This window comes from Primulina tabacum, chromosome 5 (assembly GCF_025594145.1).
Source record: "Primulina tabacum isolate GXHZ01 chromosome 5, ASM2559414v2, whole genome shotgun sequence".
Classification (NCBI taxonomy): domain Eukaryota; kingdom Viridiplantae; phylum Streptophyta; class Magnoliopsida; order Lamiales; family Gesneriaceae; genus Primulina; species Primulina tabacum.
In genome coordinates this window covers 38,058,199-38,130,287 of record NC_134554.1, presented here as the reverse complement: position 1 = coordinate 38,130,287, position 72,089 = coordinate 38,058,199, and the positions used below count along the sequence as shown (strand labels likewise).

General features: G+C 38.2%; 3 protein-coding genes across 3 annotated transcripts; all 3 read right to left on the bottom strand.

The window, feature by feature from the left end:
* Positions 1 to 3,092: 3,092 nt before the first annotated feature.
* On the bottom strand, positions 3,093 to 9,352 carry LOC142547587 (leucine-rich repeat receptor protein kinase MSP1-like). Its single transcript, XM_075655948.1, has 2 exons — positions 9,094 to 9,352; positions 3,093 to 7,101 (listed from the first exon to the last, which is right to left on the bottom strand). Exon 2 carries the CDS (start codon positions 7,060 to 7,062, stop codon positions 3,271 to 3,273), a length of 3,792 nt encoding a protein of 1,263 aa, XP_075512063.1. The 5' UTR covers positions 7,063 to 7,101; positions 9,094 to 9,352; the 3' UTR covers positions 3,093 to 3,270.
* Positions 9,353 to 11,652: 2,300 nt separating this feature from the next.
* LOC142547586 (MACPF domain-containing protein At4g24290-like) lies at positions 11,653 to 16,651 on the bottom strand. Its single transcript, XM_075655947.1, has 7 exons — positions 16,236 to 16,651; positions 15,197 to 15,435; positions 14,044 to 14,242; positions 13,842 to 13,919; positions 13,563 to 13,746; positions 13,202 to 13,368; positions 11,653 to 12,511 (listed from the first exon to the last, which is right to left on the bottom strand). Exons 1-7 carry the CDS (start codon positions 16,509 to 16,511, stop codon positions 11,801 to 11,803), a joined length of 1,854 nt encoding a protein of 617 aa, XP_075512062.1. The 5' UTR covers positions 16,512 to 16,651; the 3' UTR covers positions 11,653 to 11,800.
* Positions 16,652 to 38,594: 21,943 nt separating this feature from the next.
* On the bottom strand, positions 38,595 to 39,020 carry LOC142544423 (uncharacterized). The gene has a single exon (XM_075651472.1). It carries the CDS (start codon positions 39,018 to 39,020, stop codon positions 38,595 to 38,597), a length of 426 nt encoding a protein of 141 aa, XP_075507587.1.
* Between the last annotated feature and the right edge of the window lie 33,069 nt (positions 39,021 to 72,089).

Sequence of the window (72,089 nt, the reverse complement as noted above, 5' to 3'; positions counted from 1 at the left end):
TTTTTCCATAAGGTGTTTGGTGCAAATGAATTTGATTTCTCCTTGTCCTTGTTCCCGCTGGGTGTAATTCTCCACCAGTATGGAAATCGGGTTGAGATTCTCTAATATTTATATTTTGAGATCCCACACTTTCCCTTGGTGGTTTTTGAGAAGATGACCAGGTTATAGAAGGTGGTTCACCTCCCGTTGTGTTCATCTTTAGTAGATCTACAATTTTGAGATTTGCAAAAGATTATGCAAGTTCTTGTAGATCCTCGAGACCAATCCTTTCTAAAGTTGTCATCAGATTAATTTCTTTTCTGAGACATATTTAATTAGATTGATCATTTTTTCTTCTTCAATCAAATGTTTTAACACTACTTTGGCCTTCCCTTGTTAATGTAACAAGGGTTCAGTACCAAATAATGGTGGTAACCTTTCTTCTGAAGTTCTTTTACTAGAACTTGGTTGTTGTTCTATGATTTGAATTCTTGTTCGAATATCCTTTAATATTCCAAGAATTTCTTCCTGATTTTCAAGAATTTTTTCCATATTTTGTGGTACGTAATACATCATATTGCCATAATTTTGTACCGTCTTATGAATTTCTCTAAGATCTCCAGAGAGTTTAGAGGAATCCGGTAATATTTCTAAGAACCAGTTATTTTGAATCATAAGTTTACCTTAGGACTTTGATAAGTTCCTCTTTGATATCTTACCTTGGTTAGATCTTCCGGTTTCAAATATTCCAGAGTTCTGAAATAAATCCTGTAAATAGTTAATCTCGAACCTATGTTCGGATTCATGTTAATCGAGAAAATTCTCCTCCTCAAACATTTAATTTCTTGATAATAATAATTTTGTATGTTTGAAATAATTTTACCTCCGCTCTGATACAATTTTTAAGGCCCTGAAAATCAATCATTAGAAATTACACTTATAAGGGGTATTTTTGTCATTCTCAACTTTTTAGGGAGTTTAGGCAAAAGTTTTTAGGTATATAAATTTGAGTTGGGGTTTAGGAATTTATCTACAATTTACCCTAAAAAGAAACATGACAGTGCTTAGAATATCTAAAAATTAAAATTAAAATTGAGAAAAAAAAAACAATATAGCATACTGAGATTGCTATTAGACAAAATAGAAGACTAAAATCACAAACATAAATTTCTTATTAATATCCCTGCATTATTAATATCCCTGCCTGAGAGATTACTGAAAATCCTTGGAATTAATACATCAATTCACTATATTAATTTTAAACATATTTTATAAATTATTATTATTATGAATAATTTCATAAGTTTTGTAACAAATATTTGAATTATAACATATCAAATAAATAATCACAATAAATAATTGAAAAATCACTACAATATTGAATTTATTTCTTTATTTGTAGACTTTTTGGCTATGTCGTTAACAATTTATCCAATTTGAGACTCGAGAAATATTGTTTGCGTGAAAAGGAGTACCCGGAAATTATTACTGTATTTCAATTATATGTATTACGTGTGAGTTATGAATATATGAGTAGGTCTCTTGTGAGACGGTCATACGAATCTTTATCTGTGAAACGGGTCAACCCTACCGATATTCACAATAAAAAGTAATACTCTTAGCATAAAAAATAATATTTTTTCATGCATGACTCAAATAAGATACATGTCTCACAAAATACGACCCGTGAGACTGTCTCACTATATATATATATATATAATCACTTTACAAATGTATGACGATTGATTTTACTAGATCAACTAAAGTTATTATTATTATCTAAACTTCGTACACATCAAATATTATATTTTTATATTTTACGTTAAATTTTAAAAAAATAAAATTCGAGCAAAAATGGAATGAAATTTTTATCAATACAATACTCACAATATATCTACCTTCAAATTCAAGTTATTTGAAAATTACACTAGTCGAACTTGAGATTAAAAATAAATAATCATATGAGCTGCTGACATTACTACGAGGGAGTCCTCTCGGACCCAAGCATCTAGGGGACGAAAAAAAGACGTAAGTTAGTTTTCTTATGAATGATAACAAGACTACGGTTTTTTAGGCCTTTGGATATGTTTGTTCACATCAAATAGATGAATGACACCTCATTTATAAACACAAAGACCGATACGATGGATCAAAACTATACGTACCCCACCTGTAACACTTTCTTCCTTCACTCAACATAGAGAAGATCAATGGATTCGTTTGACAATAAGTTTGAGGTTTCAAAACATGGTGTCCCTTTCCTCTATTAACGACCTCTTAATGATCTCTTTGGAAAGTTCATTACGTATTTATGTAGTCAAGAAATCATATCAACCAAAAAAAGATTATTCAGATAACCAGCGAATCTAGGTAGTCAGCTGACACTTCAACAATATCTAAAAAACAAATTATTTGGGTCGTCACCTATCTCACGTACAAATATTAGAAAAGAGTCACGGAAAACTCTCAAGTTATAAAACAAGTGTTTGAAATGTAAATGATAGCTTACCTTGAGAATGAAAAAGATATGCCAGACTTTTTTTTTAGATTTATGAGCTTGACATTTAGGAAAACTCGATAAATCTAAAAAAAAAGTCTATGACATATCTTTTTCATTCTCAAGGTAAGCTATCATTTACATTTCAAACACTTGTTTTATAACTTGAGAATTTTCCGTGACTCTTTTCTAATATTTGTACGTGAGATAGGTGACGAACATATAATAGGTCTCTTCAAGCAATAATCATGTGTTTTTTAGTGGGCTTAAACAATTAAAATATGTCATAACTCACAAGGTTTATTATAATAATTTTTTTATGAAAAAGGAAAGAAAATGTGAATTTAATCTAAAGCTCATTTTCATGATTTGGATGATTGGATTAAAATTACCATTTCAAAATTCATATAATCATGTCTCGTTGCTCAAGGGCCTAATGCTTAAAATTCGAATTATGTCAAAAAATTATCAGGTACGACTATGTCGAGTTTAAAATAAGTAGCATAACCATCGACATCGACTCGATATCTGGCAAAGTTTCAGTGATTACTAGCAATATTTTCTCTCACAAGACGAGCACACAATAAAGTTTAAAATGTGGAGCTTGATGAATATATGAACAGATGGAGGCATGGAGTCCATATAGATTGAAAGAAATATTGTCCAGTTTACTTGGATTCATAGGTAAACTAATGCAAGATTGCTTTTATCGTCCTACCAAACATTTAAGAAGATTCTCATACTCCCCGCAGAAAAGAGATAGAAACACCAAGTTTTGATCAATATCAGCAACATCAATCCTCCATCTTGGCCTTTTTTAGCAGCTTAACAACCTCCATCATTGTAGGCCGCATCCACGGCTCGTCGCATGTGCATGACCTTGCAATGTCAAGAACACGCAACATCTGATCCTTCAACGATGCAAAACGAGACAAAAAAGGATCGAGTATTTCACATTCCCTGCCATTTTTAATCATCCATCTCACCCATCCTACAAGATTGCCTCCCTCAACATCGGCTTGTCCAATAGGTGCTCGTCCCGTTACGAGCTCGAGCATCACCACTCCAAAGCTGTAAACGTCTCCCTTGGTCGTGGCCACCATTTTCTGGCCGTATTCTGGGGGTATGTAACCGAATGTACCCGCTAGAATGGTTGAAACATGGCTCTCGCAAGCACTTATTATACGAGCCAAGCCAAAATCCGAGACACGAGGTTCAAAGTTTTTGTCTAGCAATATGTTACTGGACTTTACATCTCTGTGAATGATGTGGGGAACGAACCCGTGGTGCAGAAAAGCAAGCCCCTTAGCAGACCCCAAGGCAATCTTGATCCGAGTAGCCCAGTTGAGCCCTTCAAATGCAGCTGCCTGATTCCTCAGCCAAAAGTCCAGGCTCCCATTTTCCATATACTCATATATCAAGAATCTCTCATCTGCAAACACACAATAACCAAGCAATGATAGTAAGTTATCGTGTTTTACCTTTCCAATAGTCTCCATTTCGGCCAAGAATTCGCGTTCCCCATGTAAATGGCCTCCATTAAGCCTTTTGACAGCTATAGTTCGTCCATCGGGAAGCCTTGCTTTGTATACCGTCCCGAACCCACCATCGCCAATGATATAACTCTTGCTAAAATTTTCAGTTGCTGATAAAATATCAGCAGCTTTTAGCCGCAACAGAGAATACTCGAAGGTGGCAACATTAATACTCAAGGGCTCCTTTATTTTCTTTTCTAAAAGCCCCTCATTAGAAGCTGACTCAGGCTTACCATTGGAGCCGCCAACAACTGTGCTGTCCTTTTTCAGCATTTTCCATCTGAGAAGACCACAGAGTAGGATCAAGAAGATTATCGCTCCAATAGCAACAGCTAACAATGAAGAACGACGCCCAATCGAAGTGGACGAATAAATTTTCCTAGAAGGTAGCATAGGTAGGCCAAGAAAACATGACTTTGCCTCAGCACAAGAGGCTGGATAGCCCGTAGAGAAACTGTTGCTGGAGAAATTTGCAAAAGCGAGGCCTTCTATGTCACAAATTTTACAGGGAAAATCATATTGAAACTTGTTTTCTGATATGTCAAGATACGTCAATGCAACAAGTGTTGCAAGAGAAACAGGCAATTTTCCTGTGAATGTGTTGTTGTGAAGGTCCAATACAGACAGAGATGTTAGATTTGAGATTGAATCATCAAGGAAACCAGAGAATTTGTTGTTGCTGGCATTTAAGACCAGGAGAGAACTGATACTTCCAAGGTTGAACGAAATTGAGCCGGACAAATAATTTGAACTGACATCCAAATAGGACAAAGTTTTAATACGGAATAGTGAAGCTGGCAATGGACCTGTTAAGACATTATTTGAGAGATCAAGCTTGGCTAGATTTGGCATTGTCAACCCTATATTATCAGGAATCGACCCTCGAATGTTGTTATGAGAAAGTACGACACCTTGAAGATTTTTCATTGAGAAAAACTGAGAATCGAGGAAACCTGATAAATTATTGGATGATAAGTCAAGTAAAGTTAAATTAACAAGTGAAGCCAACCCATCAGGGATACTCCCATTGAGCTTGTTTCCCTGAAAAAGTAGTTCTGTGATAACGACGCAGTTCCTGATTGATTCGGGAATCGGCCCCTCAAGGTCATTGCGAGACAGATCAAGCATGCCATAATGTTGAACGAACTCTGAGTCTGGTAAAGACACTCTCTGGAAACCGGAGCAAATCTCCTCGGGTATGAACCCAGAGAAATGATTGTCTGAGAGGACTAAGTTGTCTAACAACTTCAGTTCAGATATGGATTTTGGAATTTCACCTGTCAGCCCATTTGCACCGAGATCCAAAGATACGAGGTTTGAACACTTAAATACTTCCGATGGTACACTTCCAGTTAACTTATTACCATGTAAAGATAAATTAGTCAGGTTTTTAAGCTTTCCAATGCTAGAAGGGATGTTGCCTTCAAACAAATTACTATCAAGTTGCAGTCTTTCAAGCGTCAGGACGTTAGAAACTGCACTTGATATTGTCCCTTCAAGTAAATTATCGCTTAATGAGATCTCCATAAGTGTTTTGGACTCCCAGAGTTGATCTGGAATTCTACCGTGCAATTTGTTTTTTGAGAGTTCCAAAATTATCAGTCCAAGTTTCCCAAAATAGGCTGGTATTTCACCCGAGATTTCATTGTCAGACAATATCAAATCTGTGAGGCTATAACAGGCACTGAAAGCATCACCTATACTACCAGAGAATTTGTTTCTGGATAGTGAAAGAGTTGCCAGCGACCGAGCACTGCATATATCTGAAGATATTTTACCAAATAGCTTGTTGGCACTTACATCTAAAAGGGTCAGTGAAGGAAGACTAAGTAGTGGTAAATTCCCAGTAAAAAGGTTCTGTGAGAGCACAATAGACTCGGCTTTTCTCCACTCGGAAATCCACTCGGGCACTGGACCTGACAAATGGTTTGAGTCAAGGAGAAGTGAACTGATGGACTCTAGTCCTACAAGATCAGCGGGTAAGTGACCAGAAAATGAATTAAAAGACAGATTTATTATCTTTAAATTCTTGCAGTTTCCCAAACCAGAAGGTATGGTTCCATGCAACCCCGAGTTTGGAGCAATGAGATATACTAGATTGATCAGCCTCCCAATACTTGCAGGCAATTCTCCATCAAAAGTATTCTGGGCTAGATTCAAGTAACTCAAGCGACTCAGAATTGAAATTTCTTCAGGAACATTTCCTTTGAACCTGCAATTCTGAAGATCAAGTACTTCAAGATTTGTCAGATTGCCAATCGAAGATGGTATGGTCCCAGTAAGAAAATTCCATGCAAAATCAAGAATTCGAAGCATCTGTAGTTTCCCAATTTCTGCAAACAAACTACCCGAAAATTTGTTCTGTCGAGCACTGAAGTACAAAAGCCTTGTAAGATTAGCTAAACTCAATGGAAGACTCCCAGAGAAAACGTTGTTGCTGATATCAAGAGACTCCATTTGCTGAAGGTTACCAAGTTCTTTTGGGAGATTTCCCGAAAAAGAATTTGAATGCAGAGATAGTTCCTTAAGCTCAGTGAGTAGACCAATTGTAGATGGTAAAGTTCCCGAAAAACAATTGTCATCAAGAACAAGTTGCTTCAGATATTTCAGTTTAGCGATGCTTGGAGGCAGTACTCCAGTTAATCTATTGTCACTCAGATCAAGAACCTCTAAATTCTCCAAGTCCCAAAATTCTTGATAAATTTCACCAGTGAAAGCACAGCCGCTGAGGTTAAGATATTTGAGAGATCGAAACTCACCAATTTTCCTAGGCAATGGAAGGTTATGAGGTGATTTATTTTTACATGGCAATTCTATATGGCTTACTAAACCATCACACTTTATTCCGGCCCATTTGCACGGAAAAGTCTCCGGATCAAACCAACTCGGGAGAATCTCTTGTTTATCAACGAGGGAGTTTCTTAGATCATTCAATAAGTCAGTATCATTGAGTAAAATGGCACTTGAAGACAGTTCCGAAATGCAGCAGACGAGCAAAATGAGGAGAAGAACGCAAGAAGATTTCCAACAAGCATTTGTAGTTAGGAGCATGTTTAGGATAGCAGATGCACTTCAGATATCAAGGTAAGCCTGCGTTTATGAAATAAATTAGATGAAAATTTTCTAAAATGCCCTGTTGTTGTCATGTAAATTACTTTAGAGGATTCTAAATAAGAACTACTTTGTATAATCTAATGGAAGAGTTGTAAACCAACTGTACAAGTAATCAATAATCATAAACTGAATGGTCAAGGAGCTGTATTTCAAGCAAATGCCATAAATTGCAACTTCATCACTTGAGAACACATAAGCGGAAAATATATGACATAGGATGAACCAAGAATTTTGAATAGGAAGCAGCATATGATATAGAATAGTATATATGTACAACACCCCCCCCCCCCCCCCCCCCCCCCCCCAATAAAATCCCAATAAAATCTTATTTTCTGAAAATAAAAATTCTGTTTTTAGAAAAATTAAATGTGTAACTTAAAACTTTAACATACTTTTTGTTACAATCATTCATGAGATGAGACTGATTCAACTGAATCAGTTTCATTACTTGGACTATAGAAGCGCTAGTGCATCAAATCGGGCTTTGAATGGGATGAGCCTTCCAGCCCAAGTTTATTTCATAGTTGGGTCTATTTTTTTGTTAGGCCAGGCAGGCCGGAGTCAGGCAGCCCAACCTAATTAAAAGTGAGGGAGATAAAAGAAAAACGAAAATTTATTGCAAAGATCTCATCCTGATCTTGATACGAGTCATCGGCCTTGGAGACGAAAAATTATGACTATTAAAAACATCATAAGGAAATTACCTTGGGCTGACTTCAATATTCTTAACCTCAAAAAAGCCACCAGCCCCACCAGAAGCTAACTTATTGACTGCACAAAAATCATTTCCTAAATCCAAAATTGGTTTTTTTATACATCGCACAAACACGGGAGCAATGATTGAACTATGATAATAATCCAAAGTACTCTAAATTTCATTCACATGGAACATGCTAGAAAAGTGTCAGCCTATGGTCTTTAACACAAAATTGTTAGTGCTAAATATTTATGAACACAAAAAAATCCAATAATGATCAAATGCAGAATCCAAGAAATTTAATGAAATTTAAAATTAGGCACTTAATATTAGGCAAAGTGTTCCCCCTTGAGAGATTTCATGGAAATTTCAAAAGGGAACACCTGAAGGAATTCTGGGTGTCAGCTTTGTATTGATTGTGAGTGGTGTGGCAAGTAATAACTGGGAAAAAATGTCAGCTTTATTCCCAGGCGTTGGACTCGAGAAAGATTCACAGTGGGGATACCCAAAAAAACACCATCTAAACCTCATTTCGATTTCAACAATCAATAGATGATAGAACAGGAATTGATCCAGTTTCTTGATAATTTGGATTCCCATAGATTTGAAATAAAAGTTGATTCTTTCTTTAAATTTTAACTGTTAGTGAAGAAGAAAATAACCGCGGTTCAAATATTTGATAACGCTATTTTATTTCTGTTTAAAAATTAGATTTAAAAACAAGGCTCAAATCTAATATACCAAAATCAAGTCAAATAATATAAATTAACTAACGTGTGTGTATTCAAGATCTTAAAACTTCAAACAAATTATGAGCTGAACTATTTAGTAACTCAATTTCAGTAGTGGTTACTGACCAAAACCAAGAACCAATTTTGATTCCGAGGACGATGGTCGACTCTAATTTAAAATCGATATACAGTCATAGAATATATATATGATTTTTTTTTTACCTATACACACATATATGCATACAAACAGCATCCATTTCCCATCAATTAGCCCACAATCCTTACACGGTTACACCTCTTTCTGCATGAACGTAGGCTAAAGCTGCAGCCTATAGTAACCACCCAGATAATTAAACTAGTTTCTTCTGTCAAATTTCTCTAAAAAATGATTATGAACTGGAAAGGGCCTCAACGTTTTCCAAGAAGGAAGAGTTCAGACACTTATTCAACAATCAAATGCCAACCATCTTCTACAAATAAATAAATAAAAAAAAGCCGTAAAAGAGCAAACTAAGAAACCACTAAAAAACCTCACATTACCAGTTTAGAAAGAGCTAGAAATTTCCCAATACCAACTTCACCAATCTTCTTGTCGAAAACCCAAACCCAAGAAAAAAAATCCCAGAAGCGAGGATGCTTAAGCAGAAAAGATTGAGCACGCAAATCAACAGACACACCTAGTGATAGAGTTTGTGGCTCCTAAATTTGTTTTGCAACCGTTTCGTACTAGAAAATCATTTTGCGAGACTGGGAAATGGGGATTTGATTCTGTTGTACAGAGAGTCCGTATGCAGAGCGATGAGCGTCGTTTTGTGTGAGTGAAAGGCGTGCCTCCCATGAGAATGTACTTGAAATTAATTAATCTCTCTGCTTTTTGTAATCAAGAGGAGTTGGTGACATGCATAAAAAGCAGACGGTTACAACTAAATACTGATTTTTGGAAGGACACAAAAAACTTTAGTTCTATGTTTTTCTAAAAAAAAAATGAGTGAGTTTTATGTGAGACTGTCTCATGTGATAAGAGACCTACTCAAAAAATTATTAATTATAACCCAACGTCGGATAAAACACTATTCAACATGCTATAGTCTGCAGTGACGATGGCTCCATACTGGTTATTACCGGTTTGAAACAACTTTGACTTCGAAAATTCGACGGATTTATGGAATTAGTAGTTATTATTTCTGAAATTTAAACAAAGAAAAAAGGTAAAGAGAGTTACCTATTAAAACAAAATCTTAGTTGGTATTAAAAATATTTGATCTAAGTAGGAAAAGAGATTGATTAAATCAAAATAATTTTGTTTAAAGTTCGATCATTTTTCAAAGGGTTATATGAATGTACTATCACGGTGGTCCGAAGTTATAATTTATAATTCATTACTTTCTTTTAATATGTGAGTTTGATATAAGATAAGGCAAATCTCGGTTTTCGTTTTCCTTGTGATGGACCTGGAAGAGGGGGCAAATGCTATTTATCAATGAGGTTTTACATACTGAACGTAGCGTTATTTAAAAATATATTAAATGATCCACATTTATCCTTACATGTGGGATCTGTATTTATAATTTAGAGTAGGTCTCTTGTGAGACGGTCTCACATATCTGTATCTGTGAGACGGGTCAACCTTACCTATATTCACAATAAAAGTAATATTTTTAGCTTAAAAAGTAATACTTTTTCATGGATGATCCAAATAAGAGATCCGTCTCACAAAATATGACTCGTGTGACCGTTTCACACAAGTTTTTATCTATAATTTATAGTCGGTGACATGTATGAAATGACTAAGATGGGGAATGAAATTGAAATTAGGGCATAAAAAATATAACATAAGAGATTTCAAATCTTTTATTTTAATTTTGAACCAAATGACTCTATTGATTGATGGTGAAGGGAGGTCGGCTCAACCAAAGAAGGCCTGACCCAATAAGCTCAACCGAGTGATCGGCCCAGACCAATTAATTTAAGGGACTTAGCCCAGACGACGGGCCTTCCATTGCTGAGTCCGCAACTAGCCCAACCTTTGAACTTATTCACGTATAAATTATATGTTAAAATTTGAAAATAACTTAAATAATAATTGATGCTTTTTAATTTTACTTTCAAATTATTTACCTATTGATTAAGAATAAAAACATATCATACTAATTTATATCTATTACTTTTAATGTTGCGATGAAAACTGATCTTAGGAATAATTCCTTTAGTCATTTATTTTATTGACAAAATGGCTAATTTAGTTTTGATATTTGTGGACAGATTCAATTGATAACACAAAGAGTAGATCTGTTGTGAGACGGTCTCACGAATCTTTATTTGTGAGACGGTCTCACGAATCTTTATTTGTGAGACGGATCAACTCTACCGATATTCAAAATAAAAAATAATATTCTTAGCATAAAAAGTAATATTTTTTCATGGATGCCCCAAATAAGATATTCATATCATAAAATACGACCCGTGAGACATCTCACACGGGTTTTTGCCAAACATAAAAGGTACAAAAGTCATTGTCTTTATTTGATTTGATGGTGAAACCTAACAAAAATATAATATAATGGTGGAGTTTGTCATAATGGTTATATCAAAAGGTTCATGTTATGTTGCTAAATACCCAAAATATAATACATCATAATTAATTGTATAAAAAAATTTATCGACTGATTTTGCAATACACCCTTGGGTCGCATTTCAATCGAATAATTTGGATTTGAGAAAATAGTTTGGAGAAAAGATTCAAATGACTATATTTTTTGGGAATTTAAAATCCATTGTACTAATTACCAAACAAGTAAAAAAACGAATTTCGAATAACATAGATTTGAAATTTTTAGCTCCAAATCCATAAATCCAAATTGCGCTTGAATTGATATTTTTAAATGAAATGATGTGATTTAGAAGAAGAGCTGGAGTTATGGATTTCAAATGATATATGTCTTCAACGTTTGAAATCACTAAATATACCATAACTTGGTATAAATGGATATGAAATCTACGTTTGTTTTGTTTATTCAAGCAAATGGATAAACTTAAAATCAACATCCTACAAATACAGATCCGTAGATCAAACACAACCTCACAGTCAAAATGCCAACGTTAAAATCGCACTAGAATCGTTTCTTCTTGAGGGAATCATTTAAGGCGGCATAAGGTGCATAAGATGTACAAACATGGGTTCAAAGAATGATATAAACAATAGACTAAAAACAAATTATAACCCTCTTCCCATTTGACAAAAAGGAAACTACACTTGTGAGTAATCTAACAGAGCAAACTTCACATGCAAACCTATTTTTCCACCTTCAACAACCAACTTAGCGGCAGTTACTAACCAATGCCCCGGGACATCATATGGGCCTCGTGAAACTTCGGTGGTATCGACATATTTAAGCAGCTTCGTGAATCGAATAGGCACAGGTGGACCATCAGGGAAGACACCTGAATTAAGGGCTGCTGCAGGCTGCTTCGGAGCATCGGCCACGGCCCTTTGGGTGAATGTGAAAGTCGTGCTCAGTTTCGTGAAAAAATTGGACTTTCGAGATGCTTCGGGCGTCGATGCCCACTCTGTTTTGCGGATCGTGCAGTTCGGTAAGTGGGTGTAAAGTAGACGGAGGTGGAGGACCTTACGGGGCCATTTTCCCTTTATTATGAGCTGTGCTCCAGTCACAATGAAAACGCCACTGGATTCTCCTTGAACCCAGGTGGGATCGTGTTTAACAATGGAGGAGCATATATTTGAGAATTTCTTCCATCGGACTGGTTCTAAGAACTGGTCGGAGAATTCATAGTCATCAGAGCCTCGCCACTGGGGCTTCTGTGCGGTCGAAGTAGATGAGGCAAATGTCATTATATCTGGAAGATTTGAAAGATGCTCTACATGAACAGCTAGACGATTGCTTTTCTTTCCTTCCAAGTATAGGCGGAGGCCAAGCACGGGTTTTTGATCACTTACAACCTACAGTTGAGCTCAAATGATGAGATTTTTTTTATCAACAGGTGCAATCACTAATAGAGGATATAGAAATTCAGTACAGGAAGGCGACTCAGTTATTCTTAGAAAACCCGTAATTTCACAAAAAATTACACATGAAATCGCAAACTCTCGTTCATTGGGGATTGCTCCTACCCTACTCGCCAATTCCCATCCTCGGGATTGCCTCTGATTACCAATTTATTAAAATAACCATCTAAATAACAAAGCCAGGTAAAAAAACTTAAATACACAAAAGTAACATCTTACGTCTTTCGATAGCTGTTACAGTGATTTCTATTAATGAAACATGAATTTGAAGATCAAGAGCCATGATTCTCATATAAAAAAAAGAACATAACTTGAAGTGAATTCAGTTCATGACATCAGATAGCATACCGATAATTTAAATAAATTCCAAATGTTTGTCCTACCTATTCAAAATTCACATCATACAATCTGAGTAATCTCTAGGGGATCATTTCATGCGTGCACACAGGACTTAGGTAAGCCAGCATGCTGGGGTGTAGTATCAAGATAAGAATGATGCAACCATCTATAATGAAGCGGAATGCTTTATTTGGATAAAAGAATCATGATTAGAACTCCAAAAATTAATCAAGAGCAGTGAGACTTTGCATGATTTCGCTTCCAATGTAAAAATTTAGTTCACACCTGGGAGGAGCTGACAAAAATCTTTGGACCTAAGAAACAGAACTGCAATGAAGGGATAGATGTTTTCCTTCTTTGATGCCTCAGGGGCAACTCACAGAACAGAGGCGCCCACTGTCTCGGAACTTGAAACTCCAAAAAATATTGCAAATCTTCTATAGCTGGCTTGTCTATAAAGAGAAAATTAAAGTTAATTTTCCATTAATAATTAATACCGGAGGAAAAACCCATGCATAAGTTTAGACAAAAAAGGCATAACAACGAAAGAAAAAAATTTATTGGTCGTATCAGAGAATCAGAAGAGCATACACCACAAGTAAAGAAAGAAATTTATTAGTCACATCAGAGAATCAGAAGAGCATACACCGTAAGTACAGGTTAATGGCGTGACTAAGATAGCCACTCCCAGGAATTCCATTAAGTAGAGAGGTAATGGGGACAAATTTGAAAAGAATAGCTTCCGGATTAGCTGCCATTGTCTGGAGCCACCGGGAATGACTTTGAGCAAACATGTCACCACCTCTTTTTGACCATATAATTGTGAGTCCCTGATTCAAATAATATTACAAATCAACTATCATAATGGCAACAGTAATTATAATAATTACTATTATTGATATATGTAAATATAAGGGTAACTTACATCCTTGCTTGATGTTTCTGTAACGCTGGTAAATTGCATGGTATGTGGCTGTAGCATACGAGTAAATACCTCGGGAACCTACATAATGAAACCATTTCAAGAACTCAACAATCATAGTATCGTCTAACGAGAATCAAGTAATCGACAAATGAATACGAACAGGCACATGCACAAGAGTACACACACACAAACATGTACCAACCTTCTTTGGGTTATCCTTTGCCTTCCTCTCTAGAATAGGACTATTAGCATCAGAGAACAGACAATCTCCAAGTTCCTCCAAATATCCTTTGAGTTCGGCTGAAGGAACTGGAGAAGATGACCTCTGCTTAACACAAAGTAAATCCTGGCCCCCGACTGCCAATCCCACAACTATATGTGTTCCGTAGGTCTCAATAAATCTGGCTAATAAATATCAATCAGTACCATGACAAGATAGAAGATGACAAATAGATGGTAATAGTTCTCGAGGACTCTTGGCAAGGTCGGAAACACATGCCTAACTGAATCTAGAGCATGAATGCAAGGGGAAGCTCCGGGGGAAGGTTGTAAAGAAGAAAGAACTATAGCTTGCAAAAAAAATTATGCACTGGAGACTCATTTTCACATGCCACGGTGTATTTGAAAAATACAACACTACTTGCACAAGTCAGATTTTCCAACAATAGAAGCAAGAACACAGTGGCTTTAAGAAAAGAAGGGCACATTCATGGTATCCCGTTCACAACAGGTTAAGAGGGTAAAATCACTGCAAAAACTATTCATGGGGCTAATAAGATGCAACACCGACAAAAACTATTTATACGGCTAATAAGATGCAACACCAACGCACACCAAGAATCCAAGTTTCAATCACCAAATAACTGTGTCATTTAAAAACTTCTACAACAGAAAAGGCCATTAATCCTGCAGCAACTACCATCCTCCACAATTTTTCTAGGGGAAGTCATTAACTTGGCAAAAGCACTAGTTTTGTGTCATATCAAAGACTATTTGGCCACACTATCAAAGACTATTTGGCCACACAAACTCTTTCAGTGTTACAAGTAAAAATCTTACTCAGTTCTGACTTAAATGTTTATGCATGCAAGTATGACTATGAGATTTGGAATCAGAAATCAAAAACAAATTTGGATGAATTTTAGAAGTCCAAATTAAGGCTTATCTGCCAATAAAATTCATCAGAAACCATAGGCATAAGCTTTACAGTCAACTCAAAGTTCTGATATACTAAAATAATACCAAGACTATTATCATGGTTTTTGTACTTTAATTACTATAATGTTCATACTGGCTATCGACCCTAAAACTTCTCATGATTTCAAAAAGAGAGAAGGGTGTTAACTTGAATTTACCTGGATAATGCAGCTGGATTCCAACGAGATGGAACAGACTTCTTCACATGGTCGTGCAGAACTAACTGTGATGCATTAAGGTGCAAACAGAAAAGTGAAATGAAGTAACCATCAAATGCAAGATGTTTAGCGTCCTCAGCATCATTCAACCAGGCTCCGGTTAAATCAAAAATAGCATTAAGATACCCGGACGGCACTTTTCCCTGGACCGACGACTTCTGATTAAGTAGCTCCGACATCTTCAATAAAAACAATTTTTCTTAGCTAAAAGGACTTCAAAATCTATATAAACAGACAAACTGAAATAATATGACAGAAACAACCCTTTCAATAGCAAAATCCATATAACCAGACAAACTGATCAAATCAATGAATTCAGGCTCATGCAGAAAACAATTCATGATTCCATTCCTTCTTTTTTAATCTGATGCCAACATATATTAGCTTAAATCAGTGACTGTGGAATCTATTCATATCGAGATTACATATCCGTTCACGTGTTAATTTTGTTTGACATAGGATAGATCAGAAAGATGTCTTATCCTTCATTTTTACATTTTAAATTTTATTGAGGAATTTTAATCTTTCGTTTAAAAAATAATTCATCTTCAACAACTATAACTAATATGATAACACGACTGTTGCTTGGCTGGCTCACTCACACACCCAAAAGTTCACTCTATTCTTCATGACATCAAAGTCATATGATCTCTGTCGATTAAAGAAAACAAATCCTTTCCTGGACCCCGAACTACACACACAGGCTGATTACAAGTTCACAGCAAGCCAATCCCAAGAGACTACCCTTCTACATAAAAGAGTTGTTCAAGCTTATTTGCCAACACCCAACAATGTCGGATCAAAACACATATCCAACACAAGTTCTTTATTAACAGATTAATCGATTGATGCTTTCAAACACCGATATAAACTAACACCAAAACAATCTAAAAAAGGTCAATTTTTTTTTTTAAAAAAAATAAGTACAAGCGATCCCACGAGCTCATATAAGAACAAAAAATTCAGAAAAACAAATAACCTGATTGAACTGGAGAACATCAGACTTGAACCTTATGTGATCCCCTTTATCGACACGGATGCACTCCGGCACGCCCGGAATCGTGACTCCTCCGCCGAGCCCCGGCACGACAACGTCACGCCTCGTCTCTTCATCCAAAACCAACAATCTACCACCCTCGGGACACCTCTTCACGAACTTGAGCCTGAAGTCACTTGCAAGGTCGAACCCCTGGCCCAGAGCCTCCGTCGCCCGCACCTCTATGGCCCTACTCTCGTACTCCTCGGATTCAAACATGGCGGAGCAACGGCGTCGTCTTGGCTTGAAGGTGAACAGTAGTGCGTGTGTGTGAGAGAGAGAAAGAGAAGGGTGGTTGTTTGATGGTAAATGCTAAAGACTTCAGTTTGAAACTTTCACCGTCTTTCGGCTGTTGATTTTGACATCATATTTTGATTTGCCTTGAATAGCATCTTTGAATTACAATGTCAATACAATTTTTTTGATCACATCTATTTATATATATAATAATAAAAAATAATATTTGTTTAATGCATATAAAAATAATATTTGTTTAATGCACGGTTTCAACCGTTGACCAATCCACGAAATCGTCTCACACAAATTTTTGTAATAAATAAATTGTTTTTATTCTATTTGATTGTTAAACTAATAATTTAAAATCAAAATACTTTTTGAAAACTTATTTTTAACAATTGTAATCAGTTTTAATCGGGTATTTGATGCAATTATTGAAATTATTTGTGATGAATCGACATCGTGGTTAGTTTTAACTTGTAATTGATTATTTGATGTGATTATTAGAAATATTTGCGATAAATCGAGATATTTGATTGTTATGTATTGATTGATGAACTAGATTAAAAAAACAAACGTGCATATTGAGAGAATCACCTTATCACGATTCGATTCAAACAACTCTACAAAGACAACTAAACACTCCCCATATATTATCCAATAATTTGCTGTCATAATCTTTTAATTACTAGAGTAGTACATTATTCGAATAATTGCATGATAAATGCCAAAAAGTAAAGCAAATGGGAAGTAATTTCATAATATAATATCATATGTTATAATAATAAATATATATATATATATATATATATATATATATATAATATAAAAGAGATGAATTCAGAAATTTAAGAGAGTGGTCCACTTTGGTGGGTGTAGAAAATATGTTGACCGATGAAAGTTGTAGAGTTGGCGATGGTCACACTTACATTGTCCTATTCTAATCTAACCAACTAACTTTGTCCTCGTCAGTCATGTATAAGGTTAGTTTCTTGTGAGACGGTATCACGAATTTTTATCAATGAGGCGGATCAATTCTACCGATATTTACAATAAAAAGTAATACTCTTAGCATAAAAAGTAATATTTTTTCATGGATGACTCATATAAGAGATTCGTCTCACAAAATACGATCCGTGAGACCGTCTCACACAAGTTTTTGTTTTATATATAACACACACATATATATAATGTGTATTTATCTATTTTCGATATGGTCAAATTTGTATCTGGAGTGTTATTGATGTGATACTGCATATGTAGAGTATGGATGTCATTTCGATACCATGTCAACGTTAGACGGAAAAAAAGATCGAAATTGAATCAAATTGATGTTAGTGGTGGGTTGATTTATGGTGGTTGGTGAATTGTTGGTTTGGCGTAGACTATCAATTGTAGTCTCATTTAGGTACTTGCAACCCCACATGAATTTTTAGTGTTATTAACTATTTTTAAATTTTTTGAGTTATTTAATATGATTTAACAAATTATTGAGTTATCAATATAATTTACTAAAATAGGTTCTTACGGTTGAAAATAAAGAGTTGTGTTGAAAATAAAGAATTGAAAATTATTAAATGTTGAAAATAAGAGTTAGTGTGTGATGATGTATGTAATAATATATTTATTTTTGGATTATTTTCAAAAAAATTATAAAAATAGGTCCCTCAATTTGTGAAGTAAATAACACAATTGAATGGAGAAAATTTTATAAAAGTACGTAGTTTAAATTTTTTTTTGAGTTTGAGATTTTTTATTTTTTATCGTAAAATTTTACTTTTAACACTTATAATAATGTTTATTAGATGAAATTTTTTTGTATCTACTAAAGTATTAAGATAATTACTATTACATTATTATATAAAAAAACATTCGACAAATTGTCTGATTTTTATGTACGTGTTACGTGCTGGTACAATCTTTAACAAGTTCAACAACAATATTTGTTATTATTATCATTTCATTAATTGACAAGTGAATTAATTCATTTTAGATTTTAGAATATTTTATACCTTTTAAATCAAATTTTTTTTTTAAAAAAAAGTATTAGCGGAGAAGAAAAAGTGAACACGCCAAAATCAATGTCGCAATAAATATCACTTGCAAAATGTCAAAACCATGGGCGCAATATATGGGTTGATTTCATCGTGTAGGGCACTACTCCATCATAGAATCAAAGGACCAAATTTAGTCATACATACATGGGATCCACTAATTTTTTTCAAAATCACACAGGTGTGTGAATTTTGTCCATTCAAATCATATGGGCCAGTGTCCTCATATGTATCATCGAAACTACCAACCTACCAATATATGTAACGTGTATAAAAGGTGAACATTCACAGTGATAATTTTATTGGACACGTCACTTGTTATAATATGTATATTTGACTTAATTCCCATCAAAAGTATCCATCATAGGATTGCAAACTTAATATTTCACAATAAAAAAATTTAAGGAAACTTTCTAGAATGTTGATACCATATTATTCTAATATATATTTGGGCTGAATATTTATTTTTACTGATATGGGCTTAATAATATATTTCTTTTTTAATATAACACTTGACAATATAGGTTGAATATTTATTTCTATGGGCCTACTTAAGTTTGGCGTGAATTGATGAAGTCAACAAAAAAAATTTAAAAAGAAAAACAAAAATTTTCAACACTAAAGTAGTATGTGGTACAGCGGATAGGAATTTGTTATGATCAAACATTAATTATATCAGAAGTTATATTTGTTAGTTAAGGAAGTTATATTTGTTAGTTAATAAGTAGCATTAATTTTTTATACTCGTAACAACGTAAAATCGACCTACTAGGATGCTGATGGATCGAGCTGTTAGGCTCATGAGTATAGTTATGTCTCATATTCATTATAGACCAGTTTTAGTCTATCTGTACCATCGGGTCTGCCATCAGTAGAGACATTATTATCCATTAACATCCGGCGTTACATTTTTACGACTTATCTAGTCAACTAGATGCGCTACCTCAGTAGCTTGACATACAAGAACATCCAATGAGCTAGATACTACTTTCACTTATGCACCGTTAACTCAACAAAACTCATAATACAAATATAAGTTATATAAAATTATGTGTTTTGTCAGAAATTTAAAAAATAAGACAAGTCTCGCGCATGTTGATTCCATTTTATATGAGGAATTTTGACAACTTTGTGAAGTTTTGAAATGATTGAATTCTTATTTTGAACGTCTAGAAGCAAATCATAAATTTGACAGCGAGTCGTCTTCTTGGCATGCTGAAACGGACGTTACCACTTACCACAGTCGTTGACATCCCGCACCTTTTGCACTAGACGTTGCTTTGCTTGCTGCCATGATCAGGACTGCTCGTGCCCCCCGGAGGCTAACACCGTTGCTCATGTTTTGGCTCGTCGAGGTTTTAGCTAACATGATTTTATTTTATTCATTTGTGATTGAAAACATGTGTACATGTTGATTTGTAATGGAATCATCTGTTCCTGAAAAGGGGAAATTTTTTTTATGGAAACGGATTCCCATATCTATATTATATGTTGGAAATTTCAAGTACATTTAAAGTTTGAATAAAAATTAAGTCCATGAATGTGGGTGTGTCTTTTGGCTCTCCACATTCTTGAGTTAGTTGTGGCTCATTATTGTGGAAGTGTCTTTTGACTTTCCACATTCTTGAGTTAGTTAAAGAGTTTTGGTTCTTCATATTCTTGAGTTAATGGGAAGATTAATTGAGTTAATTAATCTTGCATGACTCTTGGTATGCATTTTGGGGCTTATAAATAGTGTGTTCATTTCTTCATTTCAAGCATATGAAAATCTTTTCTCTTTCAAGTATTCTCTTGCATTTCATATTGTTATCTTTTCATTTGGCCTCCGTTAAATCTCGGTGATAAAGTAAATGTACGTTTTCAGTTCGCCGTAGTAGTATCTCATGCTAAGTCACTGCTGGTTGTTCCATTGTATCCTGGGAAACAGACGTCCACTGAAATCTCGAAGCATATACCGGAGGGGGAGAATCTGTTTTGAGGAAACTGTACACGCTACAGGCCTCGGTTTGGTTTTGATTTCCTTTGCACGATATTCTTACTGTAAACATCACACTTATTTCGGTTATTGCTTTACCTTTACGAGTTCGTTTCTACGCTACTATTATTAGCATTGTTTCTAACAAACTTAAAACAAAATACTCATTACGTGGTTTGTTTCAGATATGGCTATTGAAACCAGCGTGCAAAGGGAAACTGGTTATGTTGTCCCTACTTTGGCTCAAGTTGTCCCTCATGTTACCCTACGTGCTACTGCGGTTGGTGTCCCAGCTAGTCACGGTGAAAAGCCTGAAAAGTTCACTGGTGTGGAATTCAAAAGGTGGCAGCAGAAGATGCTGTTCTACTTGACGATGCTGAACCTGGCCAGATTCCTGTCTGAGGATGCTCCTAAACTCGAGGAGGGTGACGGAGATGTTGAATCTGTTAGTGCTGTGGAGACATGGAATCATTCTGATTTCTTATGCCGAAACTATGTGCTAAACAGATTGACCGATTCGCTCTACAACGTGTTTTGCGAAAAGAAAACGGCTAAAGAGTTATGAGAATTCCTTGACAGAAAGTACAAACCAAGGATGCCGGACCAAGAAGTTTCTTGTTGGCCGCTTTCTGGATTTTAAAATGGTGGATTCAAAGCCGATTATCAGCCAAGTTCAAGAGCTCCAATTGATTCTTCACGAGATTCACGGTGAGGGGATGACTCTGAGCGAATCATTCCAAGTGGCTGCTATTGTTGAAAAGCTACCACCAGATTGGAAGGATTTCAAAAATTATTTGAAGCACAAGCGCAAGGAGATGAATGTTGAAGAGCTCATTGTTCGACTTCGCATCGAGGAAGACAACAAGAGTTCGGAAAGACGATTGTTTTCTCCTGTTGCCGCTAAGGCAAATGTAGTCGAGTATGGTCAAAGCTCGAAAAAGAAAAATTTCTTCTCCTCCAACAAAAGGTCGAACATGAGACCCAAGGGAGGCATTTCGAAGAAAAAGTTCTCCAAAAAATGCTACGACTGTGATGGTATGGGTCACAAGGCATCTGAGTGTAAGAAGCCAAAGAGAAACCGAGAGGTGAATGTGGTCGAGAACATATCTCAAGAGTTTTCGAACATGAATCTCTGTGCTGTAATATCAGAAGTTAATCTGGTGGATTCGAACCCAAGGGAGTGGTGGATTGACACTGGTGCCACTTGCCATGTTTGCTCGGACAAGGAGATGTTTGCTATTCTTGAGGAATCTGAAAATGGTGAAAAACTATTCATGGGAAATTCCGCTACTTCTGAAATCAAGGGTCAAGGGAAAATTGTTCTAAAGATGACATCTGTAAAAAAACTGACTCTGAACAATGTGCTGTATGTACGGGACATCCGCAAGAACTTGGTGTCCGGGTCGCTTCTTAACAAACATGGTTTCCGCATTGTCTTTGAGTCAGATAAGTTTGTTTTTTTGAAAAGTGGAATGTTTGTTCGCAAAGGTTATGTTTGTCATGGGTTATTCAAACTCAATGTAATGTCTATTAAGCCCGTGATGAATAAAGTTAATACTTTTGCTTACTAGCTGAGTCTTTTTGTTTGTGGCATGGTAGACTTGGACACGTTAATTATGATACAATTCGTAGACTAATTAACATGAAAAGCATTCCTGCATTCCAAATTGATAAACAACACAAATGTGAGACTTGTGTTGAGGCAAAACTAACGAGATCATCTTTTCAAACAATTGAAAAAAATAGTGAACCACTTGATCTAATTCACAGTGATATATGTGATTTAAAATATGTACAAACTCGTGGTGGAAATAAATACTTCATTACTTTTGTTGACGATAACACAAAATATTGTTATGTGTATCTTCTTAAAAGTAAGGATGAAGCTATTGTCAAATTTGTCCAATATAAGAGTGAAGTTGAAAACCAACTTTGTAAGAAAATTAAGGTGCTAAGAAGTGATCGTGGAGGTGAATATAAATCACCATTTGCTGAGTTTTGTGCTCAACACGGTATCAAACATGAAAGAACTGTACCTTATTCTCCTCAGCAAAATGGCATTGCAGAGAGAAAGAATCGTACCTTGAAAGAAATGATGAATGCGTTGTTATTAAGTTCTGATTTACCACTGAACATGTGGGGGGAAGCTGTTCTAATAGCAAATTACCTTTTAAATAAGGTGCCCCGAAAGAAGCAAGATAAAAGTCCATATGAGTTATGGAAAGGTAGAAGTCCTTCCTACCAATACTTGCGAGTGTGGGGGTGTCTTGCCAAGGTAGCAGTACCCACTCCAAAGAAAGTAAAAATATGACCAAAAATTGTTGATTGCATTTTCATTGGATATGCTCAAAACAGTAGCGCATATTATTTTCTTGTACATGAATATCAAATACCTGATATTCACAAGAATACGATAATGGAATCAAGAAATGCTTCGTTTTTTGGACACATGTTTCCATACAAATCTAAGGAAGAGTCAGGTTCATCCAAAAGATTATATGAGGCAATTGATAAAGAACAAGAGCTTGATCAAGATATTGAACCTAGACGTAGCAAGAGAGCGAGGACTGAGAAATCATTTGGTCCGGATTTCATCACTTTCATGATGGAAAGTGAACCTCAAAGCTTCAAGGAAGCAATGCGTTTATCTGAGGGACCTCTATGGAAAGAGGCTATCAATTCCGAAATGGAATCCATTTTACAAAACCATACGTGGGAATTAATAAATCTTCCTCCGGGAAGCAAACCACTAGGCTGTAAATGGGTTTTCAAAAGAAAAACGAAATCAGATGGAACCATAGATAAGTATAAAGCCAGATTGGTAATCAAAGGTTACCATCAACGTGAAGGGCTTGATTACTTTGACACATATTCTTATGTATCGAGAATAACTTCCATTCGTGTGATACTCGCGATTGCCGCTTTGCGAAATCTTGAAGTACACCTAATAGACGTAAAGACAGCTTTTCTAAATGGAGATTTAGAAGAGGAAATTTACATCGAACAACCTGAGGCATTTTCTGCGACTGGCCAAGAAAATAAGGCTTGTAAACTGGTGAAGTCTCTGTATGGCTTAAACAAGCACCAAAGCAATGGCATGAGAAATTTGATAGTGTCAAGATGGAAAGTGGATTTAATTTCAGTGAATGTGACAAATGTGTATCATAAAAAACACTGAAAATGGATATGTCATTTTATGTCTTTACGTAGATGTCATACTTATCGTTGGTAGTAATGATAAGATGATCAAATCTACCAAGAAGTTATTGAACTCAAGATTTGACATGAAAGATTTGGGCTTAGCCGATGTACTCATTGAAATAAAAATTCATAGAACATCAGAAGAGTTAGTTCTAAGTCAGTCACATTATGTCGGCAAAATACTTGAGAAATTCAATAAGGATGACTCTGCATTGGCTAGAACCCCGATAGATACCAGTCACCATCAATCAAAGAATCGAGGTGAGAGTATGTCTCAATTAGAATACTCTCGAGTCATTGGAAGTCTGATGTACTTAATGAATTGTACAAGACCAGACATAGCCTATGTAGTGAGCAAATTGAGTAGATTCACGAGTAATCCAGGTGTTGAACACTGAAAAGCAATTATCAGATTGCTAAGATACTTAAGGTACGCTCGTGATAATGGGCTGTACTATACCAGATATCATGCTGTTATTGAAAGATACAGTGATGCAAATTGGATATCTGATATGAAAGACTCAAAATCTACAAGCGGATTTGTATTCACTTTAGGAGGTGCAGCAATTTCGTGGAAATCTTCTAAACAAACTTTAATAGCCAGATCCATGATGGAATCTGAGTTTATAGCTCTTGACAAGTGTGCTGAAGAAGCTAAATGGCTGCGTCACTTCTTAGAAGATGTTCCAGGATGAGAAAAACCAGTGCCGGCTATATGCATACATTGTGATAGCCAATCTACGATTGAAAGGACACAAAATAAAATGTATAATGGTAAGTTTAGACATATACGTTGTAGACACAATACCATTAGACAACTACTCTCAACTGGAGTTATCTCTGTTGACTATGTAAAGTCAAAGGATAATATAGCGGATCCGCTAACCAAAGGATTAAACAGAGAGTTGGTTGCGAAAATGTCAAGGTGAATGGGGCTCAAGCCTATAGAATAAATTGGTGTGAAGGAAAACACAACCTACACTGACTGGAGATCCCAAGAACTAGGTTCAATGGGACAACCTAATGGCACTGATTTGGTGGATCACTGTGGGGGTTATACCTAGCTCATTCCTATTATGAAACAGTGAATGTAGAAGATAACCTTACGGCTTTTAATGATTTTGATGAGAAGCAATATAAGATCACCTATGTAAGAGAGAAGTGGGGCCGCTTCGAAGGAATTGTAGGGCTCAATTCTAGACCCTCTCACAGAACCAGGCGTGTGTTCATGGCCAAAACGAACACAATCATGAGAACTGAATAGTATCAAGGAGAGTCTTGTGTGAAGTATATCTTAATTTACATAAACGGCAGAACAGTTCAAGGACATCATGTCTACTGGTCAGCTAGTAAAGCAAATATATTTCATAAGGGAAGGTTCAAAGGGTAACACCTACATATCCTATGCATGATTCAACTGTAGAACTTTGTCACCAAAATTTGTATCAATTTTCATTCATGTGGGCGATTGTTGAAAATATCAAGTAAATTTAAAGTTTGAATAAAAATTATGTCTCATGAACGTGAGAGTGTCTTTTGGCTCTCCACATTCTTGAGTTAGTTGTGGCTCATTATTCTGGAAGTGTCTTTTGACTTTCCACATTTTTGAGTTAGTTGAAAAGTTTTGGCTCTTTATATTCTTGAGTTAATGGGAAGATTAATTGAGTATATTAATCTTGCATGACTCTTGGTATGCATTTTGAGACTTATAAATAGTGTGTTCATTTCCTCATTTCAAGCATATGAAAATCTTCTCTTTAAAGTATTCTCTTGCATTTCATATTGTTATCTTTTCATTTGGCCTCCGTTAAATCTCGGTGATAAAGTAAAGTTACGTTTTCAGTTCGCCGTAGTAGTGTCTCGTGCTAAGTCACTGCTGGTTGTTCCGTTGTATCGTGGGAAACAGATGTCCGCCGAAATCTCGAAGCACATACCGGAGGGGGAGAATCTGTTTTGAGGAAACTGTACACGCTACAGGCCTCGGTTTGGTTTTGATTTCCTTTGCACGATATTCTTACTGTAAACATCACACTTGTTTCGGTTACTTCTTTATCTTTACGAGTTCGTTTCTACGCTACTGTTATTAGCATTGTTTCTAATATTATAGTTATCTATATTATATTATTAAGTGTGAGACCCTTAAAGTAATTACTTTAGATGACATTAAAATATTTTATTCCATAATTATCTTTCTTACAATACTAAAAATCTCTTCATGTCATTCCATATTTTACTTAGAAAAAAATCTAAACAAAAATTTCATTTTAAATCAAACAACTCTTCTAAATTGAAAATAATATCGTCTTAATTGTTTAGTATTATTTGATCAAATTAAAAATAATAATAACATATCCAATGCGTGCGCGTCTTTTACTAGTCTATACTATAGTTAAGAAAACAAACTTGGCAGTGAAACATTTCAAATTTCTACTAAAAATGTATTTTTTTTGAATAACCACGATCTTGTTAACTTCATATATTATTTAGAAGGGAAAAATTCGCAATTATTTTTGAACTTTTTTTAAAAAATATTCAATTATTTTTATTATATTTGAAAAGTTTTCTAATATATATGCTTCTTGGATTAATCTATAGTCTATCATTGTAATATATGAAAAGAAATTTAAAAGTTTTCTTATCTATATGCTTCTAATATATATTTTGAAAAGAGAAACAAACTTTTCTTCATGATAATATTAGGCTCGAGATGGCAGATAATGTTGGGACATCGTATTCTCGCACCCAAGACGCAGCGGAAGTTTACAATATTTTGTTCTTGGCGTCGTGTGTTTAAAACATTCATAGGGTGTTCTAAGAATTCTAACTTTGCGTTCTCAATGCTTGGACTCCAAACTATTTCGATTTTTAGGCGGAGATAGTCTTTTTTGTAAATCCCTACGAACGGCTTTCTTCTTTGATAATCTAATCAGGTCCACGATCGAAAACTTTTTTTCCTCGTTTGGTTTGCACTAGAAAATCCAAACGATTTATGCGTTGCCTCCGAATTTTCGAAATCCGGAGACGAGTCGGCGCGGAGGTGGAAGAAAAATATGATTGTCGAAAATTACCCAACTCTATTGTATAATATGGCCGAGAGTTTTCCATAGTGGGGAATCTCAATTAATTCATAATCAATCATTATTTAAGCTAATCAAATCATTAACCAAAATTAATGGCATGGTTTTGATTTGCTTTTTTTTTTCAACATGGTCGTGGGTTTGCATCAAGGAAAGGTAAGGAATTTTGTTTTATGGAAAAAAATCTCCAATGAATTATGCCCACTTACGATGTATTTATAGAGTGAGACTCCTAATCTAATTAGAAGTCCATCTCCCACAAGAACTCTATATTTTCATTATAATTAAATTCTCATATTATTAATATATAATGTATTTATCAATCTTTAATAATACATTATATAATAATATCATATACATGTATATATTTTATATCACAATATAAAATATATACATGTATATGTATATTAAATTAAATAAATATTATTTAATTTATAAATTAAATCCTTGGTTAATTTAATTCTAGACTCCTCTATAATATTTATGAGAATTTATACATGTTAGTAGTCACCACTACTAGCACCACCTATTTAATTAGTAAATTTCAAATTCACTAAATAAATGATTTCGAACTCATTATAACCCTGATCGACGATCCGAGAGCGCTGATGTATCAAGGATACAACTCTTGTTCATATAATGAAAATCGAAAATTTCGAAGATCAAAATTTTCACTTACCATATTGGGCAGCTGTCAGTTTTAGTGAACTCCTTCACATAACAGACAGTTCCACTGTGGGGACCCGGACGCTAATCATGTTCTTACTCATCATTGGGACTAATTAATCAATTAGTATAAACAGGGTCTAAATTTTTTTTTTTTAAATACAAAGCGGAAACGTAATGTAATTCAATTCAAATTACATATGAAACATAAATATACAAATCCTGTATTATCTACAAGAATTCAACTAGGTTCAACTATATCTCAGTGTTGAATCCTAAGTTGCTTCGAAGCCCGGACCTCCACGCTATCTAATCCAGCCTTTTTCTCTTCTTGACCCTGATCATATCCCACCTGTTGCCATGCACACATACAGACAAGACAACAGCCGGATAACTCCGGTGAGAATTACATTCTCAGTATAAATCATGTATACATGCAATCATCAAAACAATATAAAAGCATATAACAGATATGTCTAACATGTATTCAAATCAGAATATAAATCCATATCAAGAATAAATCCTATTCTAAACATGTACCATCATCAGGAACATAAATCAATATGTACCATATTCAGGCACATAATCAACATGAATCAATATAACTGTCAATTAGACTCATGACGTCACATTTAAGACTAGACTCAATCCTAGTATAGGGATCCCGGTTTCCAGATATGGTATTCCTATATCGACCAACAGTAATAGAAAAGACTCCAGTTCTATCCACGTCGATATAACCAAACATCCAGTGTCCTGACCTAACCGTCATGGACTGTGGCTCTATCGCCACTATCCTATCTTGTGACATCGTGCAATGTGCCCGTGGCGATCCCGCCACTATCAGGCACATCTGTCCCAAGATTTCTACACCATCTAGTGACATCGTGCAATGTGCCCGTGGCGATCCCACCACTATCAGGCACTTCTGTCACAAGATTACTCGTCTAATACCTGCTATCTATAATTCAAGAGAACAAGTATATCAATCAAATCAATGCAAATATCAATGCAATAAAGTAAAGTATGTGATTTAGGGAAACTCAAGTACATCCTACTTGAGTCGATGTCCCAATAACGCATTGACTTATACCTTTATCTTCTCGGTCTGACGAAGATGAAGTCCTGAATTCAACTCTGTCCATTCTCAATCTGGTAATAACAATACCACCGAACAGACATAATATCAATATGTAACTCAATTCAGAACCTGTTCTGATCAATACTCAAATCAACATACTATCTGATCAATGTCAATCGACATATAGTACAACAATACAATCTCAGTCAATCGTAAATCTGGTCAATATCAATCTACTGAGGTTTCGACGACATAACAATACAGTCTCGATAACCCCGTAAATCCCAACATCTCAGAAATAATACCAGAACTCATAATCAATACCGGTATAACTCATAATTTCAATGATAATACAAATCTGATATCGAATCTCAGTCAAATCGACTCCAAAATTCATAACAATTACATAACCAGTCCGTTTCTTAATCTGACTTCGATTCTATGATGTCTAACATGTCAAGAACATCATATATGAATCGTATTCAATTCTGACAATGACATAATTTCAAAGCATGTCAAAACGTAGCAAAACTTACGTCAAGTTGTAGCCTACGTCGATAGGATTGCAGTACTGAAGTCAGATTACAATTCGGACGGACGGATTTCTCACAAAAGGCGTAAGGATTTTCAACACATATACAAGAACCTTTCCTCGATTCTTCTCTTCGTTTTCCGCTGGGAAAGTAAAGTGTATATGTATATATATATCAAGTTGCTCGGTTAATGATACGTGTCTATTTTTCATGAATTTCGGTCGGCGCTCGGGTAGTCGCAAGTTACCGCTCGGGCGCGGAGCCTTCTGCCCGATACATATCTTTGTTAAACACTGGCGCTCGGGCGGTTAAAGATTGCCGCTCGGGCGCCAGACTTTCTGCCCAAACTCCAATCTTGCGATGCATTGGCGCTCGGGCGGTCACAAACTACCGCTCGGGCGCCGCATCCTCTGCCCAAAACATGCTCCTGTTGAACATTGGCGCTCGGACGGTTATTTTCTACCGCTCGGGCGCCAATAGTTCTGTCTAAAAATTGCACCCTTCATATGTTTTGGCCAATCTGGTCTCGTAATAGCCCGTCTATAATTATATCAATTCATAATCAATAATCTCATATTAACAGAATCAAAATCTCGGGCATTACATCCACTCTCCTTCCTTATTTAGAAATCATGCTAACTTCCATTTCTTCCATCCTATGGAATAAGCTCATGAACTCCTTTATAAGCTTCCTGTTTGATCTCCATCAAGCTATAATCGCTAAATTCCAACTCCTTGAAATTTGACTGTCTCAACGGGAACACAGAATCCGATACTTGTGTGACCCTCAATGGTTCAGGGATAGCTAGCCGTGGGTTCACATCTCCATGTGATTCAGAATAACATTTATTCTTATTCGGGTTTACCCTAGTTAACCCCATTCTTTTCATCAACTACTTGATCAAGAATGTCAGAACTCATTTCTGATTGCACCCATCGGATCATGGTAAGAGCGTCTAGTAGCATCGCCCCATGATCCCCTAGGTATCATTGATAGTACCTGCAAGAACCAGTCGATTATGATTAACGTACAGTACGGTCCCTTCATCTCATACATCCCGATAGAATCTGCAACCATTGGTTCATCGAGGGTTGCATATTAATTCGATAACTATGTGATACATATAATAGTGGCAACGTATGTACCATTGGAGAACTCCTTCTCCAACGTACATCTCATACTCTGGCCAGAGATTCCACGCACTATTATTTCATCAGATCACATAAGATATCCACACCCGTAGGTGAGCGATGAATCCCCTACTACAATGCACTGGCTCCTACATGTGTCGCAACTGTACCCAATCTCGCCATCTGATGACCCTCTTGGGATCGGTAAATTTGTCAAAGCACAGCCCTAGCATATAGAGCCTCAGTGTTGTCCCAGGTCGTAAGGACTAATGGTGTACAATCACAACCACGGACTTATCCTCTCGATAAATGATAACCATTTGGAAAGTCCGAGGGAGGGTAGTTCGGTATAATCATCATATGACTACCCACATGCATGTTTGGACATCTCTATGTCCTTACCAAGAAACGCGGTACACAACATCACAGATGCTAGTCTCGAGCTCAAGCGACCTTTATCCATGTTTTAGGCGGCTGAATCGACTATGAACAAATTTAGATTATACAATGTTTACAAATGAGTTTCAACATCGAATTACGAACAATTTGTATTAAAGTATAATCAAGGACTTTATCTATGCTGATTGCATGGGTATATAGATAAAGTATAAGCCATAATCAAATAAAATCGTAAAATATTATTAAAATAAAGATTGTTCTACATCAGAGTCAATAAATCCCGAGCCACAAGATGGCTTGCCGGGCACCTACTCTAACAGATAATGTCTCTTGGAGCTTGTCCCTTCTTACAAATTTTCATAAGGTCGAGTCTAGCTCTTAAACACCAGATTGTTAGAGAAAAGGTGTTAACAACCAGCTACATGTGCCTTCAGACTTAATGTCGATGACTGTAAAAATGAAAATTTGAACCTCTGCAGTGTAGGTGGTGTCATTTGAGATAGTCAAGGAAGATTACAGTTAGCTTTTGGAAAGCAAATTAATCAACCTCTATCTATTGTCCATGGAGAGTTACTGGCTATTCGAGAAGGATAAGTCAATATATGAAAAGAATTTTCGAAATGTTCAAGTTGATTCCTATTCTGTGAGCGTAAGAAAAAATGACAAATATCAAAGGAAGAAAAAACGTGTAGGAAATAAATGGCGACGGTCATTGCCTACAACTTTTGACAAAAGACGCGTACGCCGCCTCAACTTTTAAAAAATTGAGGCACGCATGCGCCTCTTCTTTTGACTCTCGGGCTCCCACAATAACTCATCGATGGTATGAGATGCCTATAAATAGCAGCAATTTAGGTCCCTAAGCACACACCTCATAAGAAAAATATAGATCATCTACAGAGTGTGTTGAGTGCTTAGAAGGCATCAATCGGAGGAAAGCAGAGAAATTACAAATTTTCAATGGCCAGAGGTAATGCTCGATCTATTTCCGCATATTATTTATCATGTTTATATATACGTAGAAACATGATTTTTTAGAAAAATTCTGACATTTGGTATCAGAGTCGTGATACCTCTGCCTTGAAAATCTATTTTCATTTTTCCGATATCATAAAGTTTTGGAAAAAATTGTTTCTAGAAATTTTCATAAGAAACATGAAAATTGAAGATCGGATAAAATAACTTACCTGAGAATTTTGCTCTCGGTTGCACTTTGAAATTCTTCCTTGAAGTCTTGAATATGATAATTGATTCTTAAATTTTTCATATGAAATGAGAAAAAATTTTAGAGAGCAAATATTTCGGAACGAAAAATTGCAGAAGAACATTTTCATGAAGAAGAAACGAAATGTTATGCATTCAATAATTTCAATGCAATCATTTGCATGTATGCATTGAAATTATTGAAAATTAAAGACCCACAATATTAAAGACACTTGAAAACATTGTCGGTTGAAAACTTCAATTATTTATTATTATTATTTAAAATAATAATAATAATAATAATAATAATAATAATAGTAATAATATATAGACCCACAATTGAAGATTTTGTTTTTCGATCAATTATTAAATATAGACCCACAATTGAAGATTTTGTCTTTCGATCAATTATTTAATTTTATTTATTATTATTATTATTATTATTATTATTATTAAATAAATAATTTGGAAATAGATTTTAATAGTTGCAAATTCAATGCAATTTCTAATATATGTTTAGAAATTAATTTTGTATGGGAGATATTATGTCAAATATTATGGGTATTTATTTGATGTGTATATGCAAATTTAATATCATGCTTGCATTTATTCTTGAGATTTAAAATGAAAATAATATTAAAAGATAATTGGTACATCAATATTCACATTATGTTCATATTAAATTATATTAAGTTGTTTATAATTTGAAATGAACATATCAAGTAAGATGTGATATAATGTTATAAAATAAAATATTTCAAATGTTCACAAATGAACAAATAATCCTCACTTTATCACTACTCACATAAAAGAGAAAAACTGATGAGGAGCCCACATTTTCACGTAAATGTGATCCTCACTGTATCACTACTCTGATTGAAGAGAAAAACTTATGGAGAACGTATTTATTCATATTAAGTAAAATGTGGATATAAAGTTATTTAATGAAAATTTTGGCTTATAAAGATTCAAATAAATGTGGATATTAAGTTGAATAATAATAAGGTGACGTAAGAAAACATGATCTGAGGGAGTTCTTCATATATCGATTTAAACTGCCTTGACTTGCCATTGGTCTCGCTGAGGAATGTTGCTCTGACTAGGAGTTAGATATTTAAAGGGCCTTAGCACTACTTATCTTTCCTAGGAGTACTCTTGGAAAATGTCGATTATGTTACTAAATAATTATTATATAAAGTATTGAAGTATAACCAAAAATTTTTCGGTGAACCGTATAATTTTAAATAATTGAGGAATAGCCACATCATCGTTAATTATGAAAAATTATGCATTAAGTGGATATGGATTACATAATGGACATCAATTGTAATTAATTATATAAATATAATAAATTTTACCTCACATTTATTTTTATTATATTTATATAACTAATTAGATTAAAATATCAAATTAAATTTTTCTTAATTTACCCACATGAGTTAAGGAAAATACATTTTGATAGTTTTATCATAAAATTACAGAAAAATCTTATTGAATTAAAATTTTAGCCCACATGAAAATTTTATGTCACTAGATTTTTTTTAATAAAAAAACATGAATTACATTGGTAAAACATGATATTGTTTCAAAATTTTAAGTATATGATATTTTTGTGCAGTTTTGCAACTTGCGAGTTTTTCTGATATGAAATGTGACATTCCCAAACTAAAGGGCGATAACTATAAAATATGGAAAGAAATAATTCTTCTTCAATTAGGGTGGATGGATATTGATTATGCTATATGGAAAGACGAACCATCTGCTATTACTGAAAACAACATTCTGGATGATGTTGATATTTATGAAAAATAGGAGCGATCAAATCGACTCTGCATAATGTTCATATAGACCAAAATCTCTGCTAGCATGCGTGATTTTGTCGACCAGCATAATAATGTCAAATAATTACTGAAGGCTATTGATGAACAATTTCAGTTTCAGATAAGGCACTTGCAAGCACCCTAATTATGAAATTCTCTTCATTAAGGCTCACCAGTGTGAAAGATGTGCGAGAGCACATAATGAAAATGTGGGACATAACGGCTCTACTAAAGACACTTGAAGTGGAAATGTCTGAAACTTTTCTTGCGCACTACATTTTATGCACTCTTCCACAAAAATATGGACCCTTAAAAATTTCCTACAACACAAATAAGGATAAATGGTCAATCAATGAATTAATGATCATGTGTAAGAGAAATGAAGGTTGTTGATGAAAACAAGTGATAATGTATTTATGACTACACAAGGAAAGTATAAGAAGCAAGCCAAAGTCAAGAGAAAAGGGAAAGGAATAATTCCACCCCAACCTGACATCAAGAAAGAATCCAAGTGTCACATGAAGAAGGATTGCATTAAATTTAAGGATTGACTTGAAAAGAAAGGTATTCCTATTTCATTTGTCTGTTATGAATCTAGTATGGTTGATATGATTTATAACACATGGTGGATTGATTCTGGTTCTACAATCCATATTACAAATACTTTGCAGGGTATGCAAAACCTAAGGAAACCAATAGAAAATGAGCGGAGCATATATTCAGGAAACAAGATGTCTTCGCATGTGGAGGCTATTGGGACTTGCTGGCTAGTGTTGAATAGTGGTTATATTTTAAAATTGAAAAAGATCTTTTATGTTCCTAGTTTTTCTAGGAATTTAATTTCAGTTTCAAAACTTGTACCTCTTGGTTATTCCTTTCAATTTTTGGATAAATCAATAAATTTGTTTTATAAATCAATCTTATTGGAAATGGTACAATAGTTGATGGTCTTTTATCTATTTCTTTACAAATTAATAACACCACTATGCATGTTCAATGAGGTATTAAAAGATGTTTTATAAATGAAGATTCTTCTATACTATGGCATTGGAGATTGTGACACATATCTATAAAGAGAATTAAAAGATTAATAAATGATGGCATACTCAGTACTTTATAATTTACTGATTTTGAGACTTGTGTGGAATGCATTAAGGGAAAGCATACCAATAAGTTTAAAAAGGATGCCAAGAGCAGTACAGAAATATTAGAAGTCATACATTCAGATATTTGTTGTCCAGATATAGACATGCAAAGTCTGAAATACTTCGTCTCTTTCCTTTATGATTATTCACGATACATGTATATGTACATGCTTCATAACAAAAACGAAGCACTTGAAGCTTTTAAAGTTTTTAAGGCTGAAGTGGAGAAACAATGTGGAAAACATACTAAGATTGTGAGAACTGATAGAGGTGGAGAATATTATGTTAGATACATTGAGAATGGACATGCATCTGGTCCGTTTGCGAACTTTCTCCAAGAACATGGGATTGTTGCCCAATATACTATGCCTGGTTATCTGGACCAAAATGGCGTAGCTGAAAAGAGAAATCGAACATTATTGGACATGGTGCAGAGCATGTTAAGTAGCTCCAAACTTCCTAAATCCTCACTACAAGAAATTTTTTTCCAAAAACACACGTACGACAATAGTTTTTCACTAAAATCGTTGTCTTTTACTTTTTAACAACGATTTTAGTGAAAACCGTTGTCGTATGTGTGTTTTTTTAAGCAAAAGACAATGGTTTTCTAAAAATTCAAGCCGTCGTACCGACGGACAACATGAAAAAATGTCCAAAATTAGCGACAGCAAATTCCGTTGCGAATTCAATAATCCGTCGCAAATGATAACAACAACAACTGTTTTAAACCGTTTTCGTTGAATGTACTTTCAACAACACTGCCAATTACAATAGTTGTAACAATGCCTACGACAACGGATTTTATCTGTTGTCGTATAGCATTTTTGTAGTAGTGCCTTGTTGACTAAAGCTCTTAAGACAGCTGTGTATATATTAAACCGAGTTCCAACTAAGGCTGTTCCAAAGACGTCATTTGAGTTATTAAAAGGTTGGAAACCGAGTTTGCAACATATACACATTTGGGGTTGTCCTTCTGAAATAAGAGTTTACAACCCACATGAAAAGAAACTGGATCCAAGAACTATAAGTGGATATTTCATTGGGTATGCCGAAAAATCCAAAGGGTATAGATTCTATTGTCCATCTCACAACAGTAGAATTGTGGAATCAAGAAATTCAAAATTTCTTGAAAATGACTTGATTAGTAAGAGTGATCATGACAGAGTTTTTGAGAATGATCACATTAATGCATAACCCTCTTATTCAAATGACAGATTGGTCATTATTCACACCACTCAAGACCAAATGGGTGTTAGACAACCAGTTACTGAAGTTTCACAAATCGCTGATGAAAATCCAGTAGATCAAGTTGTTAATGAAGAACAACAAGAAATTGTTGATCAACCAAACAACCTTAGGAGATCTACTAGAATAAGAAGATCAGCAATATCTAGTGATTATGTTGTGTATTTACAAGAATCAGACTTTAACAGAGCCGAAAATGATCCTGAAACGTATTCACAAGCCATGAGTTGTAATAAGTTAAAACTATGGTTTAATGCTATGAAAGAAGAGATGAATTGTGAGGGCTCATTATCCTAATCACGATTTATTAACATGCAATCTTGATTAATCAGTAAACATCAGAAAAGTGAGTTAAAAATTTGCGTTTGGGCCTATAAAAATTTCGGCATGATCTTCCCGTAAATAGGACATAACAGAAAATTAAATACTCAAAATAAACAACATATGCCCTCAATAAACACAACATAAACATGTGTCAGCCATACACGATCATAACATATACAAACCAAAATATCATAGAGCTGACAAGACTTGATAATACCATAATACAATCCTCCAAATGTATACATATAGTATTTGGGAGACAGCAATGCCACGCAGTACCTAAATACTACTGAGCCTACTCTCAAAGAGCTCTGGTACTTCCTAAGGCTTCCTCTCGAGCGCCTGAGGTCGAACCACCTGTCATGTCCACACACAAAAGACACGACGGCCCTCTCTCAGGGGCCAGCAACCCCAGTACGAGAAATCAAGAAACCACGATATATGACATAGAAATGCAATGATGCCATGCATGAATGCAATGCGTGAATAGGTGCAAGATATCAGGAGTTGATCGATATCAACAATCAGGAATATATGCTCGAGCTGGTCCACGACTCAGCAGACCGTGCCTGGGATATGGCATAGCCTCGAAGCCATCAACTACCTAAGCCGGACTGAATCAAGGTAGCCAAACATCTCCAGGACACCATATCATATCGTACATATATAACGGATCTCAACCAAAATATAACTAGATCTCAACCAAAATATAACTAGATCTCAATAACAGATAGGCTCAATATGATATGTTCAGTGGTATTGATGTGTCTAACTAAAATAGATGTGTGTGAACCAAAGAAATATTTAATTTTATTTTGCACATCAATTACCAACTGATAATATGATAGTCAACATATAATATCACATAAATCAACAAATAACAAATAAATCATACACAGGATCATCAGATGCCTCTGTCAGACATCGTGAAAATAACTGATCTCTACGTACCTCAGCTAATTTACCGGTAACTTAAATCCTCAAGAAAGTCTTGGAAATGCCAACTCAGACAAATCACTTGAATATTAATTTAAATGATCTTATTATCATATAAAAATTCCACAACCATTTAAATTCACTAAAAATCCAATTCCAATTATTTAAGCAATTCAAATTCCTAAAATTCCAATAATCGACTAAATTGCCTAAAATCAATCATTTCTATTTGAATTCGTCACAAAACATTCTTTTTAGCTTTAAATGACGCTAAACTAATATTCAAGCGATTAACTTTCCTACTTTCCCAAACTTTGCATTTTATATCAAAGTTTTACATAATAATTTCCAACAATTATAATTAACAATTCTAAGGCATCAAACAAGCTAATACTCGATTTATACATCTCAATACTTCAAAATAACTAATTAAATATTCTGAAAATCACTAAAAGATTTCTAAACTTTGATCGATACCTCGAGTCAACTCAAATTTTGTACCCACATCAAAAAATATAACAAATATCAATATTGCTATCAAATTTAAATAAAAATACTACAACCCTTGAACAATTTATGGAGTCGATTTGTACCGCAATATATATGTCAAAATAAAGCTTATTATACAGAGAACTAAAGCCCTTAGTCAATTTTTCTGAATTTCGCGACGTACAACTGCGATTCAACGGTGAAGCCGGAGGCGGGTTTGACAAAAAGTGTCAAGAAACATTTCAATATGGGTACCAAAACGTTGAGAGCTTTCTAACCATATATTTACTTTAATTTTTCAGCGACCGGTGATGGAGATACGAGCGGTCAAAACGAACGAAAATTGTGAAGGAATGAATAACATAAGCTACCGGAGAAACGCGCAGCTTACGAGGAACATTTGAGGATGATGATGGTTATTTTATATATATATATATATTGATATATATATTGGATTAATATTAATATTATATATTTGTGTTTATCTTTTTTTCTTTGGGGTTCTAAACTTGACCCGATCTATTTTATTTCAACTCTTGTGTGCTATAAAATTTAGATATATATTTTAATATCGTCTATAAACCGACATTTTCTAATACATATTTTAACCACACTATTTAATTATTTGCCTTAATTTTTTTCTCTCAATTTAAAATAATTAATCTTAATTATCGTCAAATAACATATGATTAAATCGGGTCATTACATTTCTCCCCCCTAACAAAAGATTTCATCCTCGAAATTGAAGCACACAACACACACCTTATATACAACACAGTCAAATATCTACCACTGATAGTACATAGGAAAGTCAGAGTACATGGAAGAATTTATGACAATTTCAAACAAGTGAGGCCATTCTTGACGCATTTTAGCCTCTAGTTCCAATGTAGCATGTTCAGTCCCATGTCTACTCCATTGTATCGTAACTAGTGGAATTGTCTTATTTCGAAGTTGCTTATCCTTTCGATTAAGAATCTGTACATGATACTCAATATAGCTAAGAGAACTGTCCAACTCCACATCCTCGGGTCTCGTAACATGAGATGGATCCGGCTCATACTTCCGCAGCATAGATACATGAAACACATCATGTATAGCAGAAAAACTCTGCGGCAAGTCCAATCTATAAGCTAATAAACCGATCCTCTTAACAATAGTATACGGGCCAATATAACATGGAGCTAACTTCCCTTTTCGTCCAAATCTCATTGTTCCAGGGAACAGTGATACTTTCAAGTTGATCGCCAACCTGAAATTCTAAAGGCCTACGTCTTTTATTTGCGTAGTTAGCTTGACGATCCTGAGATGCTTTCATTCTTTTTCTAATCAAATTAATTTTTTCAATCATTTCTTCAACGAACTCAGGTTGTACCATTTCTCCAATTTCATTCCAACATATGGGCGATCGACACCTTCTACCATAGAAAGATTCGAATGGTGCCATCCCAATAGTTGTTTGAAAATTATTATTGTATGAGAATTCAACCAATGGTAAAGATTCTTGCCAGTTTCCCCCAAAATCCAAGAAAAGGATCGTAACATATCTTCCAAAGTTTGTATAGTCCTCTCTGTCTGACCATCTGTTTGGGGATGATAAGCTGTACTCATTGCCAACTTAGTACCCAAAGCATTCTAAAGACTACTTCAAAACTTGGAAGCAAATCTAGGATCTCGGTCAGATACAATAGATACTTGAACTCCATGAAATCGAATAACATTATCCACATATAATCGTGCCATTTTATTATAAGCATAAGTACGATCGTATGGAATAAAGTGTGCTGATTTAGACAATATGTCGACTATCACCCAGATTGCATCACAACCTCTGTTTGATCCGAGCAAGTAAGTCACGAAATCCATTGCAATATGTTCTTAGTTCCATTATGGTATTTCTAAACTCTGTAACATATCTCCAGGTTTTATTCTCTCTGCTTTAACCTGCTGGCATGTCAAACATTTCGCTACAAATTCTGAAATATCTCTCTTCATCGCATCCTACCAGAAATATGGCTTCAGTATGTGGTACATTCTATGAGTACCAGGATGAACACTATGACGGCTGCAATGCGCCTCTTGAAACAATGCTTCTATCAATCCCGTGACATTTGGTACCACTAACTTATTATTCATTCGTAAACAACCATCTGATGAGATATTGTATTTATCTAGTTTACCAGACAAAACCAAGTCTTTCGATTTATGAACCTGTGGATCATTCTTTTGAGCTTTCTCGATCTTCGAAATAATCTTCGGCTCAAATTGTAAAGCGAAAACAGTAAAATGATTGCCTTTCGGCTGAAAATTCCAACAAGAAGTGCATAACCATCATAATTCTGCCAGACATGAATAGATGCTATCATAACATTCTGATACTTCCGGCTTAATGCATCTGCAACCTGATTCATTCTTCTTGGACGATACTGTATTCACATTCAAAATCCTTCAGTAAATCTAACAATCGTCTCTGCCTCATATTCAGTTATGATTAAGTAAACAGATATTTCAAACTCTTATGATCTAAGTAGATAACAAACTGCTCACCATATAAATAATGTCAAAATTTTAAAGCAAAAACAATGGCTGCTAGTTCAAGATCATGAACTGGATATCGGGATTCGCGTGCTTTTAATTGCCTTGAAGCATATGCAATAACTTTTCCATGCTGCGTTAGAACACATCCCAAACCTCTCGATGATGCATCAGTACAAACCACAAATCCACCTGATCCAGATGGCAATGCCAACACTGGTGTTGTTGTCAAATTCTCTTTCAATTTAAGAAAACTATTCTCACATTCATCTGACCAAATAAATATGGCATACTTCTTGGTCAGTTGGGTAATAGGTCGGGCAATCTATGAAAATCCTTCAATGAATCATCGGTAATACCCGTCCAATCCCATAAAACTTCGAATATCCGGTATATTGGTTGGTCTAGCCCAATTCAGGACTGCTTCAACTTTACTCGGATCTACAGATATACCTTGGGCTGATATCACGTGACACAAAAATATCACGCTATCCATCCAAAATTCACACTTCGAAAACTTAGCATACAGTTGAGAATCTCGAAGTGTTTGAGAACCAATCGTAAATGCTCTTTATGTTCCCGTTTTGATCTCGAATACACCAGTATATCATCAATAAAGACAATAACAAACTTATCTAGAAAATTTCTGAATACTCTATTAATCAAATCCATAAACACTGATGTTGCATTTTTTAAACCAAACAGCATTACTAGGAATTCCTAATGCCCATATCTAGTTCTAAAAGCTGTTTAGGAACATCTTCTTCTCTAAACCGAAGTTGATGGTATCCTGATCGAAAATCAATCTTCGAATAAATTCTTTGAAGTTGATCAAACAACTCATCAATTCTAGGCATATGGTATTTATTTTTAACAGTGACTCGATTGAGCTGCCTATAATCAATTCACATTATCATGGAATCATCTTTCTTCTTTACGAACAGTACAGGTGCTCCCCGGGGTGACATACTAGGGCGTATATAACCTTTTTCGAGTAAGTCATGTAACTACTCTTTCAATTCTTTCAGTTCTGCAGGAGCCATTTTGTACAGCGCTCTAGAGATTGGCGCAGTGCCCGACATCAAGTCTATGCTAAAATCAATTTCTCTCTGCGGTGGAAAGCCTGGTATTTCTTCAGGAAAGACATTAGGGAATTCTTTCGCTACTGAGATATCAGATAATTTCGGTTCTTTATTTATTTTATCCACAACATAAACCATATATCCCTCATTTCCTAAATATAATAATCTAAACATTTCCATAGTTGAGACTAACGGTATCTTAGCCAGTGATCCTCGACCATAAAAATTCCATTTGCTACCATAGTATGACCTAAATCGTACTTGTAGCGTCTACTCATTTTAAAAATGCGGAAATATATATATATATATATATATACACATACATACAAATATATTAAAAAAACTCACATTTTCGAAATAACATTTAATTGTTTCGCATGCATATGCTCTACAAAAAAATATAATATTTAAAAATGATCTTAAATATTTGACAGTAAAAAAAATACAGTTTAAATTAATCAAACTTATCCAAAAATCATACGTAAACATAAATGAGTAAAAAAATCGTAAATTCATCAATGTATGAAAATATTCATTTCATCTCGAATCCCATAATAAAAATGCGGAAAACATGCGGTCCTCGGGTCGTGTCACCGCACCAGGTCTGCCTACTCAGAGTTCGGCACCTCCAGTCCCCTCATCCATCCTCAGGCTCACCTGCATCATACACGCCTAGTGAGTCTAAATACTCAATACACATGTACCAGAAATAACAAGTACACGTACATGGCACACATCAGTGAAAAATGCCATACTCAACATATTTTTCATGAACTTAAAAGCATAACTTAAACGTGTCGAGAAAAATCATATCATTTCAAATCATGTCATCTCATATCATCATTGAAATGAATTCAGTTCATTAGTTGTGACTTTCGTATCAGCTCTATCGTATCAGCTCTATCGATGGATCCATCTACGTATAACCACGGTACCGGGTGGCGGGACATCAGCGACAACATTATCCGTCCACCGAGCTTTGGCCTCAGCTCATCATATCTCATCTCATCGTATACATATACATCGTCAGTCACAACCAATTCTCATCCTTCAAAAAATATTATCATATTCACCACTTAATAAAAACATGCATATACGTAACTGTTTCGTTAAAACCAAGCATGCACCATATTTATCATAATTTCATAAAAATCATAAATGTGATGCGTAAACATTTAAAACATGACAAAATGTGCTCAGGGCGCAGTCAGAACCAAAATCTCACCCAGGTGCAAAATGACCATTTTTCCATTGGAAACCCAAAATTACCGTTTTACCCCTGGACCTCTAAAATTGACTCGAAGCTTCCCAAACACCTTAAAATGTCCCAAAAAATATTTAAAAGCATTCTTAGACGTAAAATCAAATCCAATATCAAACTTAACCGATTCGTTTTAAAACTTGTATCGGGGTGCCGGTTTTAAGCCGAATCGACTCGAAATTTAACCAAAATTTTCCCAACTCTTTACCACACATTATAAACACTTAAAAGGTCATAAAACCATCAAGACTAAGCCCCCAAATCTCTCGGCCAGGACTTGCAAGGTGCTGAACAAATTTTTCCTACCCCCACTCGTAATTCCCAAGTGAACCCTAGTCACGTTTTCTTTCCTACTCCAAAACCAAACGTACCAGCCCCGGCTCAGCCTATCCTAGACCACCCTAGGACCCTCTGGACTCAAAGAAAACATGACTCCAGCCCCATGCAGCCTACGAACTAAGCACTCACGCTAGGAGCCGAAGCACCTCAACCGCAACTCCCTTGCACTCGGTTCGTGCGTGCTACTCAACGGTTCAAACCAATAGTGTTAGGGCCCTCCCAGGTCATGGTTTGGACCCATCCGAAGCAGGTCCACAGCCTGGAATCACCCTGACACCAACGGTTTCCCCCCATTACGCTCGATCACCCAAAAACCGAACCCTACCATGATACCCCCTCGATTTTCAACCTAGTACTGTCCTCCATCAGTTCCAGCTTAGTGACAACGTCACTCTCAGCCCTCACACCCTACAACAACACCTCGGACAGCCCCCTTGCAAACACATCAAGAAAACCGTGAGCAGCAATACAAAAAGAAAACAATAATCTCATGCAAACCGAAAATCCTTCATTATTGAGACTGGATCGAGAATTTCGCATAATAATTAGCACACATCAGTATGTATATGGCGTGTAAGATGCAAAACAAAAGTACGTGGCATGCCTGATGATTTTTGTGCACAAATGCTCGAAGGAATGCACACCCGAGACGTGGAGTAGAGCTTGAGTTTGAAGAAAAAGAAGAAAACCAAATCTCCTTGCTGTTGCGCTCACGAGGAGGCTGATGAGTGGAGGGGGTGGGCGGCTGAGTGCAGAGTGAATTTGGTTTAGGTTAAATGAGTTTTAGGGTTAATTAGTATTATTTAAATAGTTAACAAATAAACTAATGGGCCCTAAATTGATAATTAAAAGTTTAAAAAGGATTTTAAGTCCAACAAGCCTAAAAGTAGGCCCATTAAGTCCAAAATCACAATCTCGAAAAATATTTCGTGTTGAAAAGTTTATGAAAATATTAGCCGAACTCTCAATAAGTCATCCGATTCTATAAAATTTGCGTACCCGATAAAAATAAAATCCAACGGGTAAAAATACCTAATAAAGTTCATTTTTGAAAAATACGCTTAAAAAAACCTTAAATTAATTACAAAAAATTAATTATGTAATAAATTATTTTTTTCTGATAATTCTCCCGTCTCCGTTTCTCGTTCGGGCGCGAAATGCATCTAGAAACCCTAATGCATGAACTTTTAAAATTTCACGGGATACATCCTATCATGCAATAATTATGCATAAAATGCATAAAATATTTAAACTCATAATTTAATTAAAAATCCTAGATTGCAAGCATTCAAGTTACGTAAATTAAATTCCTGGACCTTACCACTCTCTCCCCTTAAATAAAATTTCTTCCTCGAAATTTAGAACGTACCGAATAACTCCGGGTAGCGACTCCTCATCTCGATCTCGGTCTCCCAAATAGCCTTCTCCTCGGAATGATTCAGCCACTTGACCTTGACCATCTGGATCACCTTGTTTCGGAGCCTGTTCTCCTACCTGTCAGTATCTGAGTGGGTTTCTCCTCGAATGACAGGTACGGTGTCAGCTGGAGTGGCTCATAGTTAAGCACATGCGAAGGGTTCGACATATTATTTCGCATCATGGAGACGTGGAACACATTATGAACTCCCGCCAGATTCGGCGTTAAGGCAATTCTGTACGCAAGTGTCCCCACTCTCTCTAGGATCTGGAACGGTCCGATGAATCTAGGGCTGAGCTTGCCCTTCTTCCCGAACCTCATCACACCCTTCCTCAGTGCGACCTTCACGAAAACATGATCCCCTACTGCGAACTCAAGATCTCGCCGCCTCTGATCAGCATAACTCTTCTGACGGCTCTGAGCAGTCTTCATCATGTCCCGAATCTTGGCCACTAAATCCGCTGTCTGTCTGAGAATATCCGGACCCAACTCTGCTCGCTCACCTACTTCATCCCAATAAAATGGCGACCTACACTTCCTCCCGTACAGTGGCTCGTATGGAGCCATACCTATCGATGCCTGATAACTGTTGTTGTATGTGAACTCTACAAGAGGTAACTTCGGCTCCCAGCTGCCCTGGAATTCGATCATGCAAGCTCGGAGTAGGTCCTCCAGAATCTGAATCACCCTCTCTGACTGTCCCTCTTTCTGGGGATGGAAGGCAGTACTGAACAATAATTTAGTACCTAGCGCCTAGTGAAGACTCTTCCAGAATGCAGACGTGAACCTCGGATCCCTGTCTGACACGATGGACACTGAAATCCCATGCAGTTTTACTATCTCTCTGATGTACAACTCTGTGTACTGAGTCATGGTGAATGTCTTCTTGATCGGTAAGAAATGAGCTGACTTAGTGAGCCGATCAACAATCACCCAGATGGCATTGAATCCTCCCATAGTTCTCGGAAGCCCTGTCACAAAAGCCATAGTAATGTTATCCCATTTTCACTCAGGAATAGGGAGTGGTCTCAGCTTCCCTGCAGGTCTCTGATGCTCTGCTTTGACCTGTTGACAAGTCAAACTCTTGGAGACGAATCACAGAATATCTCGCTTCATGCCCGGCCACCAATAAAGAGTCTGTACATTCTTATACATCTTTGTACTCCCTGGATGGATGAAGTACGGGGTGCTGTGGGCCTCGCTCAAGATATCCGCTCGAAGGAAATCACTGTTAGGAATCCATAGGCGATCTATATATCTGACTATGCCGTCCACAAATTTATACAGTCTCTGGCCCTTAGCCTCGTCCTTTTGTCTCCACTTTTGTAACTGCTCGTCAGAAGTCTGCCATGCTCGGATTCTGTCTCTAAGAGTCGGTTGTACTGTTAGAGTAGCAAGATTCGGGGCCTCGCCCCTGACATAAAATGCAAGCTCAAATCTCTGAATCTCAGCCTGTAGCGGTCTCTACATTGACAGATGAGAAATCATTGTGTGCTTCTTGCTCAGAGCATCTGCGACCACATTAGCCTTACACGGATGGTAGCTAATGTCGCAATCATAGTCCTTCACCAGATCAAGCCACCTTCTCTGTCGCTTATTCAACTCATTCTGTGTGAAGAAGTATTTCAGCCTCTTATGATCTGCATTTCTCCCCATACAGATAGTGTCTCCAGATCTTCAGGGCAAATACTACTGCTGCTAGCTCGAGGTCATGCGTCAGATAGTTCTTCTCGTGGACCTTCAGCTGTCTGGATGCATAGGCTACACCATGTCCTGCTGCTAGGGATGTAAACGATTCAAACCAAACCAAACAGTATCAGGCTCGAGCTCGGTTCATTTAAGATTGTTTGAGGCTCGAGCTCGATTCGAACTTTTATTATCAGGCTCGAGCTTGGTTTGTCTTGAAATTACCAAGCTCGGGAAAAGCTCGAGCTCGGCCCGTTAAAAGCTCGTTTAGCATGTTAATCAAGTCAGACTCGAACTTGATTCATTAATAGCTCGTTTAGCATGTTTAACAAGCCTGTCTTGAGCTCGGCTCGTTTTCGAGCTCGTAAAGCATAAAATTGAGCTTGATTTGAGCTTGTTAAAAATTAAATATATCTATAAACTAATTTTAAATCAGACATTATAATGTAAATTCATTCATAAATAGCCAAAACGACACAAATAAGAGCTAAAAAACATAAATCAATATATTATTGAACATTCCAAAATAATACATCTAAAATATTCATCATACACTGATATCACCATATAAATAACAATGAAATAATTTCACCCCTTTAATACTTCAACTAAGTCTGGTGAGAAAGTAGGGAGGACGTCAAAGAATCCATTAAAATCAGGAATTACAAAATCATCTCCAATAACAACTAGTCAAGTATCATGCAAATTTCATAATAACGTTAGTACTAATATTTTTATTTGTCTTGTGTTCAGTCCTTCCATTGTCATTAGTACTAATATTTTTATTTGTCAACTCAACAAATGAGTCAAACTCAAGCTTACGAGCCACCTAAACGAGCCGAGCTCGAGCTCGCGAGCCTATTATCAAACATGTTTGCGATCTCACGAGCCGAATATCTTTAGGCTTGAGCTTGGTTTGATTAATTTTTCGAGCTCAAAATCGAGCTTGAGTTTGGCTTGATATATAACGGCCCGAAAATTCGTGTTTGAAAATTTGCGGAAAAATTAAAAATTTTCTTTTTAAAATAATTAAAATACCTCATTCACGAAGTAAACTGATAAATCCAGTTTAATGTTCAAAATAGCAGCGAAAGAAATTATTGCTCACAAAATAACAAGTTAAAGTAATCCAACAACTGATAAAAATGTTTGAGCATAAAAATGACAAATGCTGTAAATGAGGTCCTCGGGTTCCACTACTGCCGACCCAAGCTAGCTCACTGGTCCCCGCCCTCGGTCCCGACCTCATCAGTACCTACAACAATCAAGTCTAATGAGTCTAAAGACTCAACATGCATATATCGTAAATAACGAGTAAATAATATAATAAAGTTGCATGGGAGTAAAAATAACATGTCATGAGGCATAACGTAAAATATCGTGTCCTGATTAATTATAATACGTGCATAACTGAACTAAAATCATAGTTAAAATGTTTGCTCCATGGAGCCCTGTAATGAAATAGCATGTAATAATTTTCTGGTGAGATTATGGTCTACGCAAGTGGCCCCTGCACTGAACTGACCGGTAACTGGCGATCGGGTGAAGTAATGAACGTCTGATCAGACTAATGCCACAGTATAGTGGGTGGAACTGAACTGAACTGACCGGTAACTGACGACCGGATGATACAATGATCCCATGATAGTAAAATGGCCACAAACAATATCGCATAAATCTCAAAAATGAATATTTTATATTTTTATGCACGTAATATAATTAAATGACGTAATTAAATATCCTATATTATTTTACCACATGGGTTGGATCGTTCCCAGGCTCGCTGCGACCTAAAATATAACGTGAAAATATGCAAATGATTTAATTTGACCAAACTATGTAATTAAATCTCAAAAATGACACCATTACGCCTAACGACTTCGTATTTAATCATGACTCCGTACCAACCCGAACCAACACCAAACCATCATATAGTCATGATTAAAATATGCCTAAAATGATGAAATAATGCTCCAAAAATGATGCAAGTCGAAATTTTGGTGAATGAAGGCCAAAACATGAAACGCTCTTTCGAGAGTCAATTTGGCACTTCGCACCGTAATTTCTCGTACGACTTCTAAAATGATCCGAATCACAAACAGCCAAAAACATGACCTTCCTAACTTGATGAAGCACTGTCCAGTCCAAGGCCATAGGCTAAAAGCCAACCAAGAACTCGAAAGAGCCACTGAACTGAAGCAGCAAGTTGCTGTCCAGAAATTCCAGCAACCGCACTTGTGCTTACATTGCTTCATTTGCGAGACTATTGGCCATTTGGGCTTGAACCACTGACCAGAGCCTCTTCCCAACATCCTAAGGGGTGGCTTGAACCATGGCTAAGGGCCCTAGGCCAACCACAATCAAATCCAACACCTAGGACAACACCAAGCTTCAACCGAGAACACAAAAATCTGTACGGTGATGTTTCTGAAATTTTGTTTTGTTGCTGTCATGCATCATACCAGTGGCCATAACGTTGACCATGGCTTGATCTAGACATCATGGGGTATGGTGTGAACCAGGGCTAAGGGCCAGAGGCCAACCAAGGTCCACTCCAAACCACCAAAACCGAAAAGGCATGTGCAGAATTTTAAAGGGGTCGAAGGGGGCTGTTCTTGTTTTTATTTAAAAATCGATGCAACCATGGACCAAGCCTTGAAAGGCCGACTTGGTCACGTCTTAGACATGCCAAGGAGGTGTCCCAACCATGGCTATAGCCCCTAGGGCAGCCAAGACCAGATACATCCTCCTTTGACAGCAAGAATTAAAAATCAAAACTCAAAGTGACACTAAGGATGAGTTGCTGTAAATTCTGAATTTCAGCATGCATAGGGCTTGAAACAATGGACCACCATGATCCTAATACATCCTAAAATGTGTCTAGGGGCAGCCTTGAGAGCCTGGACACGAGCCAACACCTGAAACGATCAACACAAGCCAAACCGTGAGGAGCACAAGGAAAGGGGCCGAAAATCTGCATCTTTTATTTTGAAAAGTTCTTGATATATTTCGGTTTTGCTGATAAGATCATGGAAAAATATAGTTTAAAAACATGTATATGAATTGATTGAAGAGCAAGGAAAAATATAAACATGCCTTGGTTTCGTTTTGAAAAAAAACGAATGAAACGACGACGCGGCGCGGAGGAGGCGGAGTGATCTTCTTGATCTTCCTTCTACTCAATTATTTTCTCTCTTACTCAAGCTATGAGGCTCACGAAAATGCTGTGAAATGCTCTCAAATTTTCGGTGCAAGGGGAGAGGAAATGATGGTTAGGAGAGTCAGGGGGAAGGGGTTGCAATATAAAAGGGATGGCAAGACCAAGTCTTGCTCTCTTTTGAAATTTGAAATGGTTTGATATCAAAATGATTGTTGGAGGGTTAGATGGGGTGTGACCGATTCTTCATGTCCTCACAAGGCTAGGATAATGATCTAATATTAATTAATGGGGTTTAATAGATGAAAGGATTATCATGCCAAGAAATAATAAAGAAGGAGTCAAAGGTGGTGAGTTGTCAAAGAATTGTTGTCTCACTAAGGGGTGGCCGAAATTTGAAATAAAAATGAAGGAAAATATTGTTTAGTTAGTGTATTTTAAATCTTTAGAGCCTTACCTATCTTTTAAATAATTTAGTGAATTAAAACCTTAATTATGGAACCTAAATGAACTTATTTCCTACTTACCTCAAGTTACTTAAATAATTCCTTAAACCTCATTTTAACTTAAATTAACTTATTAGCTAGCTAAAATAAATTCTGTGAATGATTTCTTAATCTTAAATTTTATCTCAAAACTCCAACTCCAGTCCGGCCTCACTGAATTAACTGAAAAGATAAAAATTAAACTACTGCATAAAGTAATTAAATTTAAAGGAAAGAATAAATACTCATGCAATAATAATAAAATCATTTTACTTTAAATGCTAGAATTATGCATGATTATACGTAGTCTGGTTTACGGGTTCTACAACTCTCCCCCCTTAAAAGAAATTTCGTCCTCGAAATTAAAACTCACCGAATAACTCGGGGTACCGACTCCTCATCTCTGTCTCAGACTTCCACGTAGCTTCTTCCTCTGAATGGTTGAGCCATTTGACTTTCACTCGCTTAACTAGCTTGTTCCGAAGCTTCTTCTCCTGCCTGTCTAAGATCTGCACTGGTCTCTCCTCGTAAGACAGGTTCGGAGTAAGCTGCAACGGCTCAAAGTTCAAGACATGCGAAGGATTCGCCATATACTTCCTCAGCATAGAGACGTGGAACACATTGTGTACTCCGGCCAGATTCGACGGAAGAGCCACACAATAAGCTAACGTCCCAACTCTGTCGAGGATCTCAAATGGTTCAATGAATCTTGGACTGAGCTTCCCTTTCTTCTCAAATCGCATGACACCCTTCATAGGCGCTACCTTCACAAAGACATGGTCACCAACGGCAAACTCTAGGTCTCTCCTCCTCTGATCTGCATAACTTTTCTGTCGACTCTGAGTAGTCCTCATCCTATCACGGATCTTGACTACTACATCGGCAGCCTGCTGAATAATCTCCGGACCCAACTCTGATCCCTCCCCTACTTCGTCCCATTGAATAGGAGATCTACACTTGCGGCCATATAGTGCTTCATACGGAGCCATACCAATAGACGACTGGAAGATGTTGTTATAGGTGAACTCCACTAATTGCAAGTTCGACTCCCAACTCCCAGAGAAATCAATAACACAAGCACGGAGAAGATCCTCCAAAATATGAATAACTCGCTCTGACTGCCCATCTGTCTGCGGATGGAAAGCTGTGCTAAATAGCAACTTCGTACCTATAGTCGAATGCAAACTCTTCCAAAATGAGGAAGTGAATCTGGGATCTCTGTCAGATACGATAGAAACTGGAATACCATGAAGTCGGACTATCTCCCGGATATACAACTCTACATACTGAATCATGGTGAAAGTCGTCTTAATAGGCAAGAAGTGCGCTGATTTGGTAAGACGATCAACAATCACCCATATAGCATTTGACCCTCTGACTGATTTCGGCAATCCGATCACAAAGTCCATGGTAACATTCTCCCACTTCCACTCGGGAATGGGAAGAGGCTTGAGCAAACCTGCTGGTCTCTGATGCTCCGCCTTCACTAACTGGCAAGTCAGACACTCGGATACAAACCGTCTGATTTCTTTCTTCATCCCAGGCCACCAATACAATGACTGCAGATCTCGGTACATTTTCGTACTCCCTGGATGAATAGAGTACGGCAACATGTGGGCCTCTGATAGAATATCTGCTCGAATAGAACCACTGTTGGGAACCCACATCCTGTCTCGGTATCTCACAATACCGTCGCTGACTGAATACAAGACACTGCCCTTGGCCTCATCTCTCTGCTTCCACTTTGCTAACTGCTCATCTGCTGACTGACCACTGCGAATACGGTCAAGAAGAGAGGACTGAATAGTCAAGGTAGATAGACGGGGAACTCTACCTTGAGGATAAGTCTCTAGACCAAACCTCTGCATCTCAGTCTGAAGAGGTCTCTGAATCGTCAAATGAGCCATCACTGCGACTTTTCTGCTCAATGCATCCGCAACTACATTAGCTTTACCCGGGTGGTAGCTAATGTCAAAGTCATAATCCTTCACAAGCTCCAACCAACGCCTCTGACGCATGTTCAGCTCCTTCTGCGTAAAGAAATACTTGATGCTCTTGTGGTCGGTAAAGATCTGGCACTTCTCCCCATACAGATAGTGCCTCCAAATCTTCAAGGCAAAAACTACGGCGGCCAATTCTAGATCATGGGTAGGGTAGTTCTTCTCATGGATTTTCAACTGTCGAGAAGCATACACTATCACCTTCCCATGCTGCATCAATACTGCGCCCAAACTGAGCTTCGAAGCATCGGTGTACAAAACAAAATCTCCGGGCCCTGACGGCATGGCCAAAACTGGTGATGAGATAAGAGCTTGCTTCAAAGTATCGAAGCTCTTCTGACACTCCTCGCTCCACACAAATTTAGCATTCTTCTTGGTCAATGATGTGAGTGGAACGGCAATAGAAGAGAATCCCTTAATGAACTTTTGATAATATCCTGCTAGCCCAAGAAAACTGCGGATCTCTGATGCATTCTGCGGCAACCCAATCTCTAACTGCGACAACTTTCGCTGGGTCTACCTCAATACCACTGCTAGAAACAATGTGGCCTAAGAACGCCACCTTCTCTAACCAGAATTCGCACTTACTGAACTTTGCGAATAACTTGTGCTTCTGCAAGGTCTGCAGCACTGTGGTCAGATGTCTGCTGTGATCCTCTTGATTTTTCGAGTAGACGAGAATTATGAATACTATCACAAACTGGTCAAGATACGGCTGAAATACGCGATTCATGAGATCCATGAAGATCGCTGGCGCATTCGTCAGACCGAACGGCATCACAAGGAACTCTTAGTGGCCAAAACGAGTCCTGAAGGCAGTCTTGGAAACATCAGCATCTCTCACCCTCAACTGGTGATAACCGGAACGCAGATCTATCTTGGAGAATACCGAAGCTCCCTGCAACTGGTCAAACAAATCCTCGATCCTCGGAAGTGGGTACTTGTTCTTCACTGTAACCCTGTTCAACTCCCGATAGTCAATACAAAGCCTCATAGAGCCATCCTTCTTCTTCACAAATAAGACTGGCGCGCCCCATGGTGAAAAACTCGGGCGAATGAACTCCTTATCTAGAAGTTCCTGTATCTGCTTCTTAAGCTCTGCCATCTCCGTCGGTGCTAGTCGGTACTGTGCTTTGGAGATCGGAACTGTAGAACCCGTAAATCAGTCTACGTATAAGCCATGCATAATTCTAGATTTTTTTAAAATTAAATTGACTTCATTGCATGATTATTTTAAGGCATTTCTTTGAAGTTAATTATTTTATTATTTCATGCAGTAGTTTGATTTTTAGCATTTCGGTTATTTCAGTGAGGCCGGACTGGAGTTGGAGCTTTGAGATAGAATTTAAGATTCGAAAAATATTTCCAGAAGTTAATTTAGCTAGCAAGTAAGTTCATTTAAGTTAACAAGGATGTTTTGAGGATTTAATTTAATTACTTGATGTGATTAAGAAATAAGTTCATTTAAGTTCCAATAATTAAGGGTTAATTCACTAAATTATTTAAAGGATTAGTGAGGCTTTTAAGGGTTATTAAGTTACTAGATAATCAACATTTCCCCTCCATTTATTAGTAAATTTTCGGCCCCCTTAGTTGCTAAATTATCCCTTGCTAACCCAACACATTTGACCCTTTCTTTGTATTTAATTAGTAGGATAATTCTTTTATTTTTGGGAGCACCATTTAATTAATGATCAACCTTATCCTCACCTAGTCTAGATGTTAATGGATCGGCCACCTCATCCCAACATGCACCAACAAATCATTTGATATCAAACTAGAATTCAAAATTCAAAAAGTGGAGACTTGGTCTTGATTTGTTCCCTATATCTTGCAACCATTTCCCTCACTCTCTTAACCACCCTTTCCCCTCCCCCATCACCGAATTAGAGAGTATTTCAGAGTGGAAAAACCGTGAGAATTCAGTGGGAGATAGGAGAGAAAAATCGAGTAAGAAGAAAGGTAGAAAAGGAAAGAAGCGCTCCACCTCCTCCGCGCCGAGTCGTCGTATTCTTTTCGTTTTTATTTCAAACGATAACCAAGGCATGTCTAGATTCTTTCAAACCTCAATCAAGTAATATTAGCAATTATTTTTCAGTATGTGATCATGTTTTATCAAGAAAAAAAATCGAGATGCATGTCCAAATATTTTCGAAACCATGGTGCAGATTTTTTTGATTTTCTTTGGCAAGCTTCACGTTTCCTCTTGTTTAGTGGTTTCAGGTGGATGGTTCGACTCCAGGCTCCCAAGGCGGCATCTAGACACGTAATAGGGTGCATTAGGACCATGTTGGTTCATTCAAATCAGCCCCATGCATGATGGAATCAAAAATGACAGCAGCATTCCTCCACTGCCATTTTGTGCTTCGAAATTTCAGATTTTTTTGTCAAGGGATTGAATCTGATCATGGCTGCCACAAGGCCCATAGCCATGGTTAGATCGCTTCCCTAGCATGTCTAAGATTTGACTAAGTCGTCCTTTTTGTGGCTTGGTCCATGGTGGATCGGTTTTAAAATAAAACACCAGAACAGCCCCTCCCCACTTTGGGTTTCCTTTTTTTTTCAGCTTGTGTTGTTTCGGTTTTTGGTGGAATGGTGTGGATCTGGTTTGGCCTATAGCCCTTAGCCATGGTTCATACCATGTCCCAAGATGTCTAGATAGTGCCATGGTCAATCAAATGGCCACTGGAACGATCGGTGACAACAAAACAAGAACAATGCCACGACGTGCATAATTGTTTCTCGGTAAGAACTTTCGGTTGGTTGCTGGAATGAGGCGAATTGTGGCTGGCCTAGGGCCCTTAGCCATGGTTCAAATCATTCCTTGGGATGTTGTTGAGAGGCTATGGTTGGTGGTTCAAGCCCCAATGGCCAAAAGTCTCGCAAACGACGCGATGAAAGCGAAGTTGCTGCTGCTGGAATTTACAGCAAGTTGCTGTGTCGGTTCGGAGGCTCGTTCGAGTTCTCGGTCGGCTTTTAGCCTATGGCTTTGGACTGGACAGTGACCCATCGAGTTAGGAAGGTCTTGTTTTTGACCGTTCGTGATTCGGATCAATTTTGAGGTCGTACGAGAATTTACGGTGCGATGTGTCAAATTGACTCTCGAAAGAGCGTTTCTTGTTTTGGCCTCCATTTCACCTAGATTTCGACCCTCATCATTTTAGGAGCATTAGTTCATAATTTCAAGCGTATTTTAATCATGACTATACGTCGGTTCAGTGTCGGTTCAGGTTGGTTTGGAGTCATGATTAAATACGAAGTCGTTAGACGTAATTGTCGCATTTTCAAACTTAATTGCATAGTTTGGTCAAGTTTAAGCTATTGCATATTTTTCATGGCATATGTAGGTTGCAGCGAGCCTGGGAGCGATCCAATCCAGTTGGTAAAATATACATGATATTTTCATTATGCCATTTAATTATATTACGTGCATGAAAATAGAAAATACTTATTTTTGAGATTTATGCGATATGGCTTGTGGTCAATTCACTATTATGGGAGCATTATTTTATACGGTCGCCAGTGACCTATCAGTTCAGTTTGGTACCACCCCGGTCGCCAGTGACCGGCCAGCTCAGTTCAGTTTTATACTCCCCGGTAGCCAGTTACCGATCAGTTCAGTTCAGTGCAGGGGCCACAGGCGTAGACCATAATCTCAACAGAAAATTTTTACCAGTTATTTCAGTACAGGGCTCCAAGGAGCAAACATTTTTACTATGATTTCAATTCAGTTATGCACGTATTATAATTGCTCAGTACAAGTTATTTTCAGTATGCCTCATGACATGATATTTTATCCCATGCACATTTTACTTCAGTATTTACTCGTTACCTACGATATTTGCATGCTGAGTCTTTAGGCTCACTAGACTTGATTGTTGTAGGTACTGATGAGGCCAGGGCCGAGGGCGGGGACCAGTGAGCCAGCTTGGGTCGGCAGTAGTGGCACCCGAGGACCTCAGTTTCAGCACTTGCCACTTTTTTTATGCTCAGACATTTTATCAGCTGTTGAATATTTTTAAATTGTTATTTTCGGCAAACTTTATTTTTTTCCGCTGCTATATTTTAAACATTGAACTTGAGTTATCAGTTGATTTTATGAATGAGGCACTCCATTTATTTTTAAAAGAAAATTTTTAATTTTTCCACAAATTTTCAAGCAAGGAGTTTTCGGGCCTCGACAGTTGGTATCAGAGCGGTGGTTCTATATAGGGTTACACTACTACTGACCACGAGAAGCTCACGAAGCCACGCCATCGGTCTGTAAGTTTTACAGTTCAGCATTTTATTTAAAGCATGAATTATTTTGTCAGCATGCTTCCATGAAATAATTTCGACCAGATTTTCAGTATTTCAGTGTTCATAAAAAAATAAATTATGGAATTATGCATGTTAGTTACGTATGGGTTATGTTGAAACAGTATGCCCCCTAGACGTCAAGTAGGACGTCGAGAGGTAGTGGCGAGCACTGTCGCGAGGACGATGACGATCAAAGACAAGAGAGGCAGACACCTCCTCCTCCTCCTCCTCCTCCACCTCCACCACCGCCCCCACCTGACATGAGTGCCCAGATGCTAGCTGGGATGACACAGTTCTTCGCACAGTTTGCGGGGAACAATGCGGTGGTGACTAGGCCGACAGGGCCAGAGGCTGTTTACGAGCGATTCATGAAGATGCGTCCAAAGGAGTTTTCTGGGACGTCTGACCCCATGATTGCCGAGGGATGGATCAAATCCCTCGAGGTTATCTTCGAGTTCATGGAGCTGGGAGATGAAGACAGAGTCCGTTGTGCCACCTATCTGTTCAGTGGAGATGCCCGCTTATGGTGGGAAGGAGCGTCAGTAGCCCTGACCTTGGCTACACTTTCATGGACACGCTTCACGGAGGTTTTCTACTCCAAATATTTTGCCGAGGAAGTGCGCACCAGGTTGACCACTGAGTTCATGAGCATGAGACAGGGAGACATGACGGTTACGGAGTTCATCCGTAAGTTCGAGAGGGGCTGTCATTTTGTGCCCCTGATCGCGAATGATGCCAAAGCCAAGTTGATGCATTTCCTGGTGGGTCTACGGCCGATCTTGCACCGGGATGTTAGGGTGTCTGACCCTGCTACTTATGAGATTGCTGTCTCCAAGGCCCTAGCCGGAGAGCAGGATCTGCGGGATATCGAGAGGGATCGCCAGGGCAAGCGCCCAGTCCAAGTACCACACCGCCCTCCTCCTCATCAGCATCAGCAGCAGAACAAGAGGCCTTTTCACGGACCGCCTAGAAACAGAGGCCAGCAGCAGCAGCAGCTGCAGCGGGGACGCCCAGCCCCGAGGACTTATGAGCACCCAGTCTGTCCCAAGTGCTCACGCCGCCATCCTGCAGCATGTATGTCTGGCTCAGGAAAGTGTTTTAAGTGTGGCAGTCCAGACCACATGTTGCTAAGATGCCCTCAGAGGAATCTGCCTACCCAAGGCAGAGTTTTTGCTCTCCATGCCGCGGAAACCAACCCGGAGACTATGTTGTCGACAGGGAGAATTTTTATATCTGGTTCCGCTACCAAGGCCTTGATAGATTCAGGGGCCACTCACTCGTTTATTTCGGAGGTCTTTGCAAACTTTCTCAAGATCAAGACCATTGGGCTAGACATAGCCTTTTCAGTAGTGTTGCCGTCAGGCAAGGAGATGGCAGCCACCAATGTTATCCGAGATTTAGACCTTGAGCTGCACAGTAATCTTGTTTATGCGGATCTGATTGTGCTACCGATGCCGGAATTTGACATTATCTTAGGGATGGACTGGCTATTGAGGAACAGAGTGTTGATAGACTTCCAGCGGAGATCTGTTCTTGTCCGACCGCCTGGAATGGAGCAGTTCTTATTTGAGCCGGATAGGTACTTTCCTTTACCGCGCATTATTCCTTATGTTCAGGCCAGGAAGCTCATGCATAGAGGGTGTCGGGCATTTCTAGCGACCTTTTTATTTGTCCCCGAGGAACCCAGCCAGTTAGCCTCAGATGTTCCGATTGTCAGAGGTTTTTTAGACGTTTTTCCCAAAGACGTCTCTGGTATGCCACCCGAGAGAGAGGTGGAGTTTTTCATTGAGCTTATGCCAGGTACGGCTCCGATATCCAAAGAGCCGTACCGACTAGCACCGACAGAGATGGCAGAGCTTAAGAAGCAGATTCAGGACTTTCTTGACAAGGAGTTCATTCGCCCGAGCTTTTCACCATGGGGCGCGCCGGTCTTATTTGTGAAAAAGAAGGATGGCTCTATGAGACTTTGTATTGACTATCGGGAGTTGAACAGGGTTACAGTGAAGAATAAATACCCACTTCCGAGGATTGAGGATCTGTTTGACCAGTTGCAGGGAGCTTCGATTTTCTCCAAGATAGATCTGCGTTCCGGTTATCACCAGTTGAGGGTGAGAGATGCTGATGTCTCGAAGACAGCTTTCAGGACTCGTTATGGTCACTACGAGTTCCTAGTGATGCCGTTCGGTCTGACGAATGCGCCAGCGATCTTCATGGATCTCATGAATCGCGTATTTCAGCCGTATCTTGACCAGTTTGTGATAGTATTCATAATTCTCGTCTACTCGAAAAATCAAGAGGATCACAGCAGACATCTGACCACAGTGCTGCAGACCTTGCAGAAGCACAAGTTATTCGCAAAGTTCAGTAAGTGCGAATTCTGGTTAGAGAAGGTGGCGTTCTTAGGCCACATTGTTTCTAGCAGTGGTATTGAGATAGACCCAGCGAAAGTTGTCGCAGTTAGAGATTGGGTTGCCGCAGAATGCATCAGAGATCCGCAGTTTTCTTGGGCTAGCAGGATATTATCAAAAGTTCATTAAGGGATTCTCCTCTATTGCCGTTCCACTCACATCATTGACCAAGAAGAATGCTAAATTTGTGTGGAGCGAGGAGTGTCAGAAGAGCTTCGATACTTTGAAGCAAGCTCTTATCTCATCACCAGTTTTTGGCCATGCCGTCAGGGCCCGGAGATTTTGTTTTGTACACCGATGCTTCGAAGCTCAGTTTGGGCGCAGTATTGATGCAGCATGGGAAGGTGATAGCGTATGCTTCTCGACAGTTGAAAATCCATGAGAAGAACTACCCTACCCATGATCTAGAATTGGCCGCCGTAGTTTTTGCCTTGTAGATTTGGAGGCACTATCTGTATGGGGAGAAGTGCCAGATCTTTACCGACCACAAGAGCCTCAAGTATTTCTTTACGCAGAAGGAGCTGAACATGCGTCAGAGGCGTTGGTTGGAGCTTGTGAAAGACTACGATTGTGACATTAGCTACCACCCTGGTAAAGCTAATGTAGTTGCGGATGCATTGAGCAGAAAAGTCGCAGTGATGGCTCATTTGACGATTCAGAAACCTCTTCAGTTTGAGATACAGAGGTTTGATCTCGAGACTTATCCTCGAGGTAGAGTTCCTCGTCTATCTACCTGGACCATTCAGTCTTCTCTCTTGGACCGTATTCGCAGTGGTCAGTCAGCAGATGAGCAATTGGCACAGTGGAAGAAGAGAGATGAAGCCAAGGGCAGTGTCTTGTATTCAGTCAGTGATGGTATTGTGAGATACCGAGACAGGATATGGGTTCCTAGCAGTGATTCTATCCGAGCAGATATCTTAACAGAAGCCCATACGTCGCCGTACTCTATTCATCCAGGGAGTATAAAGATGTACAAGGATCTGCAGCTATTGTATTGGTGGCCTGGTATGAAGAAGGACATCAGACGTTTTGTGTCCGAGTGTCTGACCTGCCAGTTAGTGAAGGCCGAGCATCAGAGACCAGCAGGTTTGCTCAAGCCTCTCCCTATTCCCGAGTGGAAGTGGGAGATTGTTACCATGGACTTTGTGACCGGATTGCCAAGGTCAGCCAGAGGATCGAATGCTATCTGGGTGATTGTAGATCGTCTTACCAAATCAGCGCACATCTTTCTTATTAAGACGACTTTCACCATGGTTCAGTATGCAGAGCTGTATATCCGAGAGATAGTCTGACTCCATGGTGTTCCAGTTTCGATCGTATCCGACAGAGATCCCCGATTCACTTCCTCATTTTGGAAGAGTTTGCATTCGACTTTGGGTACGAAGTTGCTGTTTAGCACAGCTTTCCATCCGCAGACAGATGGGCAGTCGGAGCGAGTTATTCACATTTTGGAGGATCTTCTTCGCGCTTGCGTCATTGATTTCTCAGGGAGTTGGGAGTCGAACTTGCCATTGGTTGAGTTCACCTATAACAACAGCTTCCAGTCGTCTATAGGTATGGCTCCGTATGAAGCACTGTATGGCCGCAAGTGCAGATCTCCTGTCCATTGGGATGAAGTAGGAGAGAGAGCAGAGTTGGGTCCAGAGATTGTTCAGCAGGCAGCAGATGTAGTAGTCAAGATCCGTGATAGAATGAGGACTGCTCAGAGTCGACAGAAGAGCTATGCCGATCAGCGGAGGAAAGATTTGGAGTTTGCAGTGGGCGATCATGTATTTGTGAAAGTGGCACCTATGAAGGGTGTCATGAGATTTGGGAAGAAAGGGAAGCTCAGTCCGAGATTCATTGGACCGTTTGAGATCCTTGACAGAGTTGGGACGCTAGCTTATCGTGTGGCTCTTCCGCCGAATCTGGCCAGAGTACACAATGTCTTTCACGTCTCCATGCTGAGAAAGTACATGGCGAACCCTTCGCATGTGCTGAACTTTGAGCCGTTGCAACTTACTCCGAACCTGTCTTATGAGGAAAGACCAGTGCAGATCCTAGACCGGCAGGAGAAGAAACTTCGGAACAAGTTGGTTAAGCGAGTCAAAGTCAAATGGCTCAATCATTCAGAGGAGGAAGCTACATGGGAGTCTGAGTCGGAGATGAGAGATCGTTACCCCGAGTTATTCGGTGAGTTCTAATTTCGAGGACGAAATTTCTTTTAAGGGGGGAGGATTGTAGAACCCGTAAATCAGTCTACGTATAAGCCATGCATAATTCTAGATTTTTTTAAAATTAAATTGACTTCATTGCATGATTATTTTAAGGCATTTCTTTGAAGTTAATTATTTTATTATTTCAGGCAGTAGTTTGATTTTTAGTATTTCAGTTATTTCAGTGAGGCCGGACTGGAGTTAGAGCTTTGAGATAGAATTTAAGATTCGAGAAATATTTCCAGAAGTTAATTTAGCTAGCAAGTAAGTTCATTTAAGTTAAAAAGGATGTTTTGAGGATTTAATTTAATTACTTGAGGTGATTAAAAAATAAGTTCATTTAAGTTCCAATAATTAAGGGTTAATTCACTAAATTATTTAAAGGATTAGTGAGGCTTTTAAGGGTTATTAAGTTACTAGATAATCAACATTTCCCCTCCATTTATTAGTAAATTTTCGGCCCCCCTTAGTTGCTAAATTATCCCTTGCCAACCCAACACATTTGACCCTTTCTTTGTATTTAATTAGTAGGATAATTCTTTTATTTTTGGGAGCACCATTTAATTAATGATCAACCTTATCCTCACCTAGTCTAGATGGTAATGGATCGGCCACCTCACCCCAACATGCACCAAAAAATAATTTGATATCAAACTAGAATTCAAAATTCAAAAGGTGGAGACTTGGTCTTGATTTGTTCCCTATATCTTGCAACCATTTCCCTCACTCTCTTAACCACCCTTTCCCCTCCCCCATCACCAAATTAGAGAGTATTTCAGAGTGGAAAAACCGTGAGAATTCAGTGGGAGATAGGAGAGAAAAATCGAGTAAGAAGAAAGGTAGAAAAGGAAAGAAGCGCTCCACCTCCTCCGCGCCGAGTCGTCGTATTCTTTTCGTTTTTATTTCAAACGATAACCAAGGCATGTCTAGATTCTTTCAAACCTCAATCAAGTCATATTAGCAATTATTTTTCAGTATGTGATCATGTTTTATCAAGAAAAAAAATCGAGATGCATGTCCAAATATTTTCGAAACCATGGTGCAGATTTTTTTGATTTTCCTTGGCAAGCTTCACGTTTCCTCTTGTTTAGTGGTTTCAGGTGGATGGTTCGACTCCAGGCTCCCAAGGCGGCATCTAGACACGTAATAGGGTGCATTAGGACCATGTTGGTCCATTCAAATCAGCCCCATGCATGATGGAATCGAAAATGACAGCAGCATTCCTCCACTGCCATTTTGTGCTTCGAAATTTCAGATTTTTCTTTCAAGGGATTGAATCTGATCATGGCTGCCACAAGGCCCGTAGCCATGGTTAGATCGCTTCCCTAGCATGTATAAGACGTGACTAAGTCGCCCTTTTTGTGGCTTGGTCCATGGTGGATCGGTTTTAAAATAAAACACCAGAACAGCCCCTCCCCACTTTCGGTTTCCTTTTTTTTTCAGCTTGTGTTGTTTCGGTTTTTGGTGGAATGGTGTGGATCTGGTTTGGCCTATAGCCCTTAGCCATGGTTCATACCATGTCCCAAGATGTCTAGATCGTGCCATGGTCAATCAAATGGCCACTGGAACGATCGGTGACAACAAAACAAGAACAATGCCCCGACGTGCAGAATTGTTTCTCGGTAAGAACTTTCGGTTGGTTGCTGGAATGAGGCGAATTGTGGCTGGCCTACGGCCCTTAGCCATGGTTCAAATCATTCCTTGGGATGTTGTTGAGAGGCTATGGTCGGTGGTTCAAGCCCCAATGACAAAAAGTCTCGCAAACGACGCGATGAAAGCGAAGTTGCTGCTGCTGGAATTTACAGCAAGTTGCTGTGTCGGTTCGGAGGCTCGTTCGAGTACTCGGTCGGCTTTTAGCCTATGGCTTTGGACTGGACAGTGCCTCATCAAGTTACGAAGGTTGTGTTTTTGACCGTTCGTGATTCGGATCAATTTTGAGGTCGTACGAGAATTTACGGTGCGATGTGTCAAATTGACTCTCGAAAGAGCGTTTCTTGTTTTGGACTCCATTTCACCTAGATTTCGACCCTCATCATTTTAGGAGCATTAGTTCATAATTTTAAGCGTATTTTAATCATGACTATACGTCGGTTCAGTGTCGGTTCGGGTTGGTTCGGAGTCATGATTAAATACGAAGTCGTTAGACGTAATTGTCGCATTTTCAAACTTAATTGCATAGTTTGGTCAAGTTTAAGCTATTGCATATTTTTCATGGCATATGTAGGTTGCAGCGAGCCTGGGAGCGATCCAATCCAGTTGGTAAAATATACAGGATATTTTCATTATGCCATTTAATTATATTACGTGCATGAAAATAGAAAATACTTATTTGTGAGATTTATGCGATATGGCTTGTGGTCAATTCACTATTATGGGAGCATTATTTTATACGGTCGCCAGTGACCGGCCAGCTCAGTTCAGTTTTATACTCCCCGGTAGCCAGTTACCGATCAGTTCAGTTCAGTGCAGGGGCCACAGGCGTAGACCATAATCTCAACAGAAAATTTTTACCAGTTATTTCAGTACAGGGCTCCAAGGAGCAAACATTTTTACTATGATTTCAATTCAGTTATGCACGTATTATAATTGCTCAGTACAAGTTATTTTCAGTATGCCTCATGACATGATATTTTATCCCATGCACATTTTACTTCAGTATTTACTCGTTACCTACGATATTTGCATGCTGAGTGTCTTTAGGCTCACTAGACTTGATTGTTGTAGGTACTGATGAGGCCAGGGCCGAGGGCGGGGACCAGTGAGCCAGCTTGGGTCGGCAGTAGTGGCACCCGAGGACCTCAGTTTCAGCACTTGCCACTTTTTTTATGCTCAGACATTTTATCAGCTGTTGAATATTTTTAAATTGTTATTTTCGGCAAACTTTATTTTTTTCCGCTGCTATATTTTAAACATTGAACTTGAGTTATCAGTTGATTTTATGAATGAGGCACTCCATTTATTTTTAAAAGAAAATTTTTAATTTTTCCGCAAATTTTCAAGCAAGGAGTTTTCGGGCCTCGACAGGAACCGTACCTGGCATAAGCTCGATGGAAAACTCCACCTCTCTCTCGGGTGGCATACCAGAAACGTTCTCAGGAAAAACGTCTAAGAAGTCTCTAACAATCGGAACATCTGTGGCTGACTGACTGGGCGCCTCGGGGACAAATATAAAAGTTGCTAAAAACGCCCGACACCCTCTATACATGAGCTTCCTAGCCTTGACATAAGGAATAATGCACGGTAAGGGAAAGTACATGTCCGGCTCGAATAAGAACTGCGTCATTCCAGGCAGTCGGACTAGAACAGATCTCCGCTCGAAGTCAATCGAAACTCTGTTCCGCAATAGCCAGTCCATCCCTAGGATGATGTCAAACTCTGGCATCGGCAACATGGTCAGATCCGCATAAACGAGGTTGCCATGGAGCTCAAGATCTATGTCTCGGATCACATTGGTAGCTGCCATCAACTCACCAGAAGGCAATACTACTGAATAGGCTACATCTAGCCCAACGGTCTTGACCTTGAGGAAATTAGCAAAGACCTCCGAAATAAATGAGTGAGTGGCCCCTGAATCTATCAAGGCCTTCGTAGCGGAATTAGATATAAATATTCTCCCTGAAAGGTTGGAATACTAAGCTGAACCCAATAATCACAAGAACTAACTTATAGACATGCAAAGGTCAAAGTTCTTCTAACTTAAATTTCCAAAATAATACTGAGTAGAGCATGCAATCCTACTGCAATTCTATGTTCAAAAATCTTAACCCCAAAACATTAAATCCCAAATGTAAACTTAAAGCTTAAAGGTACCTGTCATAAGCATGGTCTCCAGGTTCGTCTTCGTGGCATGGAGAGCAAAAACTCTGCCTTGGGTAGGCAGATTCCTCTGAGGGCACTGCAGAAGTAAGTGGTCTGGACTACCACACTTATAACACTTCCCTGAACCAAACATGCATGCTCCAGGATGGCGGCACGAGCACTTAGGGCAAACTGGGTGCTCAAAAGTCCTCGGGGCTGGGCGTCCCCGCTGCTGCTGCTGACCTCTGTTTCTAGGTGGCCCGTGAAAATGCCTCTTGTTCTGCTCCTGATGCTGCTGAAGAGGAGGGCGGTGTGGTACCTGGACTGGGCACTTGCCCTGGCGGTCTCTCTCGATATCACGCTGATCCTGCTCTGCGGCTAGAGCTTTGGAGACCGCGACCTCATAAGCAGTAGGGTCAGACACTCTAACATCACGGCGCAAGATTGGCCGTAGACCCACCAAGAAATGCATCAACTTGGCTTTAGCATCATTCGCGATCAGGGGCACAAAATGACAACCCCTCTCAAACTTACGGATGAACTCCGTAACAGTTAGATCTCCCTGTCTCAGGCTCATGAATTCCGTGGTCAACTTGGTGCGCACTTCCTCAGTAAAATATTTGGAGTAGAATACCTCCGTGAAGCGCGCCCAACTCAGTGTAGCCAAGTTCAGGGCTACTGATGCTCCTTCCCACCATAAGCGGGCATCTCCTCCGAATAAATATGTGGCACATCGAACTCTGTCTGCATATCCAAGCTCCATGAACTCGAAGATACCCTCGAGGGACTTGATCCAGCCCTCGGCAATCATGGGGTCCGTCGTCCCTGAAAACTCCTTAGGACGCATCTTCATGAATCTTTCATAGACAGCCTCGGGCCCTGTCGGCCTGGTCGCCACAGCATGGTTCCCCGCAAACTGTGCGAAGAATTGAGTCATCCCAGCTAGCATCTGGGCATTCATGTCCGGTGGAGGTGGAGGTGGTAAATCTCTCTCCTGCCTCTGCTCCTCCCTGTCCTCTTGGCGAGGCTTATCATTTCTAGTGCGCTCGAGAATGCGTCTAGGGGACATACTATTCCATACATAACCCATACGTAACCAACATGCATAATTCCATAATTTATTTAAATTTAAATACTGAACAATAAAAATTTGGACGTAAAATAATTCATGAAAACATGCTGTTAAATAATTCATGCTTTGAATAAAATGCGTAAATGTAAAACTTACAGACCGACGACGTGACTTCATGAGCTTCTCGTGGTCAGTAGTAGTACAACCCTTTAAAGAACCATTGCTCTGATACCAGCTATAACGGCCCGAAAATTCGTGTTTGAAAATTTGCGTAAAAATTAAAAATTTTCTTTTTAAAATAATTAAAATGCCTCATTCACGAAATTAACTGATAAATCAAGTTTAATGTTCAAAATAGCAGCGGAAGAAATTATTGCTCACAAAATAACAAGTTAAAGTAATCCAACAACTGATAAAAATGTTTGAGCATAAAAATGGCAAATGCTGTAAATGAGGTCCTCGGGTTCCACTACTGCCGACCCAAGCTAGCTCATTGGTCCCCGCCCTCGGTCCCGACCTCATCAGTACCTACAACTGTCAAGTCTAGTGAGTCTAAAGACTCAGCATGCATATATCGTAAATAACGACTAAATAATATAATAAAGTTGCATGGGAGTAAAAATAACATGTCATGAGGCATAACGTAAAATATCGTGTCCTGATTAATTATAATACGTGCATAACTAAACTAAAATCATAGTGAAAATGTTTGCTCCATGGAGCCCTGTAATGAAATAGCATGTAATAATTTTCTGGTGAGATTATGGTCTATGCAAGTGGCCCCAGCAATGAACTGAACTGAACTGACCGGTAACTGGCGATCGGGTGAAGTAATGAACGTCTGATCAGACTAATGCCGCAGTATACTGGGTGAAACTGAACTGAACTGACCAGTAATTGATGACCGGATGATACAATGATCCCATGATAGTGAAATGGCCACAAGCAATATCGCATAAATCTCAAAAATGAATATTTTATATTTTTATGCACATAATATAATTAAATGGCGTAACTAAATATCCTGTATTATTTTACCACATGGGTTGGATCTTTTCCAGGCTCGCTGCGACCTAAAATATAACGTGAAAATATGCAAATGATTTAACTTGACCAAACTATGTAATTAAATCTCAAAATTGGCACCATTACGCCTAACAACTTCGTATTTAATCATGACTCCGTACCAACCCGAACCAACACCGAACCATCATATAGTCATGATTAAAATATGCCTAAAATGATGAAATAATGCTCCAAAAACGATGCAAGTCGAAATTTTGGTGAATGGAGGCCAAAACATGAAACGCTCTTTCGAGAGTCAATTTGGCACTTCGCACCGTAATTTCTCGTACGACTTCTAAAATTATCCGAATCACAAACAGCCAAAAACATGACCTTCCTAACTCGATGAGGCACTGTCCAGTCCAAGACCATAGGCTAAAAGCCAACCAAGAACTCGAACGAGCCACTGAACCGAAGCAGCAAGTTGCTGTCCAGAAATTCCAGCAACCGCACTTGTGCTTACATTGCTTCATTTGCGAGACTTTTGTCCATTGGGGCTTGAACCACCGACCAGAGCCTCTTCCCAACATCCTAAGGGGTGTCTTGAACCATGGTTAAGGGCCCTAGGACAACCACAATCCAATCCAACACCTAGGACAACACCAAGCTTCAACCGAGAACACAAAAATCTGTACGGTGATGTTTCTGAAATTTTGTTTTGTTGCTGTCATGCATCATACCAGTGGCCATAACGTTGACCATGGCTTGATCTAGACATCATGGGGTATGGTGTGAACCAGGGCTAAGGGCCAGAGGCCAACCAAGGTCCACTCCAAACCACCAAAACCGAAAAGGCATGTGCAGAATTTTAAAGGGGTCGAAGGGGGCTGTTCTTGTTTTTATTTAAAAATCGATAAAACCATGGACCAAGCCTTGAAAGGCCGACTTGGTCACGTCTTAGACATGCCAAGGAGGTGTCCCAACCATGGCTATAGCCCCTAGGGCAGCCAAGACCAGATACATCCTCCTTTGACAGCAAGAATTAAAAATCGAAACTCAAAGTGACACTAAGGATGAGTTGCTGTAAATTCTGAATTTCAGCATGCATAGGGCTTGAAACAATGGACCACCATGATCCTAGTACATCCTAGAATGTGTCTAGGGGCAGCCTTGAGAGCCTGGACACGAGCCAACACCTGAAACGATCAACACAAGCCAAACCGTGAGGAGCACAAGGAAAGGGGCCGAAAATCTGCATCTTTTATTTTGAAAAGTTCTTGATATATTTCGGTTTTGCTAATAAGATCATGGAAAAATATGGTTTAAAAACATTTATATGACTTGATTGAAGAGCAAGGAAAAATATAAACATGCCTTGGTTTCGTTTTGAAAAGAAAACGAACGAAACGACGACGCGGCGCGGAGGAGGCGGAGTGATCTTCTTGATCTTCCTTCTACTCAATTATTTTCTCTTTACTCAAGCTATGAGGCTCACGAAAATGCTCTGAAATGCTCTCAAATTTTCGGTGCAAGGGGAGAGGAAATGATGGTTAGGAGAGTCAGGGGGAAGGGGTTGCAATATAAAAGGGATGGCAAGACCAAGTCTTGCTCTCTTTTCAAATTTGAAATGGTTTGATATCAAAATGGTTGTTGGAGGGTTAGATGGGGTGTGACCGATTCTTCATGTCCTCACAAGGCTAGGATAATGATCTAATATTAATTAATGGGGTTTAATAGATGAAAGGATTATCATGCCAAGAAATAATAAAGAAAGAGTCAAAGGTGGTGAGTTGTCAAAGAATTGTTGTCTCACTAAGGGGTGGCCGAAATTTGAAATAAAAATGAAGGGAAATATTGTTTAGTTAGTGTATTTTAAATCTTTAGAGCCTTACCTATCCTTTAAATAATTTAGTGAATTAACACCTTAATTATGGAACCTAAATGAACTTATTTCCTACTTACCTCAAGTTACTTAAATAATTCCTTAAACCTCATTTTAACTTAAATTAACTTATTAGCTAGCTAAAATAAATTCTGGGAATGATTTTTTAATCTTAAATTTTATCTCAAAACTCCAACTCCAGTCCGGCCTCACTGAACTGCATAAAGTAATTAAATTTAAAGAAAAGAATAAATACTCATGCAATAATAATAAAATCATTTTACTTTAAATGCTAGAATTATGCATGACTTATACGTAGTCTGGTTTACAGGTTCTACATGATATGATTAACAAACGAACTCAAACGAGCTTTTTACCGAACCGAGCTTCGAATAGCTCGCAAACGGTTTGGTTCATTTACATCCCTACCTGCTGCATCAGAACTGCGCCCAACCCAAGCTTAGATGCATCTGTATAAATCAAAAACTCTCCTTGCCCTGATGGCATAGCTAGTACTGGTGCAGTGTCAATGCTAGCTTCAGTCTGTCAAAGCTCTCATGATACTCAGGTACCCATATAAACTTGGCATTCTTCTTCGTCAAGGTGGTCATAGGCATCGCAATAGAAGAGAAGTCCTGGATGAACTTCCTATAATAGTCTGCCAATCCCAAGAAACTACGGATGTCTGTCACGCTCTTCGGAACTGGCCAATCTCTGACTGCCTCTACTTTTCTAGGGTCGACCTCTATGCCATCCCAAGATACAATGTGGCCCAAGAATGCCACCTTTTCAAGCCAGAACTCACATTAGCTGCAGTCATCTGTCTTGTAGTGTCTGTAACATTGTCTCGGTTGCTGACTGTGCTCCTAACTGCTCTTCGAATAGATCAGGATATCATCAATGAAAACTATGACGAACTGATCCAAGTATGGTTGAAACACGCGATTCATAAGATCCATGAAGATCGCTGGCGCGTTCGTCAGGTTGAAGGGCATCACAAAAAACTCATAGTTACCGTAACGCATCCGGAAAGATGTCTTATGCACATCAGCCTCCCTCACTTTCAGCTGGTGGTATCCGGATCGAAGATCTATCTTGGAGAACACTGATGCTCCCTGCAGCTGATCAGACAAATCCTCGATACTCGGTAACAGATACTTATTCTTAAATGTGACTCTGTTCAGCTCTCTGTAATTAATGCACAGTCGCATGCTGCCATCTTTCTTCTTGACAAAAAGAACTGGTGTGCCCTAAGGAGAAAAGCTAGGGCGAATGAAACCCTTATCTAGCAGACCCGAATCTGATCTTTGAGCTCCTTCATCTCTGTAGGTGCTAACTAGTAGGGTGCCTTGGATATCGGCACTATCCCTGGCATGAGCTCAATCGAAAATTCCACCTCTCTGTCTGGTGGGATGCCGGCAACATCGTCAGGGAAACACCAGAGAACTCTCTGACTACATCAACGTCCTCCAGCCTCTGACTGACTGGCTCTGTCACTGATACTATGCTGGCTAAGAACACCTGGCAGCCTCTCCTCTTAAGCTTCCTCGCACCCAAGCAGGAAATGACGCGCGACAGTTGCTGATGTCTAGTTGCCTCAAAAACAAAAGGTTTCCCACTGGGCGGTCTGACAGACACTGACCTTTGTCGGAAATCTATGACTGCTCCATGAGAAGATAGCCAGTCCATACCCAAGATAATGTCAAACTCTGGTAATGGCAGCACTATCATATCTGCGTGCACTGTAAACTTCTGTAATCGAAGCTCCAATCTCTTCACTATCTCGAAGTAAACATCTGATCCCCGGATGGGATCGATACTCTGAACCCTAAATCCATCGCTACTGGTATGATTCCTAGTTTCTTGATGAAGAATTTAGATATAAACGAATACGTAGCCCCTGAATCTAACAATGCATGCGTGGCTACACCTGCAATATATATCCTCCATGTGACAAAATATACCATCAAATCTAATAGAGTCGAACTTAAGGAATTTCTTATCAAAAATTAACCCAAAATCCTCGAAAAATCAATGAATTAACCTAAACATCATTCCCCAAAAATTCAAAATTAATCCTCAGAAAATCAAAATATGTAATTTAGCCCATTATAGTTTTAAAAATTGCACTATGGGCCCTTCAAATTTTTTGAAAGTTACAACTTGACCCCATAAAATCATTGGTCGATAAATTTGTTTCTCAATCAAACAGTTACATTTTTAGTCTCAACTAGGTAGAGCATGCATCCTAAATCCTTCTAAGTTATCAATCCCAAAAATAAATCCTCAAACAAGCATAAAATCCATGCAATTATGCGATAAAGTGAAATCTTAAACAAAAGGGTTACCAGTAATCAGCGTCGAGTCTGGCTCTACCTCAGCCTCCTCGGCATGTATCACATAAGCTCAGTCGGTAGTGGGGCCTTTGTTCCGAGGGCAATCCACTGCTTTATGGCCTTCCTGTCCGCACACAAAGCATTTGAAGGTTCCCTACATGCACACGCCGAAATGGAACCTGCTGAACTGGGGGCATGGCTGTCTGTTATCTGGCTTAGGCGCCCTTGGCGCCTGAGGAGGTCTCTGTTGCTGTGGCCTCCTAAACTGCCTCGGCGTGTATGGAATAGTATGTCCCCTAGACGCATTCTCGAGCGCACTAGAAATGATCCGCTTCCTATGCATCTCGAAGTCTATGTCCCACAGTGCCTGCTCTGCCTGAAAAGCGCAGACAGTGGCCTCATCATAACCTGCCAGCCTCATCAGCATGACGTCCTGGCGAAGAGTGGGTCTCAGTCAATCTAGGAAATGCCTCACCTTCTGAGCGACATCTCCTGCTACCATGGGCACAAAATGGCAGCCCCTGTCAAACTTGCGGATAAACTTCGCCACAGATAAGGCCCCATGCCGGAGGCTCATGAACTCCCTCGTTAGGTGGCCCCGGACGCTAATCATCTTCTTAATCATCTTTGGGATTTAATTATCAATTAATATAAGCAGGGTCTAAAAATTTTTCTTTCAAAATACAAGTGCGGAACGTAATGGAATGGAACTAATATATATCTCAGTATACAAGTACAATAATATACAATAATCATTCAAACTAGTCTAAGGTTCAACTACTAATTTCAAGTATTAACCAAGTCTACAATAAGTCCGGAATCTCCACTCTAAACTCGTCTTCTCTCATCATCTTCTTGACCTCGATCTTGTCCCACCTGTTGTCATGCACACATACAAACAAGACAACAGCCGGATAACTCCGGTGAGAATAAATCCCATTATAAATAATGTATACATGCAGTTAACTGAATTAACATAAAAGCATGAATTATATCTTATCACATGTAGCATAATCGAACAACATGTATCAATACCAATCTGTAAATAACATCTGAATCGTAATTTACGAAACATAAATCAATACAAATCTGTAAATCAAGTTCTAGTCTCGATATCTAAGACTCGACTCATCTCTCATTCTAATCTAGGGATCCCGGTGAATAAGAACGTAACAAGTCTCCCACCTACTACTACCAGTCGCAGTGGCGGTATGTTCTTATTTCTGGACTTTGGTCTAGCTGTATCGAATAATCTACAATAAGAACAATGTCTGTATCTTAAGCATATCGATACACCAAACGTCCAGTGCCTTGGCGTATCTAC

Coding starts and splice junctions, on each gene's coding strand:
- LOC142547587 (XM_075655948.1), bottom strand. CDS start 7,062: ATGCTCCTAACTACAAATGCTTGTTGGAAATCTTCTTGCGTTCTTCTC.
- LOC142547586 (XM_075655947.1), bottom strand. CDS start 16,511: ATGTTTGAATCCGAGGAGTACGAGAGTAGGGCCATAGAGGTGCGGGCG. Junction 15,436..16,235: donor ATGTTCTCCAGTTCAATCAG/GTTATTTGTTTT, acceptor TTTTTATTGAAG/ATGTCGGAGCTACTTAATCA. Junction 13,920..14,043: donor CAAAGGATAACCCAAAGAAG/GTTGGTACATGT, acceptor TTCATTATGTAG/GTTCCCGAGGTATTTACTCG.
- LOC142544423 (XM_075651472.1), bottom strand. CDS start 39,020: ATGAGATTTGGACGAAAAGGGAAGTTAGCTCCATGTTATATTGGCCCG.